Source organism: Melampsora larici-populina (assembly GCF_000204055.1).
Source record: "Melampsora larici-populina 98AG31 unplaced genomic scaffold MELLAscaffold_5, whole genome shotgun sequence".
Lineage (NCBI taxonomy): Eukaryota > Fungi > Basidiomycota > Pucciniomycetes > Pucciniales > Melampsoraceae > Melampsora > Melampsora laricis-populina.
In genome coordinates this window covers 197,907-263,617 of record NW_006768769.1, presented here as the reverse complement: position 1 = coordinate 263,617, position 65,711 = coordinate 197,907, and the positions used below count along the sequence as shown (strand labels likewise).

The window sequence follows — 65,711 nt, the reverse complement described above, 5'->3', positions numbered from 1 at the left end:
TACTGTTTAACAAAATCACTGACAAGTATTTCTATCACAGAGACATGGAGGCTTTCACCACCTGGAACATGTACGAAACAAATACCGGGAATGATTTGATCAGGAACCCTTCAAAGATGGTTGCCAAAACACAATTTGTCCAGGATAGCGAAGCTGAACAGTATGAAGCTTCATCTTCCCAAACCAACCTACATGGCCTTTTTGATGACAGCCATTCCAACCTGACTCCCCATAAGGAATCTGAACCTGTTTGCAGTACCATTGATGAAATTGTCATACCAATGAATGAAAACACTCCCAACTTATCTTTTCTTCCTCAGAACTGCTTCCAAGAAGCTGTTTCAAGGGAATTGAGTGCGCTTCCAAGTTCTATTCAAGATCCTTCATATGCAGTAACCAATAGCCCAAGTGTTGGAATTTGGATGGAAAATCACCACATGGGTTTGGAAAACTCACACAGAAGTCCATACAGTAAGCCAGCGGATCTGGATGGAATATTATTACACAAAGGATCGCCAAAACAAAAGGAGAAAGGAAATGACATAAGTGTGTTACAGTCGGATCCCTCACCATCAGATTTGATTGATCTTTGTATTCCTGAGGCTGTAGGACATTCCTATTCAAGTGCAAAAGACCTAGGGCCCACACAACTTGTTGAGGGAATTGATATACATCCAGACATGCCATCAATGTCCAAGAGCTCTGCAAATATGTCAAATGATGACCAAATAAGAATAACAGAAAGATGTGAATCAAGGCATCCAGCCAGTGTGATTAGCTTGGAATTTGCAGAAAAATTAATGTCCCCGGGCTATTCAAGTGTCACATCAAATCAGCTGATTTTAGTCCTGCAACAGATTGGTGCATTCATGGTGAATAGTTCACCAGGTTTGTGTTATGAGACAATAGTTTGGTTTGAGAGCCTACGTAAGGATATGATCCAAAATAACAATCAAGAAAAATTAGCAGTGGATCTGATTGACCTAGCCATCAGGCTTGCTCACCTGAAAATCACAATGTCCTTTCTGGGTCTCATTGGAGTCTTTGCAAACAATGGAGGTGACCAATTCTCTTTGGAAACCATTTTGAAAGAAGGTTGGCAATTTATTAAGCTTCATTTTGAGGGATGGAGGAACTTGAATGTGAACAGCAAGAATGAAAACCAGGCGAAGAGAATTGATTTCAAGAAAGATGACTGGAAAGACCCAATTTTATGGTTTCATTACCTAAGCCTCCTTGGAAGACATGCAGACCTGGCAGTTGATTCAATGTATCACCTTATGAATGAATGGGATGAACAAAGAACAACCTCAAAAATCAATGTAAATCATTTGTTATGGTATCATGCAGAGATCAAAACTTTTCATGACTCACACTTGAAATATACCCATGGTGGGTTTTATGGAAGAGGAGAGATCAGGAACATTGCATTTAAGGGAGTAAAACTTTCTGGAAAATATGCAACATCACCAGCTGGAGTAAAGGAAGGAAGTTGGTACACAATCTACAAGTTTCTATCCAATTCTGCCCAGTTTCACTCATCTGTGGGATTTGATATGTGTCAAGAGGTCCACACTTTCTTTGTTACATTACTTGACAATATATTGAAGTTTCACAAGGACATACACGGTTATGATATAACATCCGCTGTAAAGGGACCAAGGGCAAAAAAAACTTCATCTCATAGAAAGCCTAATGATGAAAATTTTGAAAAAATTGTCAAGGTCATCAGTATGGCTGAGTACAGAGTAACTGTCGGCTTCATAGGGCTTGTGAGAGTCCTCTACCAGAATGAACTCCCAGTAGTTACACTCAGGTTGGTCATCAAGAGTGCCTGGGAGTTTCTAAAAGGGATATTTTCACAATGGGAGGACTTTCAATTCAAAGAAAATATTCCTCAGAATCTAAATAGGCAGGGTATGATTAAGCACAGGATTGCACTAGATTACACTGATCCTAATGAGCTCTTCAATGTATTGTGGCAATTCAGAGTTGTTGCAACAAATCCTGTACCACTACAGTGCTTACCACACCTGTTGAAGTCTTGGAACATTGATTTAGCAAACTTGAAAAAGTTGCATCCAAACAATTTTAATTTTGAGATCAAGAATCTACTTGGTGAGACACCATCAAGTTGGTCAAGACTTTTCAAGTGAGTTTTCTTTTCCTTAGACCTCCACCAATATCGCTTCATTCTCTCAGTAACCCACCTCAGTATTCAACAAACCACTGACAAGTATCAATATCACAGAGACATGGACACTTTCACCACCTGGAACATGTGCCAAGCAAAAACTTAATAGCTTCATGAAGAATAAAATAAATCCCACTGGCACCAAGCCTTCTAAGCCTGAACGTCTTGATTCCTATAGTTTTGTTCCAATTTTTGTGCAAACCAATCATTTTCAATTCAAACAACAGAAACTGGGATTCCCACTCCCTTTGGAAACACAAAATGATGAATCTTTGTCCCAAATTTGACATTGCACTTGCCATGAAAATACCTACTTGTTTTTTTTGTGCCATTTCAATACATTTAAGTCAGAGCTTCCACTATGGTTCAGTGTTAAATTGTAAAAGTTGTGGTCCTGACCACCAAAATTAACCATGCATGTAGTAACTAAATTGTTGTGAGCCTAAAGCCACTATGGGATGATGTAACATATGATTTCACTACAATAATCTATTCTTAAAACACTTTACACACTATGGAAACTTCAAGACCCAGATCAAAGTATCTTACACACCAAATCCAACTCACTTTCCTGCCATGACCACCTTGATGACCAGACAAAATCAAACTGAAGGCTTCAAATGTTGACAATGAGCAACAAGCTTTCTAACCTTTTGTTTGATCCTAGCAAGATCAATTGTGCAAGAGCACTTTTTTACATTTTTTTCAAGTTTCTTAGCAAGTCACAAGTAAGCAGAAACTATTGAGATACTGAAATTGTAAGGCCAGAGGGAATATGTGGAGTGAAAGTCATGAGTGCAGAGCTTGATGGGTGCAGATGCATGACTGTTGACCAATTTGATGCACCAACAGTTTATGCTAAGTCTTGTTTTAGTCTTTTGCAGATTTACACAAGCTTGAAGCATGATTTGATGCATACCTATGGACCGCAAGTCTATTATAACAGGTACACTATGGACCTGTGTATAATTTAGCTTTGAAATGACACCAAATCATGTTGTTAACACACCCATATAACACAACCATAGTGGATTCTTGTAGCCTGTCTGAACGTTTCTTTTGGTTAGCCAAGTCTGCAAAAAAAGAGCCCTCATTGCCACTAAAGATACTGGGCTTGCCTCCAATAAAAATCACCCCAAGGGCAATTCTTGCCAATTTTGTATGTGCAGCACTGCAAGCTGGGCTCACACAAGCTTCTTATGATATAGCCAATGACTTTCATTATTATTTCTCAAATGTTTACTCCCAATCCAATGGGAATTTGAAGACATAACTTGATCAATTCTGAAATTAACCAAGAGCATCAACATATTATCATGTGCTCCTCTGCCTGTTAATCTCAATCTTCCCAAGACCAATAGGAGTGTTGAAATCTAAAAACATCAAATTTTCAAAGGAATTTTGAATTAAAATCTTGAACAATGATTCTGGTACAGATAGACTGCAATTCTTATACAGATCTGTACACACAGCCAGATGGATAAGCATGAATCACATGGGGGAAAAGAGCTCACATAGAGGTGAGCATAGAGATTTTGGACATTTATCCAAGCTTTCTTCCTGATTGTTTCCAGATTTCTTCCCATCTTCCTCCTGTGTTCTTCCAGCTCATCATTGGATTAAAAATTCAATATGGTCTTAGCAAATGACTTATGTCTTCCTCAGGATTTGTTGCTTATCCAAGAAGCCTGAGGGAGGGCTGGCCATCTGCTCAGGTCATCTCAGGCCCTCCAAAGCTCAGTTTGCGCAGTCAAGTGACCAAATCTGATTGAACAGTGAGAGACCAAATCAAGTGTTGGGTTAAAAACATAATGGAAACCATTGCTGATTGACAACCCACAACATGACATTGGGCCATAATGTGGGTACAGGGAAAATCATTCTTACTGGTCCTGTGATCCAGGGTGGATATGATCCAAATTTGACTTTGCTCACTCTTCTTTCACCATTTCAATCTAACAGTAACCAACTTCAATCATCAAACCAAATCATCATTTACCTCCTATCAATTCATCTCTTGATTCAATCAACACAAATCTATTGAAACTACATTTTGAAATATCAAACAAATATTGCAATTTATCTTTTTAAATTCATTAAAATTATATTGATTTCAATCTTTACTCAACAAAGCTAAATCCATCTTGAAGTTGATTCAACTCAAAAAAGATTAAATTCCCAACTTATTAATTTAAGATCAACTTCGACTTTGAATCAAATTGAATTGACTCTTACTTGACCTGAGATTTTAGTCCTAATCAATCCAAATATTGATCATCAAATACTTGACTCAAACTATTCAACAAGAATCATATCTACATTTGATTTGAACTCTTTAGAGAAACCATCAAATCTTCAAGGTATCATCTGTTTTATTACCTTTTGAATAACTGGTCACAGATTCTAATCATGTTTCGAGAACCTTACAGATCAGAGTAACACTACCTGAGCCCTGTGGACAGAACCACTGACTAACAAACTCACATGTAAATATATGTAACTTCTCCAAAAATCAAAGATTACACCTCATTGCACCACCATTGCACAGTGTCAAGATTAACTTAATGTGGAGTGCAAGAGGTGTTGTGATGACAATGAAAAGCGCAAAGATCATATCTCAAAATTGCCAGGTGTGAACCTACAGGGAAAACTCAAATACGGGACCAAAACCTCTGTATTTGGGTCTAGAACAATGCATAGCCCTTTTGAGACCAGTTCTGTAGAATGTCCACTTGAATCTCTACAGTTGACACCCCCTTTTAACAATAAGACAAAAAGAACCCCCTTTTAAGGTGTCCCAAATTAGACATAACTTGGTTGTGCAGAGATTTATTTTGTAAAACTGATCAGAATTGTTGAAAAGTGCACAAGAAATGATTAAACTTAAATTCCTTTACTATACTGCAGATAGTCAGGATATGAGACAGACATTTGTGACACAATTGAAGTTGATCATGAGACGTTGTTCAAAACTGTATACACATAACAGAATAAAGGTAGCTCAGACTGTATCACATACTGAGATAGGCTTTGAAACAAGCCAGATAATATCAGACACAACCACAGTGTAGCATGGAGTTTCACAAACCAGTAAAAAGTCACTGTGGTCATGATCAATGCCCTGCTAATAATATCCTTTTTGACTTATGTTCACTTTGCCCTTTTTATAAAATATTCCCATCATCACACTTTCCAGTTCAACATATGTGTTGTGCAAGGTAGTTATTCAAACCCCATTTAATAATCTTTCTATTCATTGACTAATCTTGGCCATTTACTTAGTCTACATCAATATCAATAGAATAACTTCATTGGTGCCATAAATGTCTGACAAGAGTTGTGACATATGATGTGGAAGATCATTTGGAAGGCATTTCTATTGATGAGATCAAACTCAGCACTTCAATCTAACACCACTCCACTGAGTACTGTACAATGGTTTGAAGAAGGAGATATGGGGCTTGGGGACAGTCTTCTTCAAGATGTGAACTGGCCACATTTGAATACACCACCAAGCCAAAATCTCTTGCAATTGGATGAATTGAACCAAGATGAAATAATAAACTATATCACCCATGATGATTTGAGTCCTTACATATTGCAAATTGATGATCAAAACAAACCATTTTCTTATTTTGAAGAAGGATATCAAGGACACCAATCATCCCAACATGAAAGTTTATACAATAATCTTGATACATACTGGAATGCTTATAGTCACCTACAAATGTTTTCACAACCTGATCCACTAGATTCTTGCCTAGGAAACCCTGTGTGGGAAATAGAAAAAACCATACAGCAAAGAAAAGATATGATCCATGAAACTTCAACTTCAAAAACAGACCTGTACAAACTTTTGGACTCAGATATAGAAACCTTACAACCCTATAAAAAGCCCAAACTCACGGGTTATAACATCCATGACAAGCGCAAAAACCTAGTACCAATTTTGGAGGGCTGTACATACTTTGAAACTCCTCAATATGCTCCTTATATATCTCCACCTCACCATCAAGCTTCAATATCACAAGAATCAAACAACATAGGCTACTTGCTTCCAGATCCTGCAGAGAGATTTGAGGCAGAAAAAAAGCTTCAGGAAACTCAAGACAGCCCTGATTTTCCAAACATGGCCCTCTACAGCTTTTTGGATCCATTAAAAGTAAACTGTGATCCACATACAGGACTTGAAAATATGTGTTCCTCTATCATTGACAGCCAGGAGTATTCTCTGCCTGGAAAAGGGAGGGCTATTGAAATGGATATGGCTCAAAGTGTCACTCCTCAAGTTCAAAGCTGCCTGCAAGATTCAATATCAAAACAACCATATACTCTGAATAACATGATTAAAAACCCTTCAAATATAGATGGAAAAAGACAATTTTTCCAGGAGAGCCAAAGTGCCCAGTATGAATCTTTGTCTTCACACACCAACCTCCATGGCTGTTTTGAGAAAAGCCAATTCAACTTTCATCCACATAATGAATTCAAACCCACCTGCACTACCATTGATGAAATCAACAGCCCAATGAATGCAAAAATTCTTAGCTTTACTTCTCTTACTCGAACCTGTTTGCAAGCATCTGTATCAAAGGGTTCAAGAGTACTTGGGGATTCAATTCAAGATCCATCATATCCAGTGAAAAATCTCCCAAGGGATCTTTGGATGGAAAAGTACAACATGGGTGTGGAAAATTTACACATAAATTCTCTCAGTCATCAAGCTGATATTGATGGAAGATTATTGCTCAAAGGATTGACAAGAGAAGAGGAGACAGAAAATGCCACAAGAGCATCACCCTCACCATCAGATTTCATTGATATTCATGTTCTTAAAGGAAATACCCATTCAAGTGGAAATGACATAGCAGCCAGTACATCACTTGTGGAAGCAATCAATATACCACCAGAAATAAAATGCATGCCAAAGGGCTCTATAAGTATCGGAAACCATGATCCAATGGGAATAAAGGAAAAACTCAACCCCAGCCATTCAGCCAGTGTAATTGGCTTGGTATTTGCAGAAAAATTAATGTCCCCAGGGTCTTCAAGAGTCACATCAAATCAACTGATTTTAGCCCTGCAGCGTATTGGTGCCTTCATGGTTAATATGTCACCAGTTTTGTGTTATGAGACAACAGTTTGGTTTGAGAAACTACACAAGGAGATGATCCAAAATAATAGTGAGGAAAAATCAGCAGTGGAGCTAATTAATCTAGCAATCAAGCTTTCTCACCTGAAAATCACAATGTGCTTTCTGGGGATCATTGGAGTCTTTGCAAACAATGGAGGTGACCAGTTATCGCTAGAAATCCTTTTGAAAGAGGGTTGGGAATTTCTCAAACTCCATTTTGAGGAATGGAGGAACTTGAATGTAAATGACAAGAATGAAAACCAGGTGAAGAGAAAGGATTTCAACAAACCTGACTGGAAAGACCCAATCTTATGGTTCCATTACCTAAGTCGCCTTTCAAGACATGCAGAACTGGCAGTTGATTCAATATATCATCTTATGAATAGATGGGATGATCAACAAACAACCTCAAAAATTAATGCAAAGCATTTGTCATGGTACCGTTCAGAGATCAAAGTCTTCCATGACTCTCACTTGAAATATATCCATGGTGGGTTTTATGGAAGAGGAGAGATTAGGAACATTGCGTTCAGGGGAGTAAAATTGTCTGGGAAATATACAATGTCACCTTGTGGATCAGAAGGAAGCTGGTACAAAATCTACAAGTTTCTATCCTATTCTGCACAGTTTCACTCATCTGTGGGATTTGATATGTGTCAAGAGGTCCACAATTTCTTTGTTTCCTTACTTGAACATATGATGAAGTTTCAAAATGGAATACTGAATGATGATATAACATATGCTGTAAAGATACCCGGTGCTAAAAAATTGTCATCACATAGGAAGCCTGCTGATGAAAATGTTGAAAAAATTGTGAAGGTCATCAGTTTGGCTGAGTACAGAGTGACTGTTGGTTTCATAGGGCTTGTAAGAGTCCTCTACCAGAATGAACTCCCAGTAGTTACACTCAGGTTGGTACTCAAGAGTGCATGGGAGTTCCTACAAGGGATATTCTCACAATGGGCAGACTTTCAATTTGAGAAGAATCTCCCTCAGAACCTCAATAGGCAGTGTTTGAATAAGCATAGGATTACATTAGATTACACTGATCCTAATGAGCTCTTCAATGTATTGTGGCAATTTCAAGTTGTTTCAAGAAACCCTGTGCCACTTCATTGCTTACCTCGTCTGCTCAAGTCTTGGAATAATGACTTAGCAAACTTGAAAAAGTTGCATCCAAATGATTACAATTTTGAAATTAAGGCTCTGCTTGGTGAGACACCATTGAGTTGGTCAAAACTCCTTGAGTAAGTTTACATTCTCTTTGATTTTGATTTAACAACACCACTGACAAGGATCATATCACAGAGACATGGAGGCTTTCACTGCCTGGCATATGAGCCAAGCAAAAAATCAATAGCTTCAGAAAGAAGAAGCCAAACCCCACTGGTGACAAGACCTCTAGCATGGAACATCTGATTCTTGCTTTCTATAGTTTTGTTCCAATTTTTATGCAAATTGATGATTTTCATTTCAAACAATAGCACCTAGGATTCCAACCCCCTGGAATATGATTCTTTGTCTCCAAGTTCACAGTGCACTTCCCATGAGAATAAATACTTGTTTTTTGTCCACCATATTCATAAGCTTCACTTAGCCTTTCTGAACTTTGCTTTTAGTTACCCAAGTTTACAATAAACTTGCCTTCACTGCCAATCAAGCTCTTGTGATCTCCTCCAAAGGAAATCACAGTTCTTAAAAATTTTATTAGCGATGTGCAGCCCTGCCAGCCAGGCTTTTGAAAGCTTTGACATTATAACATGCTGCATGACTTTATCAATCCAACAAGTTGTCCTCAAAATATATCCCCCAAATCAATGAGCAGTTGAAGAAATAACTTGATCAAGTCTATACTTTTCCAGAAGCATCAACATATTATCACATTCTCTACCTCTGCCTGTCAATCCTAATCTACCCGAGCACAATTGGAGTGCTCAAATGTAAAAAACACCCCATTTTGGGAGAAATTGTGAAGCAAAATATTTCAACAGTGATTCTGGTACAGAGGAACTGTGATTCTGATGCAGATCTATAGCAGCACACAAACTTGAACACCCAACCTAAAAACCCATGGACAAAACCCATGGCAACCCAATTGTTTTGGGGGTTTTGTCCATTGGTTTTCCGCTTCCCCATTGGACAAAACCCACAAAACAATCGGGCTGTCATGGGTTTTGCCCATGGGTTTTTAGGATGGGTTTTCATGTTTGTTTACCGCTAATACTCAAGGACACTTGTATTATCACGAATGTCCATGAATGTTGTTAAGTTCAAGTCTTTTTCCCTTCAAAAAATTTGGGGACACTTCAAACCTGAAGGATGAAATTTGGGAAGACATTTTTGAAGCATTGCTGATGCTAGCAGGCTTCTGTCTTGCACACTGCTCACTGAGCAGCTGTAAAAGCCAAACCACAGCCTTGCTCACAGTGCTTGCCTTTGCCAACTTGCCAGTTTTGGTGACCAAATTGACTTGTGTGTGTTGTAGCTTAGCACACTGGTTCTGGGCCACAAAATCCCTCAACCATCATCTTGTAAACTGGCACTTTACCACCCCTACTTGTCAAGCTTGCCTACAATACAAGTAATCACTGATATCTCAGTCTATCTCAGTCATCCTCTTGATTTGACCATATTTAATGAACTTCTTCCCCTTTTGATTGCCAATCTTAACAAAGGCACGACTTAGGATATGAGTCCATGATAGAGTTTTGAGCGGAGGAGGTATAAACCCATAACTCCAAACAGAGTTTTTTCACAGGGAAGAGTTGAGAGTGTACTACACACAACTCTAACTCTCCCTATACCTACTTCGACCAAAACTTTATTGATACAATCCGTTCTCACGGTTGGAGATTCTCAAAATCCACCCACCCACCCAGCTGGGCAGCAAGATCAGCCTGACGTCAGCGGTGAATTATACTGTGACACAAACAAGGCCAATTCCCGGGCCTGGGCTCCCCCGAACAAGCTTTGACCTCAGCCATAGTAATAGGCCAAGGTTGAAGATCAAAGATGAGCCAAGAAAACATATAAAACATGTTTTTGGCTCAGTTTATATATTAACAAATAAAGTTAATAAATAAACATATCTTACCTTTAGAGTTAGAAAACTCAGAGAATGGAATTGCATGAGTTGAGAGGAGTGTTCTGTACCCCCTTTGGCAGCCTTGAGCTCTGCCTACAGAGCCATGGACTGACAAAATCACAAGTAAATATATGTAGCTTGTCTAGAACATACAAATTACATCCCATGGCTCAGTGTCAAGACTCAATGGAAAATGTAAGAATGATATTCCAAAATTTCCAAGTGTGAATTTCAGCAAACAAAGAAGAAACTGCAAGTGAAAACCAATTATAAAAAAGTTTTGGGGCTGCAGCAAGGCAAATAGCCATTGTGACCCATTTTGTGCCACAGAGTTCCATACAATCTCCACTTGAATCTCTATGGTTGCCACCCCATTGTCACATCATGACAAAAATTACCTCTTTGTTAGTTTTCCCAAATTAGAGATACCTGAGTTTTACACAATTTTTTTGGACAATAGGTCTGGATGTTCAACAAGTGCCTTAAACAATTAAACTTGAAACCCCTCACTGTACTACAGATAGTCAGAATATGAGACAGGTATTTGTGAAGAAGGTGAGATTAACCTTGAGATGTTGTTTTAAAACTATATGCAAGGATTAAATCTTAGGTAGTATTGGCCTGTATCAAATAATGTGATAGGCTTTGAGACAAGTTTGATATTATCAGACACAACTGGAGCTTAGAAGAGCTTCACAAACAGGTTCAAAAGTCCTGCAGTCATGATCATTGTCACGATCGTCTTTTCATTTTATTTCCACTTTCCCCTTTTCAATAAATTTTCCTGGTATCACATTTTCCACTTCAACATACGTGTTGTGAAAAGTAGGTATGCATGCAAACCATTTTCAATAATTCTTGTGAACCATTAACTAATATTGGCCATTGCTTGCTTAGTCTTCATCAATATCAATAAACTACCTATCATCAGTGCCATAAATGGCTCACACAATTTCACAAAATATGATGTGGAAGATCATTTGGAAGACATTTCTATTGGTGAATTCAAACTCAGCACTTCAACCTAACATCACCCCATTGACTACTGAACAAAGGTTTGAAGAAGGGGGTATGGATCTTGGTGAAATTATTGTTCCAGAAGAGAATTGGTCTGACGTGAATACACTAACAAGTCAGGATCTCTTGCAATTACATTTAATAAAACAAGATGAAATCAACAAACATAGCACCCATTATGATTCAAGTCCTGGTGTATTACAAATGTATGATCAAAACAAACCTTTTTCTCATTTTGAAGAAGGATATCAAGGACATCAATCATCTCAACATGAAAATTTATACAGTAATCTTGATACATACTGGAATGCTCATAGTCACCTAGGAATGTTTTCACAACCTGCTTCACTAGATTCTTCTCCAGCAAACCCTCTGTGGGAAATAGAAAAAACCGTACAGCAAAGCAAAGATATGATCCATAAAACTCCAACTTCAAAAACAGACCTGTATGAACTTTTGGACTCAGATATAGAAACATTTAATCCCCATAAAAGGCCCAAATTCACAAGTGATAACTCTTGAGCTCTGGAACAGTCAGAGAAAGAGACAAAGGAAAGGTAATGTAAATTTCACGGACAAAAGCAAACAGAAACAGAGAAACAGAGAGAAATCCTACCTGGAACAGTCAGAGAAAGAGACAAAGGAAAGGTGAAGAGGAAGCACCTTTCCTTGACTGCTCCAGTAGGATTTATATAGTGAAAATTTTACATAACGGTTTTCACATGATGTAATATGTTTGTTTAGCACACACTTAGATTCTACGTATCATGGGTTAGTCTCACAGGACTTTTACATAAAGAATTTGAAGTCACGTAGGACTATCCCAACACCCCCCCTTGCGTACAACATGTACATCATTCATTCTTGAAGAAAGATAAAAAAAATATAAAAAGAGAAAGAAAGAGAGAAAGAAAAAAAATCAACATAAAAGAAAGAGCACAAGAATCAAACAACATAGGCTACTTGCTTCCAGATCCTGCAGAGAGATTTGACGAGGAAAAAAAGCTTCAGGAATTTCAAGACAGCCCTGATTTTTCAAACATGGCCCTCTACAGATTTTTGGATCCATTGAAAGTAAACTTCGATCACCATACAGGACTTGAAAATATGTTCTCCTCTATCATTGACAGCCAGGAATATTCTCTGCCTGGAAAAGGCAGGGTTGTTGAAATGGATATGGCTCAAAGTGTCACTCCTCAAGTTCAAAGCTGCCTGCAAGATTCAATATCAAAACAACCATATACTCTGAATGATATTATTATAAACCCTTCAAATATGGATCACAAAAGACAGTTTTTCAAGCAGAGCCAAGCTGCCCAGTATGAATCTTCAGCTTCACACACCAACCTCTATGGCTGTTCTGAGAAAAACCAATTCAACCTTCATCCCCATGATGAATTCAAACCCACTTGGACTACCATTGATGAAATCAATAGCCCAATGAATGAGGAAATTCCTAACTTTACCTCTGTATCAAAGGATTCAAGGTCACTTGCAGATTCAATTCAAGATCCATCCCCTACAGTGAACAATCTCCCAAGAGATTTTTGGATGGAAAAGTACAACATGGGTTTGGAAAATTTACACAGAAATTCTTACATTCATCTAGCTAATCTGGATGGAACATCATTACACAAAGGATTGACAAGAGAAAAGGAGATAGAAAATCCCACAAGTGTGCCACAGGAAGATTCCACATCATCAGATTTGATTGATATTCATATTCCTGAAGGACATGCCCATTTAATTTCAAGCAACTTAGGAACCGCACAACTTGAGGAGGCAGTCAATATACCACCAGACACGACAACATCCATACCAAAGAGCTCTACAAATATGGAAAAAGATCATTCAATGATAACAGAAAACAAGCTGGAACCAAGGCATTCAGCCAGTGTAATTGGCTTCAAATTTGCAGAAAAATCACCAATCACAGGCTTCTCAAGAGCCAGATCAAATCGATTGGTTCTAGCACTGCAACGGATTGGTGAATTCCTGGTGAATAGCTCATCAGCTTTGTGTTATGAGACAACAATTTGGTTTGAGAATCTACGCCAGGAGATGATCAAAAATAATTATGATCAGGAAGAATCAGCAGTTGATCTGATTGACCTAGCAATCAAGCTTTCTCACCTGAAAATCACAATGGGATTTCTGGGTCTCATTGGAGTCTTTGCAAACAATGGAGGTAACCAATACTCTTTAGAGATGCTGTTAAAAGAGGCTTGGGAATTTATTAAACTTCATTTTGAGCAATGGAGGAACTTGAATGTAAATGACAAGAACGAAAACCAGGCAAAGAGAAAGGATTTCAACCAAGATGACTGGAAAGACCCAATCTTATGGTTCCATTACCTAAGCCGCCTTGAACAACATTCAGACCTAGCAGTTGATTCAATGTACCATCTTATGGATAAATGGGATGATCAAAGAACAACCTCAAGAATTAATGCAAAGCCTTTGTTATGGTACTGTTCAGAGATCAAAACTTTTCATGACTCACACTTGAAACATATCCATGGTGGGTTTTATGGAAGAGGAGAGATAAGAAACATTGCATTCAAGGGTGTCAAATTGTCTGGAAAATATGCTGCGTCACCTGGTGCATCAAAGGAAGGAAGCTGGTACAAAATTTACAAGTTTCTATCCTATTCTGCACAGTTTCACTCATCTGTGGGATTTGATATGTGTCAAGAGGTCCACACTTTCTTTGTTTCCTTACTTGAACATATGACAAAGTTTCAAAAGGGAATACTGAATGATGATATAACATATGCTGTAAAGAGACCCAGGGCTAAAAAAGTGTCATCATATAGGAATCCTGCTGATGAAAATGTTGAGAAAATTGTCAAGGTCATCAGTATGGCTGAGTACAGAGTGACTGTTGGTTTCATAGGTCTTGTAAGAGTCCTCTACCAGAATGAACTCCCAGTAGTGACACTCAGCTTGGTACTCAAGAGTGCATGGGAGTTTCTAAAAGGGATATTCTCAAAATGGATGGACTTTCAATTTGAGAAAAATCTTTCTCTGAATCTCAATAGGCAGAGTTTGATTCAACATAGGATTACACTAGATTACACTAATTCTAATGACCTATTCAATGTGCTGTGGCAATTTCAAGATGTTTTACACAACCCTGTCCCAGTTCATTGCTTACCAAGTCTGTTCCAGTGTTGGAATAATCATTTGGAAAACTTGAAAAAGTTGCATCCAAAAGATTTCAATTTTGAAATCACAGATCTGCTCTATGGGCCACCATCAAGTTGGTCAAAACGTTTTGAGTGAGTTTTCTTCCTCTTTGATTTCCACCAATATTACTCCAACCCTATTGGTAACTCATCTTGGTATTTATCAACACTGCTGACAAGTATCAATCTCACAGAGACATGGAGGCTTTCACCACCTGGCACATGTCCCAAGCAAAAAATAATGCCATTGGAAGGAAGAAATAGAACCCCACTGGTGACAAAACCCCTAGGACTGGAAATATTGATTCCTATAGCTTGGTTTCAATTCAATTCAGAAAATAGAGCCTAGCATCCCCACTCCCTAGGAAAACACAGAATGATGATTCTTTGTCTCATTCTTACAGTGCCCATGCCATGACAATACCTACTGGTTTTTGGTGTAAATTGTAATTGAACATTTAGGGAAACCTTTAAAGATGTGAGCTTCCAGTTTACAACTAATGTTATTGAATATGTATGAAAATCAAAACAAAAAATATGCAAAAATTGAATCTACCCTTCAAAAGTGCTATGGTACCTACAAATTCAAACTTTCATAATTAACATTCTACATTTCTTAGTTTTTCAAAAGTGAGTTTGTTGGTGTCAATTGACTGAGTCAAATTAGAGAAATAGCAAACTTAATGACAGTCCACTTGTTTTTTTGGCTGTATTGGCCACGTTTGATGGCCACTACAGCCAAAAAATGAGCGGACTTCTGTTAAGTTTGGAGAAATAGGAAAAAATTTATCAGACATAAAGAAATTTACAAGAGACATACATATCACCATCAATTTGAAAAAATTTAATTGCCAAAATCTATCAGATGAATTGTTTTATTAGATTTATAGAGATTGGTCTATGTAATTATTTCTAGTCTACATACCAAGTCAAAAACCACATCCAGATACATAAAATAAACCCCCAAAAATAACAGAAAGAACATTTATTTTCAACACAACTGTAAATTTTTTGTTTCCCCACTTTGATTTAAACAGATTAAGAGCTTTTTCTTCAAATCTCATCTTTTTTTAAAACCTCAAAAACCTTTTGAAAGAATAAAACCTCACAAATGCTCAACCATTTTCTTCTTCTTTTACAGCCGTATTCATGATTGATGAACATTTGAAAGAAAAACTTTTTGAACAATCACAGCAAATTGTGAATACAGGTACAGCAAAGATAATTAATCACCGCAGTTTTTCTGTGATTATTCAAATAGTTTTTTCAAAACATTTGAAAAGTTTTTTTGAGTGTTCATCAATCATGAATACGGCTGTACCTCTCACCATAGTGTTTTTACCACTCAATTTAATCAATTCATTCCACTCTCTACTTAGTGATATCTATGAGTGGTCATAGATTTGTGATGTATACTTTGTATACGAATTCCCGCTAGAGTCATAATATGACTTTGTATTTCCATATCCAATACGTCATTGTAGAGTACCCTCTACGCGTTACTGGTTGTATCCTATACAACCAGAACCCCCTTTCCCGCGAGGGAGGTTTTGGTTGTGTTTGGGGGGGGCCTCTGCCAAAGGCTAGAGGGGGGTAGGACTACCAGGAACCGCAGATGGGGTGAGATCTTCCCCATAACTCGGGGCATCGTCCTGAGCCTGAGAAAAACCCCATCTACGGTGGCCTGAGTTAGGTAGCTCCCGACGGGCTAAAGACGCAAACTCCCCGGATAACAACACTCCATTGATTCAACATTTGATCAGCCACGATCATACCGCAAGTTCTTTCAACAAATTACTAGTACGTAACAACTCCTCGTCGTCATATTCCCTGATATAAAGCTTATATGCCTTCGATCTCCATCTACCCACACCCACGATTTCTTCCAATGGATGACCTAAATTCCACCTCAAGGACGCACCTCCTACTCTAAAGGAGTGGCCCGTAAGTCGTAATCCATTCCGTACCCAAACATCATTAAATATTCTCTGAGCTCGAGCCTTCGTCAACGTAATCCGTTTATCTCCACTAGGATATGAAAACAATGCATCGTCTTCTGTTGCGCCTGTCGCAGTAATAAGTCTCCTGATGGCTCCCACCGGGTCTAAAAGTGAACGTTGACTTTGACGATGAACCTCTTGGATTTCCCCCACTACGGCCGTCTTGGCTTCTCGAATTCTAAGCTTCAGAAACTTCCCTTGAGGATCCCATACGACGTCTTTCACAAAGACCTTATTCGCACTCGACGGCGCTTTCAACAACTCTCCCAGTCTGGCCATACCCCAGAACGCGGTCAACGCAACCGTATAAGCCACTTGATCCTCCAAACCTCCGTCTGACAAAACCTCCAAAACCTTAAATAAATGTCCTACTAATACCGGGTTCTTCTTTTCTTTAGGGTGCTTCAATAATTCCAACTTCTCCGCCGCTCGTAAGATAGCTTCCACCCTGGGTGTTGTTTTATGTGGATACTCGAAGTGGTGAAAAAGATGCCAGGCTTTAATGCCCGAAAGGCAAGTCCTCACTGTAGTTGACTTGATCGGCGCCGGTCCCTGGAGTGTGTTGTCCTCTGGTAAAGGAGGGCTTGCCCAGACAACAAATTCGCACAGAACGCCTGGATCGATCGGGAGTAGTAAGTTTCTTGGTATTTGAGAATCGAGTGCGAAAGCCATAAGCTTCGTAACTCCAGCATTGTAATGCTTTAGTGTCGTAGGTGCCCAGCTTCCATTTAGTAAGTACTGTTTCACTCGATCTTCTGATGTCGAGTCTAATCCATCAGGGCCTCGTAAGAATTCCATTTTACGATGTGTTGATAATTGATTTTTGAATTCCACAGGACGATTAAATTCCCTCAACCTCTCGTTTTCGAGGTATAGGTAACTAGTCAGGCAATTGTCGTAACACAAGGAACTCCGGCTCGGGACTCAATAGGGGCACTTAGGTCAAACTTGAAACGATCGAACTCTTAGACGAAAGGGCATAGAAAACACGGGGTTATTTCATTTCAAACACCTGTTTCACAATCAATCGCAGATCTGACGGAATCTCGATCTTCACACAATCACGGACATCTCTTTTTTCCTTTCCCCGTGACAGCAAATCAGCCAAGTTGTCACCAGATTTCACTTGATGAGCTACAATATCTGCTTGCAAAACCACTAACAGCTTCTGGATCTCTCGCCATTCTCCATTCACGGCTCTATCGCCCGACTTCTTTTTCTCCACAGCTGCTTGCGTTGTGGTATTATCGGTAAGTACCAAAAAGGATTTCCCACCTACCTCTTGGATATTACTGATCATGATCATTCCTAACCTTATAGCGACTGTCTCCGCCCAAGCAATGTTCCTCTTGACATGCAACGGCAACCAGTCATTCCATCCTTTCACCAACTCGAACTGTGCCCAACGATTACCAATCAACACTCCAATTCCCGTCATCGACGCATCACCCACCCAGTTTAAATCAATAGGTATCAGATCTGGGATAATCCGGTGCGGTTCGAAGTTCTTCAGTGCGTTTTGCCACTCCAGTAAGTCCTCCATCAGATAACCAGGTACCTTCCTTTTTGCCGCCTTGACCTGCCATTCTTTCTCCCACCTGTAAAAACTCGGCATGCAGCATTTTAAATTTGGTACAATATACGTTGTATTACCCAGTCTTCCTACCAGAATTTTGACCTCCTTCAATGAGAATGATTCTCCAGGTACTAAAAACTTGTCGACTTGCTTCTTCCTTTCCTCGAATTTGTCTTCTGGTAAGCGCACCGTCCTTTCTTTTGCGTTCCAAATGAATCCAATATACCTCTGCTCGTCAGCAAATTCGTGCACTTTCCCTTGATTCAAAGCCACTCCCATTTCATTACTTAAATTTACAATATCCTGAATCCTAACTGGGTTGTCCTCTTCTTTTATCAACAGATTATCATCAACCCATCTCAAAGCTGCTTTCAACCCAAACCGCTTCACCATAATCTTTTTCCATAAATCCGCAGGTCTCCCAAAAACACCACATCCAGCTACACCACCAAACTGGATCCTAGTGTCTAACCAAAGCTGATTATACAGGTCAAGAATAAAAAGGTATCTCCATTGAGTTATGTGTAAAGGAATCTGCCTATAGGCTTTTTCCCAGTCAAATATCGCCATCTTCCATTTTCCTTTCTCCTTAAACAACACTAACACCACCTTGAAATCATCCCAGGTTGTTCCATAGTCTTCTTTATCTACAAAGCTATTCACCGAAGGGGTATCGGGTTCATTACGTGGATACGACAAGTCGTTGATTATCCGAAAGGATCCGTCACCATTAATTACGCTGCCCATCGGGCTAGATCTGAAGAAACCCATCTTTTCGTACACTTCCTTGTGAGTAAAAGGACCGAATATCCTAAAGGCCCGTTTTTCCTTTGCCAAAGTGTTAGCAATTTTACTTTGAGCCACCAAAGCTGACTCATGATTCGCTGGCGTAAACCACTTTCTAGCTCCTAACGTATGCCTCGGGATCCCCTGATCGAAACCGATCTCACAACTCGTGATCACTTCTTCCGCATCCTCACCAATGTTCAACTCCTCTACAAGCTCTCTCCATCTAGGGATCACTAGATCGCATCTTACTGATTCACTAGGCCACCTGTCGTCAAAATTGAGACCTGAGTTCGTATAAGGTAGGAGTTTTACCAGTTTGTTGCTCTCATCTTCTCGCCCCTGTTGGCCAAGGGATTCAACAGAATCTCTCCTTCCAGGTCTTCTCCTCAAATACGGGCTCCTATCTCTGGGCAATTGTTCAACACTTCTGTCACAATCACCGTGGCAAATGGCAAAAGAACCACGAAAAGGTGTCAGAGTCAGTCATCCGATGAGAAACACACGAGTTCATTTCAAAACAACCGAGCATAAGAAACAACATCAGACTACGATCACACGCTGATATCCCACGCCTATGCACAGACACCTTAACAATCATGCTAGATCAAGAAACTCGGAACTCCATATTAGGGAGGGGGTGCGATATGGCCCGCAGTGGCCACTTTGATCACAAACACTTCTTTAACAGCAGAGTCACAACAAAGGAAACCGTAAGTAAATTCCTGTTTGGCTTACTTTGCCTTCCCATTCCCACCATAACGGTAATTTCTTCCATAACGATCATTTCCACCTTTCCGATCATCATTTCCTCTACGATCCTCACGACGCTCGTCTTGATGCCATGATCCACTCCCTTCAGTTCTCCGATTGTCTTCACGATTTCCCCCATTATTAACGGCGTAACCACCACCTCTTCCTCTTCCTCTGACATTTCTTCCGTTTCCTCTACAATCTTCCCACTCTCCGCAATTAACTCCTCCAGGCCCTTCATGGACTAACTGATTCAAGTGATTCCATGATCTAGCGTTGGGTTTCCTGGCGTTACTGTTTTTGTGATGAAAGAGAGGTGTGATAGGACGACTGTCAAGTCCGGAGAGTGGGTTGATGAACTCTTTGGCTTCACCCTTTGCATATGGGTTCGTTCCGGCAAAGGAAGGTAAGAAATCTTTTAATCGTTCTGTTTCGCGAAAGGCTTCTCTTTCGTACTTCTCGTTTCTGACGGCTGGGTTCGCAATCTTGCCATTTTTGTTTCTGAAGGTCATCACAGTGGTTCTGATGGCTATGTCATATCTAAAAGCCATTGGCCAATTAAAATTTTCACGCTGAATAGCGAAAACATTTTCTTTATGGACCATGAATCTATCCGCAAGTTGTCCGTGCTTATAATAACAAAGGTAGGCGACGAAAAGATCAAAGGCTATCACCCATTCTGAGAAGGTCATCTTCCATTTGACCGGCACTGGTAAGCCGATGTAAGTGTCTTCTAGCTTCTCCTTGGTCGATCTACTACGCAGAGTGTTTTGTAGGAGATCTTCCCGAAGCCACTGGGCGTTGAAAACGGACAAAGCGATGTAGCCCTTCATGGTGGTGAGTTTCTTCGCGAAATAATCTGACATCGCAACTAGGCCATTAGACTGGATTCCCTCATCTTCGTATTTCATTTTCTTCTCTGCAGTTTTACTAGAAGACTTGTCGTCATCGACCGTGGACAAGTCAACAAATTCTACCAACTTTGATTTCACATCGGTGGCTTTTGCCGTAGTGGACTTGGTTGGAGTCGTGGACTTCGCAGCAGAAGTAGCACGAGGAGCGGCAGTAGATGTAACCCAAGAGGTAACAGAAACCCCATTTGCAATGGTATTTGCAGCGGTGTCGGTACCGGTCAAGGACGATTTCGACATCACGGTGTAGTTGTTGGCGGCCAACCAAGAATGAAAGCCTCTGGGCGGACTTACTCCCACACCAGCGGTGGTATTTCTGCGGCTGGGCGAGCGCGCTGCTATTGTATCACGACAAAAACCAAAGGAAAAGGGAATCAATGTCCGTCCAAACTCGAACTTCTCCTTGAGAGGCAACATCCACCGATGGCTTCACAATTCGATTGTGGCATTGCATCTGCGGCAACACCCTAAGGTGGATGATTCAATTTCAAACATAGCTTACGTCTCGTTCCCACGCTAACATCATCTCTGGTTATCAAACCTGCTTCTACCATTCCCTTGCTTTGATTAGCGGCACCTTCTGCACCAGGTATAGCCACGTCAGCCGTGCTCGATGAAGTACCATTTGCCGTGGAGGCTGGATCTGTAGTATCTTCCGTACCATCCTTGGACTTCTCTCCAGCAGCCAATCTTCTTGCAGCAGTTGCCGCTCTGGTTGATGATGCGGTGCTTTTCTTCCCGCGACCTCTCCCCCTGCCTCTACTTACACTAGTGGAGGACGATAATGTTGGTGTCGATGCGGAGGTCGAGTCGATTTCTGGAGGGGGGGCTGAACTACCTCTTCCTGCCAATCTCTCGCTCGTTCGCTTTAACTGATTGTTAAAAGCCTCCAAGTTCTTCTCAATCCTAGCTGTATCTGGTGCTTCCGGTTCTGTCGACATGATTTTGGAGCAAAGAAAAAAAAATTAAGAAATTTGTTTCTGAATCTATTAGGCTAACGATTCTGATAGTTGAGGGTGAAGAGAATAGCCCTCTTGGTGAGTAGGTGCAAAATTGATCACTAAGATTGAGAAGATGTGGAGTGATAGCTTCGTCTTCCAAGCTATGGGTGTGAGACGTCTCGGAGGCAGAGTGAGAGTCAACACGTGGGAGAGATGGGAAAAACTGTGAAAAGATTTTCACATTGTTCCAAGTATGCGTCGAGCAAAAATGTTATGCCCTGTACAGGCACCATTTTCACTCGGTCCTGCCCCGAGCGATATCACCCCGTATTGTGGAAACCGGAGGTACCGTCGTGCCTTTGGGCACCACCTACCAATAATGAAAAGCTCTTCAAGGTTTACAAAATATCAATCAAATTCAAAACCCCTCACTCAAAAAACCATTAAACAATCAATCAAATTTTCATTTTCAACTATATTGTATATAAGAAAATATAAAAAAAACTTACTTCTTTTGTAAAAAAAATAGTTCTTTTTCAAGCTTAATTTTCTTTGGTAGTCTTCACTTCAAATCAATTTTCAAAAATTTAGTATACTTGTATATTTAGATAGGATAGGATAGTTATAGATAGATAGATCTCCAAACACTTTTTTTTCTTTTAAAAAGAATTTAATTAATGAGAAAAAAAATTAAAGAAAACAAAAACAAACAAACAAAATAATTCAAGGCAAAGAGAGAAAGCGATAGAGAAAAAGCAAAAAAAAACAAAAAAAAAACAATCACTACTTTCTCTCACATTTATCCAAACCAAAGTTCATTCAAAGTTTTCAATCAATTGAATCCAAATCAAATTCGATATCTTTTCCATTCAAATTGCCAAAAGTTTTAAGTAACAATCGAATTCCTAATCCCACCAAAGACCTTAACATTAATCGGATTTCCAATCAAATCAGTAATCACTTGAATCCTCTGTGACGATCTAGGTTTCAACAATTTCTTCATTGGGTTCTCAATAAACCGATCATCTAACAAAATCCAAACCGTATCAACCAAAGCTTTTAACCAATGAGTCGATGATTTTTGACCTTTCCCTTCACTTTCACTTCCTCCTGCTCCAGTTTGACAAATTTCGTTTAACCAATCTGAATGATCTGGTAAAATCCCATCAATATCATACGTATGTATCATTTCTTCTTGTTTAGTTTCAATCGAATACTGAATCTTAAGTCCAGGTAATTCTAATCTTTGACTATCGATTTTGATTCCTAAATAATCACTCGTTGGAATCAACGATTCATCTCCTTGATAAACATCTTTAATTAATCGTTGAATTAATCCAGTTTCGATACCTCCCAAAATTTCTTCAGCTGTCTCGTCTACCGATTTCGAATGGGATACAGCCACCGGTCCTTGTAAGATAGCTACCCTTTGTGGATCTTGATCAAAAACCGCATCAATATCTTCTGCTTGCCAAAGTGAATCTTTCTTAAACCCTACCAAACGAAAAACAAAAAAAATCTCTGAGTCCTCTAATCTTCAAAGTTTGAAATCCCGAATCAATCAACAAAACTCACAAATTCCAAAATTAGAATCTAAGACTGGAATAAATGGGACGGGTTTTTGACCAGGTCTTTGTGAAAGAGCCAAGAAATATGCAATATCTTCAGAAGCCAAGATTTGAGTTTTAGCTTCTGGATATCGATTAAAGAATCGAATCAAGAATTCTTGTGGTAAATCTAATTCTGAATAAGATTGAAGTTCTGATACTTTAGCCGCTCCATTCACTTCTGATAATCTTTCTTCAATTCTTCTTAACCCTATATAAAACCAAATCGAAAAGTTTGGTCAGTTTTTCCAAAAAAAAAAAAAAAAAAATTAGAATTCAAAGTGGAAAGGTTAATTACAATCTCCCACCAAGTTTCGAAGACTTGGATCAATCCATCTAGATTGATGTGAAACAAACATCAATCGAACCAATCGATTAACCGTTTCTTCATACGTCATGTCTCCTAATTCAGCTGGTTGTCCATCTTTCTCAGCAAACCAAGGTTTCTGGAAATCCGCATTCAATCTGGAAATAACATAATCTTTATGTGAATCCAACCAGGCTGCTCGTTTCTCACGTGGAAGTGCAAAGACAGTCCTTTTAAACCAAAGAGCAAATCATCAGTCTACAACCCTCATGATCTCATGTAGCTCAAAATGGATCATTAAATAAAACTTACTCATCAAATTCTTTCCACAGTTTAATACCTCGAGTAGCAATCTTATGAATCGGTTCACCGAGTTCGGAAGTAACGGTAATGATCCCACCAGTTTCACGTTCATAGGTGCCTTCCCACTTCTCATCAGTTACACCAGCAGCTTGAACAATCAATTGTTTCACTGAATCACTGGTAGCTGCTTCCTTAGCTACCATCATTCTACTGGCGAACAAAACTCCATCGAATGGCATCTTCTCAACTCCAAATTTCGTTTTTGACCATTCACCTGTCAAGTATGGATACACATCGGTCGCACTACCAAATCCTGAACCGACCACCAAGATCAAATTCTTCTGTGCTCGAATTGATGCATAAGTAGAGAGGATCGGTTGATGAAAATCTTCACAACTATGATGTCCTCCTGCTCTTCCACCTGTCCATTGACAGATCACAGGGAAATCGGGGTTCGAAGCAGCAATGTTGACGACTTGTCGAATTCCATCCACTGAACCAGGTTTAAAGCTAACATGTTTGATCCCAGCTTCACGTAATCCATCAATGATCTCTTTGGCTTTTTCTGTACTAGGAATTCCAGCTGCTACAACAAATCCTTCGATTGGAAGTCCTTCTTTTCGCATTTGAAGCCAGAGTGGAAATTGGAAGGCCCACTGCCTTTGGTTGATGTAAAGAGCATTGAGGGTGAAGCCCAAACCGGGTTTCTGAAGTTTAGATCGAATAGTATCGACCTTTGAACGTAAAGCTTTGGCATTGTAGTGTCCACCACCAGCTAGTTCGATGTGATAACCAGCGTTCATGACTCTGAACAGAAGAAACGTTGGTAAGTCAGTCGAGATATCGCTAGCAGTATAGATATGATCTATCTCGGAATTAACAACTCACGCAGCATTGAAATCAGCAGGCACTGTACAAGGTGTCATACCAGCAACCATGAGTGGTGGTTTGCTCAGTAGACGAGAAAAGGGGGTATCGATGTGAATTCGACCATCCCTGTAGATCGACGAAGTCAGTGAGATCAGAAAACAACTCGTCAAGAAGTGTAAAAGTCACTAACCGAGTCTTGACAAGTGTGATCTTGAACTTTTCAGACCATTTCTCCTCCTTCACCAATGTAGTAGACGCATATACCTCATTCATAGTCTTTGCGCCTTGACCAGAGACAGCCAAAGAAGCAAAGACCATTCGCATACCACATCCTTCGGTGTTACGTGCAATTAATGAACCAATACCTGACAAGTTACCCAAGCCGAAACTATATAGCAAACAACCCACAGGCTGAGGTCAGCTTCAATACAAGAGAGGTAGCAAATCAAAAAAGACTGACTCGACAATATGGGTGGTGTCAGAAGAAAATGCGCAAGCTTCTGTCCACCTGATCGGGCTAGTGAAGATTTGGTCCGCAAGACTTTTGAGCAAATCTTTACTTTCAGATCGAAGATCAGCTCCAGTTTCGGTATTAAACACTGGACAACCAAGTGTTTTCTTGTGCGAGTTCCACCAAGACACTTCATCTGGGCTTATCCCACCCTCTTCAACAGGTTTAAGCAAGTCTGCCGTACATCCTTGGAGGTAGTTCGAGTGATATGGCACGCCGATAGGTAAGAACCTCATGGAAAATACCGGGAGTCGTTTACTGAAGGGGACCTGGTGGGTTTCGAACCGAGGTATAAGTGAAAAGCGACTATGAAGGGTATGTATATGATGAGAACTTACCTTGGATTGATCTTGTCCAGGTTCTGCTTTACCCTTTCTCAAAGCAGAGACCAATCCGACCAAACTTCTCGGATTTCCAGTCACAACGAAAGCTTTCGGACCATTGAAAAGAGACACTTGAACTGATCCATGTGAACGAGGACTAGAAGATTCGTTGGAGGTGATAGAAGCATTGTTTTGAAGATGCGCATCAAGTTCTTCAATAGCTTTCTGTAAAGGTCCTAACGGTAAACCGGTGACAGCCAACATAGGTGTGGGTAATCCCTCTTGTTCGGCAGTGATGCTGGTCACCTTGGGTGGTAAAGAGATCGGAGGGAATGCGATTGAACCTCGTAATCCGATATGGAACAAAAGAGTAAGAGCTCGGATAGCAGATTGGTAAAAGTTGGGCCAGGTATCTTCAGAAGCAGGTAAACGACCTGCAACCAAGGCAGCTACCACCACACCTTGAGAATGGCCTGTGAGACCGCCCGAAAGTTGAGCGGAAAGCTCATTGGGACTGAGACCTTGTGTACGTCCAATAGTGATGTAATGAGCAAATTGGACTAATCCGATGAGAGGAAGTGAGATAGCACAAGTGGCTAGGTAAGAGACGGGTGGTTTGGTGTTCGGTTTGGTTAACCACTGCAGAAATCAAACATGTATCAGAACAAGTTATAAAGAAGAGATGTTAAATGAGATACTTACATCGAGGATATGAATGCCGTGATCTTTGTAAAGTGAATTACTGGCATTGGCCGATCGAGCAAGATTGATCAAAGGTCCATCGGCAGTTTGAAGGTATGGATGTAATAATGTAGGGTAAAGTGAATATAAATTCTGATATTCAGTCGAAACAAATTCAGGAGTCAAATTTGAGTTTGAAACATGGATTCAAGACTGAAAAAAAAAATGATCGAAACCAAGAGGAAGACATACCACTAGTTCATCCCAATACGTTTCATTCACACCTTGACCACCAAACACACCTACGACTTTCTTGCCCATTTCATCTTTCCATAATTTACCTACGATCGCCTTTGGCAAATCAGGATGAGACTCTAAACTGATTCTAGCAAGATAATAAGATCTAATGATTTGTTTACGAGCTTCTTCAGAACTAGTTTTAAGTTGAGCAAAAGAATGAGGATCAAGTTGATTAGATTTCAAAATGGTTTGATGAAAATGAGTTATAGCAGATAAAGTAAGTAATTGATCTGTAGAACGATTAGATGAGAATTCAAGGTAATGCGATAATAAGATCAGACTAGCTTCATCGATAGTTTTAGAAAGTTGATTTGATTTTTTATTTTCGATCTCAGCCTCATCTTCTTGTTCGTCTTCGTCTTGTTCTTGATTTTGAATGATTGAATTTAAAGGTGATTGAGATTGAAGTTCAAGCCAAAGATTAAAAGCTTCTCTAGAGATCTCAGCTGTAGTCCATTGAGACTGATGAGAAGGTACAGGGAATGAAACTCGAGCTGAGGTAGGTAAATGAGATAATAAGAAAGGTCTTGAAGATTGATCGATGGAAGTAGACATGGTATGATGAAGAGATCAAGAAGAAGAAGATATGATTGAGATTGGTTGATATGATTTGTTTTGTCGAGAAGTAGGTAAATAGGATCTTGATTGATGATTGGTTTTTGTGTTTTTGATTTTTTGTATTTTTTTTGATTTGATTGGGGTAGAAAAGATTTTGATTGGGAAAATTTAAAAAATCATAAATACACAATAATTAAATTGTCAAGATTTCAATTACACAATATCTTAACAGCCTTCACTTAACAATTCATTCATTCAAAACTGTTAAACTTCAAACAAGATCGATGGCTCAATGACAACTTCAAGCTGGGTATTGGATATCTTGATGATCAGTTACTTTATTATCAAACTGAAGATTTGGTAAAGCAACTCATGCGATGTCCAACGAGTTTGATGAGTTGAATTAAACCAAAACACTTTTCACTTCAGTCAACCTGATTTCCTTAAAACGAACAAAACGGGATCTGTTGGTAGGAAGATACTCTATGCTTTGACTCATAAGTTTGACTTCAGACTATCATCCTCCCTATTGGGTTTGCTCGGTATCAAATCGATTATTGGATGTTTTGGAATTGGACAGGATCCAGTGTTGGATTTGTTGGGGTACTACTCTTTACTAGCATATTAGCTTCTCGATATGTTTATACTGTAGTTATCTCCACATTATTTTGATGTTCGTCTTTCCCTCTTTCTGAACTTCATCTGCGCTTCATGATGCTTCCCCCAACCATACATACAACCTAACATATACTCTGGCTTTTCCGTCCGATCCTTTGGTGCGCTTTCCCCAACCAATCCCATTTGACTCGAAAAACCTAACGGACCAGAACGGACCTCTTTTACCGAGATCTGTTGTGTGGATCTACGCTATCGGATCGAACTCTCTACATCGCAACTTGTTCGGATCTCGCGTTCTTCCTCATGTGTTCGATCAGGCTGAATCAGGAGCTCCGCTTCATACCAGATGTTGCGTCACGCTTCAACGTCTTTCGAAGCCTGATCAAGATGTCCTTTAGGAGTTCATTCTCAACCCCTTTGCTTCGATCTGCTTTGGTCTTTTCTCTTCGGATACATAGGACTCATGATGTTTACCTATTGCATAGCACATCCGCAATGTCTTGGCAGTTGAGTTGACTGACTCCTGCATTGACTTGTGCACTGCAAGGAATGTAACCAAACACATTCTCCAGTACCACTTATATAAGTTGATTTCCAAAAATCATCAATCTCTGACCTTCATGTGATGTACGCGCTCTTGGTGTATTGAGTCATTTCAAACATTCTTTTTGATTCGGTACATCACATTTCGTCAATACAATACCCCCTCACATTGCATCGCCAACACTTCGAATTATGAGTCGGACCGCAAAACCCAAAGTCTTTTGATGAGGGGCTCAGTTAAGTCTTTTCGGATCCGAAAGCTCGGTCAAGAACACTTGTTTGAGCTATGTATCTGATCCCATGTCGGTGATTCTGAAGTGTGTTGTCTAGGGCTGAACGCTAAGTAATTTCTCTACAAAAAAAGAACCTCGATCAGGTTTTCTCGGAAAGATTGTATCCCTGATCCTATATATGTTTATGGCTGGTGACAGCAAGAAGGATGTAACCACGGACTGAATATTTTGTAACTACAACAACAAAGAAACCAATTTTATCATCAGTCTTACAAAAGTTGAAAAAAAACAAGACTTTTGAAAATGTGTTCCGCTGAGGATGAGTTCGAGTAACCTTCAACAAGACAACCTCAAGATTTTCTTGATTTTTTGTGTGAATGAGTTTTGCAACTTGTGGAACGATTTTTGAAAACATACTCAATTTATAAAGTGGTTCTTGCTTTCTTGCTGTCATCAACCGTAGGTGATTCTGAAGTGAGTACCGAACGCTGAGCAATTTCTCTACAAAAGAATTGTGTAGCTTTAACAAAAGAAGAACCTCAAGCTATCATAGTGTACATACATATTTAAGTATCAGCTTGAAGGTATTGAAGTCTCTACAAACTTATTCTGGTAGCTCAAAAACAAAGTTTGATTAGGCATGGAAGAGTGTATGAAACTCTGGACGCATTGGTACGTGAAAAGTTTGAATCCTTCCTTTATTGAGCTTTAATTGTTACTTAATCAAGCTCGCGCGCGCAGCCGTGCTCGTCCAAGTCGCACAAGCCTTACGCTTTCTCTGCCTTCTTCGACGTCGGTCCACGAGGTTTTTTTAAGTTAGCTTCCTCTCATTCGTTCAGAGTTCTCTTTATGCAAGAGATTGAAGAGATGTACTCTGATGTACTCCTTTACACACTGATGTATATTTATCTCTTCAATGCTTAAAATTAGATTACGTTAGGTCTCGTTGCTTTTGTTGCATGAAGATCTATGTATCAGGATATCAGGATACTTTATCGGATATCTTGGCTTCCATCACTTTCCACCATCGATAGCATAAATCCCTTGTCTTTTGCTTTCCATATCATCTTTAGTTCAGACTCATCCATCTACATACCTCGCTAGGATCAACACTTTCATCTCGATAAGCGTCTTCATCACGCGCCGGACCGAACTTACATCCAAACCACGCCCGATTCGACATCTTTTCTTGTGGGACATTTGTTTCTTCGCGTCTCGAATAGATACGAGGATGGGCCGAAAGTCATCTACGAAGCCATTGGCGAACAGGTTGACGATTGTCATAGTCGGTGGTAAATTTTTTGATTTTTTGTAACTACAACCCCAAAAATCGAACTCTTTGAAATTTTCGATGTGTTTGGATAAGCTTGGTCATGCTCCATATTTACATTCAACTTTGACACATGTGTGACTTGGATTTGTAGATGGTGGCGTTGGAAAGTCTAGCATGACGCTACGGTATATCAAGGACGAATATAATGACACGTGAGCTGAGGAGCAACGAGAGTCTTGTCATGTTTTAGATGTAGACAGTAACACTATTGACATAGAACACAATTTTTTCATGTTTTAGCTATGATCCCGTGAGTCTTGAGCGACCATTTCTGCAAGCGATCTGATGCTAACCTTGCGCTGGCGTACTCAAGACTATCGATGATAGCTTTCTATTCACAACAATGGTCGATAACGTTCAGTGGCAAATTGAAATTTTGGACACTGCTGGCCAGGAGGAATATCGGTACGCTATGATCCTCTTCAGCTCCATCGACCATACCTTCTAAGGAACCTCGACGGATCTTATTCTATTCTAATGGTCGAGTTAAATTGGTTTTGGTGTGACTTTGTCGTGGGCTTAGAGGATTGTGGGTGGAGCACGCTATCTCTCAAGGCGACGCTTTCGTAGTCACCTATGCTATCAACTCGATCGGATCTTTCAACGCTGTTCCAAGTTTTTTGGAGATTATCAAGAATGCAAAGAAAAATTCCACGAGTCAACTTCGCGACCCACCCGCGGTTTCCAACATGAGGCCAAAAGATTATCCTTTTCCATTTGTTGTCGCTGGAAACAAGTCTGACCTGACTGACTCGAGACAAGTAGCAGAAGATACAGGGTATAAACTGGCAGATGCAGCAGGCGGGATGTTTTTAGAGTGCTCGGCGAAAGAAAACGTAAGCAATTGATGAACTCTTGAACCGGAATTTTTTATGAAGCAAAAAGACTTGCTGCGATCTCGCGTATGTTTTCACTGATATTCAAGTTCACGTAGATCAACATACAGGAACTGTTTGCTGGACTTGTGCGATCAATTGTCTGGTTGCGTCAGAAGCAAAATGCCTTGGGCCGCGATCCAACGAACATGTAGTGAGTTTTTAGGAGTCGACCTTGTCATCACTGATATTGCACGAATCAGCCCTTGCCTGAGCCGACTTAGAGAGAAAATGCTAACACGAAGATCTGTTTCACTCATCCGAACGCAGCGAGCAATTCATACCCAATATAGGATATCAATCTTCCAAGGCAGTTCAATCCCAATCCGCCACCACGGAACTTCGGCTTACCGGCGAGGAGTCTGCAGGTTCTCAAAAAAAACAGACTGATGTTCAGAAAACATCGGGGGAATCGGAAGGACCTCCAAAGTGGCCTTGCAACTGCAATGTGGTGTGATGTCATCAACCTATGTCGTTTTCGAGAGCGTTTTGAGGGAGATCAAGTCGAAAACCTCACCAGAGGAGCATTGGAATGCCAGGTTTCGGGACACTGTATCGTCATGAGTTTATCCAAGTCATTCCTTCAAGGTACAAATAAAGAGGCGATCACAAACCTTGTTGTCGCGTGGGGCGTAGATCAGCTGTTTCACTTTGGGGGATATTGCAGGACTTCATTTAGTCACACAGATACTATTTCTTTCTTTAACTCTGACCCCTTGGAATCGTTTTTTGTGATTATGCTTTTCGTATTTCTATTTTTATGCAAGAACAAACTGCGTGTGCACCAAGACTGGATGTCATGTCATAAGTGCTACCTGTGTTGTATCACCAAGAACATTCAGCAGAGAAAGAGTACATTTATGGGATACAAACATCAAAATCCGGGGGCTTCCTAGCTTTTTTCCCAGTTACTCAACTTGAGGAAAACTGGGACAAAAGTCATAAACCCCAGATTTTGATTCACATCTAAACTTATCAAAGTCCCTGCCACCCAAGTAGTTGAGGGGGGTACTTATGACTAAAGTCCTACTTTTCAATTCCAACAGCAGGATTTTTGGGCCTTTTCCCTTGATCATCCATTGTGAGAGTCATAGACATCATAAAATGATGCTTGCAGTTTGAGAGGGGGTCTCTCTTCATACTATTACTCCTCATGTATTTGTCAGGATGTATTTTATTCATCAAACTCACTCAGAGGAGTTGTAAAAACTTGTAGCTGCAACACATAATCCAATAAAGGACCCCCAAGGTGTGCTCAAAACCCCAAAAACACAGTGTCCAAGAATCAAGATAGCTGTCAATCCACCTGCAGTGAAGATCTGAAACCGGCAAGAGGAGACACACAAGATGTTAAGGAAGCCATGCATGGCTGGATGAGCCATTTTATGAGGTCTGTGATCCTCATGATGCGTACAAACAAAACAATGGCCAAAAATTCTACTGTTGTGAGTCAAAAAGTAGGACTTTACACTACAAAAAAGTTAATCTTTACCGGGCGGAAAAGAAAACTACTGACATAGAAAAATCCTGAGGCAACAGGAAAAGAGCTAAAAATCTGGAAAAATATGCACCTTGTTCCTAGACATTGGGGCGTCATAATGAGTATTTTTTTGTATTTTACACACAAATATTGGTTAATGCACAGTCCCCTCCAAGTGGTTTACGTAATCATTCAAGTTCTGCAGCTGCGGGGCCAGGGCCTGTTGCGAACCTAATGATTACGAATCCTAGGCGTGGGGACGTGTACCAACAATAAAGGCTGAAAATCATCAAAAACCCACCTGTGACAATACCTGAAATTTGGCCCATGATTTTGAAGACAGGATTTTGAAATCTTCAAACATCAAGAACTTTTGGAGTTCTGGATCAAATCACTCAATTTAAAGTTCATAAACAAGGTGAGTCTTTCCTCTACATTTATTATTGTGACATCACATCTGTAGCTGGTCTGCAAAAGATCCTACAGAGCTATCCATGTAGAATTGTTTGAACAAATGTAGAGTGTTTACATGTCAAGATAACACCTTGCTGCCTTTATGAAGTGTAAAGGAAAATGGTTTAGCTTTTGAATGAACCAACAATCAAGTTATTTGGAGCAGAATTGCAAAAGTTATTGAAGTTTTTAGACCACAAAATATTGTTTTCATGATCATGACCCAAATTTCAGCTATTGTTACAGGCGGGTTTTTGATGATCTTCAGCCTTTATTGTTAGTACATTAACCAATATCTGTGCATAAAATACAAAAAAATACTCATCATGACGCCCCAACGTCTAGGAACAAGGTGCATATTTTTTCAGATTTTTAGCTATTTTCCTGTTGCCTCAGGATTTTTCTATGTCAGTAGTTTTCTTTTCCGCCTGGTAAAGATTACATTTTCTGTAGTGTTAGCTGCAAGTCTTGACTACTTGCGCAAAGGGACTTTGATACAGCTGTTCTGCAAATTTGTGTCATGGTGAAAACTTTTCTTTCATCCTTGATTTGACACCACTGGTCCAATACAGCCAATACAGGTGTGTACTTCATCCCAGTGCACATTATCTATTGGATTCGTAACCTAACCACAGTCCACCCTTTTTTTTACCAGCTGTGACCCCTCAGGCGTCACCTTGGAGGACCCATCCCCGACTTCTGATCTGGCCGTCATCCAAATCCACAATTCTGCTGGTCCGCCACATCACTTCTTTGACAATGGTGCTGCCACTTCTGATTGACGGCTGATTACCTGTTCTATTTGGGTGAGTCATTTTTGTCCCTTGACCTTGAGTTTTGTCCCTTCAGCTTCACCTTGGTTTTGTGAGCCACTGATTAGGTACCGCTTTTGATTCATGAGCTCCAGACATCCAAGTAAAGCATGCCGTGTGACCCGGTAAATATGATGTTGCCATCAAAGTCCTAGCCGTCCAATACCTCCGCAGGGAAAGTTGTTCTGATAAAAATTCTACATGACCTTGTAGCCTAGCATCATGGCCAGTCTGAATGGTGTGGAAACACTGAGACAGCTAATCCACCTGTAGTTTATATCATAAAATAGTGTAGCTAAAAACATGCCGCTAAGCTACAGCTAACATGAATAGTAGTCGGTGCGTAGTATTGAAGAATGGGAATGGGTCGGGAAAAAAGATTGGATAACTGAAGTAGCCAGATCACTCTACCACATCCATTCTTTGTAGACAAATTTTATATGATACTCTTCTCATAGAAGAATTTTACAAATGATGTCATTGAAGAATTGGATGCATAGGAAGATCATTTCCCTAATTCCCAAATTCAATATTGAAAAAATTATAATCAAAAATTATCATCTTTCTATTATCCTGGTTCATTATCCTGATTCTTTTTACTCCATCAAAAATATCATCAGCAATAAATTTATTTACCTCCCACCCGCCCTAGCAATATAAGTATTAACTATTGTATCTTAATTTCATTGTTTCTTCTCCCCACAGTTATAAAATTTGTAAGGTAAAAAGTAGAAAAAATCAGTTGTTTTAAGTTAGAGCACAAGTGTATTACAAGAAAAACCACCCTCTATAACTCGTACTTATTTAGTTTAGTCTCTCTGTTCAAGTTGTGGTTTTTTTCTATTTTGTCAGGCTTTATTACCCATGCTAATCAAGCCTGCCCTCTGCGGCCGTTTAGCGTGAACCAGATACAAAAAGTATCCAGATCAAAAAAGACCCATTCCTCAGCATGAATGAATTCCAGCTACCCTACGCAGAGTCCTGGGAAATCTCCAGCTAACCAAGTTTTGGCCCTGTAGTATAGCATAGAGGAACAAAAACCAGCTACAGTAGCTTGTAGTGTAGCAACACCGGACTTATTGCGCTGCTGCAATGTGCAGTGGCACGTTGCACAGCAAAACCTTTATGGCTTCACTGCAGCTGCCCAGCTGCGTTGCATGCTTCTGATTCTGGCTTTTAGAATATCCTGGTGCGCTGCAGACGTTGCTGGAGGTGTTGCCAAGCGGCTGTGCAAGGCTGCGGAGCATTGTGCTGCACGCCCATTGCAAGTACGCTGCCATACCGAGGATAAAACTGTGGGGCTTTTTCTTGCAGGTTCAGCCCCGTTAGGGTAACCTAACGGGGTCACCCTTGGAGTTTGAACTTTGTATCACTTCAAGTTCCACAAGTTCATACAATCCCGTAGATTATCCTAACCCACCATAAATCCACACAACTCACCATCATGTCTCAATCTAGATCCAGCTCAGTTTCAACTCAACCTCAGTCACCCACCAATACCCGAACGGCTCCGCACTAAATGGTGCGGGCGGAGCGATATCGTAGTGTTTTTTGGGTGCGCTATGCGCCCCGCATTTCATAGCGGTACCTCCGCACCACCATCCCGGGCCAGGGATCCGGGTAGCGCAGAAATCGCTGCGCGACCCGGGCAAGTTGGTCTTCCTCTGCTATATAGCGGAGGAACTGTACAGACCAAAGGGGTACAGGGCATACCACAGACCACCCATCCATCACCACTTCCATCTGACAAAACAATCATACAGGAGCCTTTTTGCGCAATGGATACCTATACCACATCTTTTACTACCCCCTGGCCTCCTGAACATTCCTATTCGACTGTGGTCAAGTTGTGGTTCAATGTCTTTCGATTTTTCATTATATATATCAGGTCAGTTTCACCTCGTTTGCAACCTAAACCCTTTCGATCACATATACTAAAGTCTTGTTATTATTTTATGATGCCGGTTTCGAAAAATTCATCGCAAAGCTCGGCTAGAAGTACTCTTCAAGTCCCAGGCAAGGTACCGATCAGAAGAACCCTTCGGCCTCCAAGTCCGGCTTGCACCCAGCCTGGCTTCATTGTCCCTCCAAAGGATTCACGCTCTTCTATTACCATATATCCAGAATCGGAGGACGAATCTCCTGGTCCTCTTTTGAATCGAGCTGCTTCTCCTCGGCCCTCACCTCCTTCTGATAAACAAACCAAAAATAAACCCAAAGCAAAACCCATTTGAAACGGGAAAGTGAGTTTCAAGATCTCAAGTTCTATTTTTGTTAATAGATGTAGCTGACGATGAATATTGTTTCCTTTATCCGTTTGCTAGTCTATCTCGTCCACTAGCAAACGTGTCAGATCTCGATCGCCAAGCTCACAAGGTACAGTCTCACCTCGACCATCTAAGAAAGCCAATGTCAAACAAGATGTAAGGTTACATCTCCATTCCTTCACTTTTCATGACTAATCTTGACCGATCTCCTGTGATCATCTCTTTAAATCTTTCCTAACTATGTATTGATTAACTGTACTGCTGTCAGCTCCCGAGCTCTTACACGTAAGAACCAAAGAGCTACAAATATTCTATAGGAAATAAAACACAAAAACTTATATTTCATTTCAAGACGTATAATAACCTCACCCTAATGAACACAACTTCCAGAGCTAGTTTCAAAGGCTGTAAGAGCTAAAAACTTCAATTAGTTGAACAATTAGTTGAAGAAGAACAAATATATAAAGAAATAATAATAATAAATAAATATTAATTAATTACACCTTTTTAAGACTTAGTATCAAAAGTCTATTCATATAGAAAAAAGAAGAAAAGAATAATATTCACTGGACCAGTGAAAGATTATAAACAATGACGTCCTAGTACCACATTAAAAGAGAACTAGGACGGAGATACCATCCCACTAACGAAAGAGAGACATAACGGAGTCAGCACGAGAACGACCATGCTATCTCGATAAGAAAGAGAAGTTCAAGAGAAGTTCATCCAGTCAAGAAGGATTGAATGGAAATAAAGAATAACTCACAAGCTAACAATGACCACGAGTTGAGATGAATAAGATTTCGAGGAACTCCCGGAAACGGAATAAGAAATCGAAGATGCCTTAGCACCTCGTCGGGCGGCGTAACTCCTTATAAAGCCGGGCAAAGCTGTCAAAAGTACGTGAGAAAATATAGAACACTATTCAGTGACTGCTCAAGATACTAGCAAGAAATGAGAGCAGCTTAAGAAACAAACCACATATTAACCAGAGGGATAAAAGGTATAAATACTCCTCCTCTGGACCAGAGAACGAAAAAGGGCACCTGACTATACCCCCATAACTTTCTATTTAGATTATCATCTAAGAAATAGAGATTTAGATACTTGTTTTGAATAGAGTTACTTTTAAGAGAAATTCCTAAAGAATAACTTTACCAGTAATTACCTCGAAATAAACCAAAGTCAGCGTCAACTTTCATTCCTAGCTTCTACTAAAACACCAGAGAAACCTACCAGTTGTGTAATCACCTGGTTAGTCCCTTTCTTTATTATCCCCTAGTCAAGGACCCAGATTCTGTGACATCCGTGTCAACAGAATCCCCGCAGATTCTTATCTCGGGCAGCTCAATAACTTTCAAAGTTTTGAGAGTAAACTACGGCTCAGGCTAGACCCGCCATCTTCTGTTAACTAAACAGTGGGCCTGTAGTTAAATTGCCTTCCCCAGGATCTATAGTTGTAATAACTTGACTGATTGAATTCTCTCCATCCTCTGATAGACCTTTTTGACAATAAGAAGCTTGATTATTCCCCGTAACCAGCGGAATAACTTGTCAGGACCTCCGTACGGGTTGATTGACTAGACCAATCTGTATGTCATTAAACTAGCCACCCTGACAACTGCTCTCTTAACTCAGCTGTTTGAGGTCCCTGAAGGCGTAAACTTGGATCAGGATTCCGAGGTTGAGATTGTTGTATCCAAGGAAGTTGGATACAATGAAGGTCGCTCCCTCAATGTAAAGAAGCTCCGTGAGTACTTCTTCCCACCTAAAGTAGGTTCTTCTTGTTCTTCAAATGTGCTTTTCTTCATCTCTCTTGCTGATTTTTGAATCCTTTATCTATATAGGGCTGCTCCTTCAAGTGTAGATGGTGTAACAACACCTACCTCAAGCAACCTACCTCATATTACACTCTTTGGGGACATCGAGATGGGAACAAATTCCGACCTGCCTGCACCATGCAAGATAAAGCTATCGCTTCCGGTGTCAAGCTTCCGCTCTCATATCAAGAAAACCTCGACAAGCAGAAAAAACTTTCCAAAGGCACATTGGATTCTTTTGTCAAGGGGCCAACTTTCACGGTCGACCTTCTCAACCTCATCCTTGTTGTCTGGATCGTACACCATGCTTTACCTTGGGCACAATTTGAGGATGTTGCCCTTCGGGTAGCATTCTACACTTCAAATTGAGGGGCTACAGTTTGTTCAACGTGTTGGGCATCAAAACAGGTGGTTCAATTGTTTTCGGCCTTGCATGACAAGGCCATCACCACTTTACAAGTAAAGTTTTTTCTTATCATGAATTGTGTAGTATTCATTCAACTGACTGTTCTTTTGATGTAGGAAAACGAAGGCCGCTTTTCTCTTGTCCATGATGTATGGACGACAAAAGGGAATAGGTATGCCTTCGTCGGTGCAACAGCTAACTACATTGATAGCAACTGGGAGTACAAGTCCACCCATCTCACCCTCAAGATGATCGGATGGCGGCATTTTGGGGTTCTCTTAGCAAAACCAATTGGCCGGTTTTTGATTAGGCACGGTCTTCATCATAAGATAAGTACACAACTCCTTTCCTTTCCTTTTGTTTTCATTTCTCTCTTTTTCTTTTTATTTTGATCATACATAGACTGATATCTTTTTTTGACGTTGGCTCCTACCTACATGTTGGCCCAAACGACCGACAGTGGAGGCAATAACAGCCCAATGGCCTCCGAGCTTCGGTCAATGTTCCTGCAAGCCGATGATCCAGCATCATGGGAAGCTTCAACTCACCATGTAAGATGCTATGCCCATAAAATGAACTAGCATATCAGCGGCGGGCGCCGCTCTTGACATGTCAAGTTCAGTTGTAGCTGCGCCTGGTTGTCAATCTGTTTGACACAATTTCACATAGAGCTTGCCTGTGGACATATTTGAAGTACATATTGTACCTGTTTCAATTCTCCAAGTTATGAAAAAAGTGCGAAAGTCACTCATTTACATTTCTCTAAATGAAGTAAGACCCAATGGGTTTGAGTTGCACATGATGTCTGAATCCCAGTCATCACTTTGCAATTGCACACTTTTTGGATACACCTTACTTCTTTGTTTTGTAATTTGGTCCTCAAATCTAATCAAGAGCTACCTGCTCAAGTTTGTGATGAAGACAATTGCTGGCTAAGAATCTCAGATCACTTGAAACTCAAATGTACCACTGAATCCTTCAAGATTTTGAATGCCTCACATTTTCAATTCACATAGCTATTCACAAATTCCACCATTTTAACACATTTAAACATTGTCTCAAACTTCTCACAAGTCCTCCAATAAAATTGAGCTTTGTTGAATCTCCTGAAGTACCACAGAGCATTGAAGATGTTGAAGAATGTTTTATCAGGGCCAATGATGATCCATGCCTCTGTTTGATAAATTCCAAGTTGTAAATCAAACCTGGATATACATACCTCTCAACTTCTGGTTTTGATTTTAAATGATTGTCAGATCACTTGGAAATATCTTTTGAAACAACAATTGTTGCATTGCAATTCTCTTGAGAAGACCTTCAAATTGAAAACTCTAACCATGTCAAATATTGATAAAGAACTAAATACATAGAAGAAAGTTGAAGTCTTCCTTTTCATTGAATAGTTCATGTTTTCATTTGCACATGTTCATTGAGTGTAAGATCACCAAATTTGTTATGTATGTTTAGGGTGATAGTAGTCTTCAAATGCAAATGCTGTTCCTTCAATTTGTGTGATAGTTCGAGAGTCATTTTGAAGTCTTGAGAGTATGAAGGTAGGAGTTCATGTTTTATTAGTAAACCACACGGGAGCAGTATGACAATTTCAATTAATGATTGATCATGCTATCTGTCTTTGATGAATAACAATCTTTTGGGATGATTAATTTCAGTTTATATTATCAATTGGCCACAATTTTGTTTGTCAATTGGTTTGTTTGATTCTGATGTTGACCTTTACCTTATTAGGTTGGGCTGTGTGATATCAGTTGTTGATATTGAGATTAGTAAATTCAATTCATTCCAATTTGCCATGATGTAATCCACAAAAGAGGTATGTATGTTAATTTGCTTAATCAGCTGATGACAATTATCAATCAATTACAATGGTGATCAACGGTTGAGTTCTTTGAGTTCCATGCCAATGCTTAATTGATTTGATGATTGATTCATGAGCTAGATGATATGAGATTGGTCCTCAATGTTGATGTTGTTGATCATTTGATTTGATTCGATTCAAGATAAACAGCTCAAGATCCATTTGATTTTTCGGGGCTTTTGATATCAGTATTCCATGACAAAGTAGATCGCTTACTGGAGATGTCTGTGTAATATTTGATATAAATCAACACCGGTTGGATTGTACCCAGAAATGAAAGCTGTGATAAAAAAGATCTGGCGTGAAAATCAACCAATCTGACAGGAACTCGATTTTTAGTTAGATTCAATCAGGTCTGTATTTGATAAGTCGACCACATATCATTTCATCAAGAGATTGATCTAGATAGTTTCAAATATCAGGTTAGTTGTCATTTTGAATTTTACAGGTTTGAACAATCAAAGCCATACCCAGAATCCCACAACTTTGAGGGTAGAATGAGAACAAAAAGCGGGAATCAAAGATACCTACGCCAGAAGACCTCAAAGCTGTTCGCCATTGTTCTTACCATAGATAGCGAATTTATCAACAATACCAATCAACCTTGGGTCACTAATACTTCTGACTGAGATGTTTAAACTTTTGACGAAAGAAAAGGGATGAGTGTGTTTACAAAAAATGATCAAGAAAGTCACAATTGAACTCATCTCACAACCACTTGTTTTGAGTTCGGCGTCTTGATCATTGAATCACTGCAGTATACATTAGCAACAGTTTCCTACTAAGCCAATCTCATTCCAACCAAAACTTTGATCGGATGATGGGAAGTCAGCTCAAGAGGCCATCACTCAAATCAAATTGGTCAAGGTCATAAACTCACTTTCTCATTTGTTTATCGGAGGAACATCTTTACCAAAACATGATGCATTCATCTTCATCTCGAGTATTCTTTTTCATAATTGTATATCGTTCAGTCATGGATCTTGATATCATTCCAAAAGGAGGGTCGAAAAGTTAGTAATTACTTCTTTTTCTACCCTATTTTTCCAAAAAACTTATGTACGACCAAAGTTCACTAACGTTAGGTCTTTGATCCGTTTTCTGTAACCTAATCGAAAGTCCAAAGACCTGTTTAAGGGGTTCGTTCTCGTCCTCTTACCAAATTTGATGCTGGTGATCTCATGATCTCATGATTGAATGTTTGGATCAGATCGATTGGTTTGTTCTTGATCGAGGAAGTTCAATTGTTGAGTATAAACTTAATTTTTTGACTATGTAACTTATTCGGAAATTCCTAGAAGAGAACCCCAAAGGAACCAATAAATAGTAAGAGGAACAGACAGAAGTTGAGAGAACTCAAAAAAATTAATCGGTCTAATTGTAAATTAGCTTGAGAAACTTGAAAAACTCGAGCTTGTTGATATTAATTGGATTTTGGGTTCCAATGGCTAAAACAGGTACCATTCGATTCGGAACTGGGTTTGACCTTTTAGCTAATTCCCATTTTCTTTTGTCTTGTAATTATTGAGGTCTTTGTTATGAATGAATTTGATCAGGCTGAACTAACTTAGGAAAGAAATAATATACAAAAAAACCACATCAACCAATCAATCAATCATTTTTTTGAAACTCGGGGGTTTTTGCTTGGTGACTTACATGAAATTCGCAAGCAGGATCTGATAAATTCCACACTTGATAAACTTTCATGATCTTTTTTCAATCAAAACTTGATGTTTAATTTTAGCTTGGATTGAATTCAATAAAGGTGAACGAATTACAGAGGTCGAAGTGGATGAAGCCTAGAAGAGGTCGAATAGAGGTTGAAGAATTGAACAGGGGTGATGGTTGACTTTGGGTGTTGTTGTTGCTGCGTTTCAGAGATGGCGTAGAATAGAAACGACGTTAGATGAGAAAATTCAAGCAAGACTGCTTGATACTGATTGGATGTGCGTAGTATTGAGATGTGACATCTTGATCAATCTGCATCACTTGAACAGAATCCCATCCTGAAACATGTATTTCGTTCATAGGCCTTGCTGATCTTACATCAAGTTCAAATTAATCCGATTCCCGTAGACAGGGCCAGCACTTGGCTTCCTCTTCACTTGATTTCACCACCTACACTCCGTGACCAAGAACCAAAAGAAAGCAGTTTATTAGTTAGCTTTTGTTTCCAAAGTTGAGATTGAAACATGCTTGAAATCGACAAATCCTTCTGGATCAAATCTCTAGATGAATGTCATTGAGAAGAGGCTATAGAGGCAGTTGATATGAATACATTTAATTCTGTTGAGACAATTGATCTAAGAATGGGTCAAAAATCCAAATTAAAGCAGAATTTCAGTACTTGATTTTCAAAACAGCAGATCTGAGGAAAGGCAAACAAAAACAAAACATACCTTTTGAAATCATACAGCCAAATGAACGGTCTAAAAATCATCAGTGGAGTAGAAAAGAATGTGTTTGGCAGTATTTGACTGTTGTTGAATTTCATTGCAAGTATTGAGGGACTATGTGTGAATATGATTGAAGATTGGATTGGCAGCTGAGGCTGAAACAAATTTGATGTATCCACTAATTGTTTCCGGATAGGAGGTGAAGAACAACCCACCTGATAGGTGATTGCATTTGAAAATCATGGTGAATGCAAATTGATTCACATTGATTGATTTCTGCCAGTGTGCAAAACTCAAATACAACACTAATGGCAGATTTTGTCAGGTTTTGTAAGCGAACCTGGTTTGCGTTTAATATTTATGATCTAGTTGTTGGGCATGGCCTCAAGGCTCTTGGACAAAAGGTAGGTCGGCAAAAACCCTCAACTCCACATGGGGTTCCTCTACCAATTCCTGGTGTTGAAGTCAACAACGGCGAAGACGACGTTGAATACGGTTCCGAATCAGACGAATCAGATGAGGATTTACTTGATGATCACGATGGTGTTGATGACGAGGAAGAAGACCAAGATGATGATGGATTGGGTTGTGAAGAGGATGATGTAGTTGCTTCAGCTCTTAAAAAGGTGAGCATCAATTTGCCTTTCTTCATTATTCTCACTATCCTCCATTGACTTTGCTGATGTTTGAATTTAATTCGATTTTTTTAAGTAGGTAGATGCAGTGTCTGGCCAAATCGCCAGCAGTGCAGCGCGTCGTAACAACCTCAAGAGTTGTGCAAGCCGGATGGGATACACCGGCCGCATGGTCAAAAGACCTTGCAAGACTAGATGGAATAGTCATTACAAAAGTCGGAAGATTGCTTGCGAGGCACAGGAGGTAAGGATTTTGTATTTACTTTTTTTTGCTTCCCTCTCGTGCTTTTATTATTCCACATAACTCACCAGGCTTGTGACAGGTCATCAATTTGATGATAGCTGCCGATCGCAAGGCCTGTTTTTTCAAGGGTGCCACTATATCCGCATCAGAATGGCATGCTGTCGAGTTAGTGAACAAAGTTGTGAAGGTAGTGCATTTTTCTTCCTTCATTTATCTCTTTATTATGATTACTAACACTTTGATTTAATCTAGACCTTCGTCGATGCCACGGCCAGAGTTGAGGGAAACGGGCCCACTGGATGTATTCTACTGGCAGAATACAAACGAGTCATCAGCGAGCCAAAACAACATCAAGTCAATTCTTTCTCCTTTCCAACCCTGGACAATGCTATCGACATAATGCTTAAATGGCTTGCTGAGTATCAACACGAGGCCGCAGAGTGTGAAGCTATAGTCTTGGAAACGGTCCTTAACCCCCGATTCCGACAAAAATTCTTTTCTCTTCATTATCCTGAATATGACCTATCCTCTAAGCTTTTGATTGGGGCAGCCTTCACTGACACCTTGGAAGCATCCGAAGGACGTGAGTCAACACCACCTCTTGAGGACCCGGAAGAACCTGCGGAGGTTGACACTTTTGATGTCTTTGGTGGGGCCAATGACCTTCCTACAAAGGCTTTCACCTTGGAGCTGGACGACTATTTGCAAGTCCAATTTTGAATTGAGAAAGACCAAACCCCACTTGAATGGTGGAAGGTTGGTGTTATCTTCTCTCTGTTTTCTTTTCATTAATAACAATCTGACATTATTCTTCTTTTCTGCAATCAACAGGTACATCATAAACATTTCCCAACCCTCGCCAAACTGGCCCGTGATTATCTTTCGGTCTCAGCCACCTCCTGCGCGTGCGAGCGGACGTTCTCGGCCGCTGCCGATATCTGTACTCCTTCAAGAGGAAGTATGCTGCCGAGAACCATGGAGCGCTTGGTTGGGGCTCAAGCCTGGTTAAAGGAAGGAATGATTCCTGAAGGTGCATTTGAAGAAGCAATAAGAGCTCTTCAAAGCTATATTGACAAAGATGCCAAGAAACAGCAAAAGAAGCGATAGTTGTGTCTTTGTTGATTTTCATCTAGATTTAAATTTCATCTTTTATATGTTTTTTTGTGTTCTTTTCTTTTGTTCTCCTTGATTCCTATAACACTTATAGTGAATCCTAACTCACTCTCCTACCTTACCCAGCACTAAATGCTTGGTAGGTACACATGGGTTATTTCTTTTTGAAATTCAGTCTTTTTTGTTGCTCTCAACTCAAATACCGCACATAGCGGCGCTATATGTCGGTTTGATAGCGGTTCAAACGCTACAACATTGTGAGATCTTTTTTTTTCAAAAAATAGCGCAGCCAGGGCGCCTTCGCTCATAGCGGAGGCTGCGCATCACAACGGGTATAGCCCAAAATCCGTTGCGTTGCGCAGCGGTTCGGGTATTGCACCCACCACTGAAAACACCACCATTGCCCCGCTTTGTTCCGCTATATTTCCAAATTTTACAAGCGGAGCAATCAAGCGCTATGATAAAACGCTAATTGCTCCGCTTTTTTTTTGAAGCGCTATGACTTCCGAGAGCGGTGCAATACTTTACATTGCTCCGCTCCGCTATGGACAAATCTCATGCTAAAAAGCGCATTAGAGCACGGTCACAAAGGGCGAAAAGCTGTAATTGGGGTTGTAAGCCATTTTGAATTACCCATGATGATTCTACTTATAATCAAAGGCAGAGTGGGGATGTCAAAGAAATAGAAAACGGAAGATGAAAGCAAAAAGCAAAAAACAAGAAAAAACTTGCATTTTTTAGCATTTGTAAATGCAGAAGAAAACAATGAAAGCAAATGGTGAGACTGAGAGAAACACCTTTGCCTCCATCAGGCTCAGGGTCACAAGTATTGATCCAAACTGCGTCAATGGGATTGATTCCAATCCATCAGATATACAGTACACAAACTTAACTGAGTGCATCTGCTCTTTTGTGGTGCAAGCTTCTTGCAAGCCTTGCAAGCCCGCGCCGCAAAAGAGCAGAGTTGGACTTAATTAAGTTAGTACAGTTTGCCCCCTTCACCTCCTTTGACGTGTCCAGCTTTGAGGTCAGAAAGGTATTCTCGTATCTTGTCCCAATTATCAGGAATGTCTACCCTCAAGTATGTCAGATGTCTATTTGCATAAGATCCATTACTACCCAAAAAAGAAAGATTGTGCTCAGGTCAGGATATATCTTAGTATGAATAGTTGTAGAGCTTCGGAGGTTGATTTTGAGACATCTCATTCACAAGGATATTTGGCCATAGAATTCCGGTAGAATTTGCACCAAGAGCTGCTTATGGAACTGATGCACGTAACCAAAAGGAAACTCAGTTTTCTCGCAACTTCGTAAGTTCAAGCGTGATCACTTACTTGTAGCTGGCTCGGTTTACCAATGCTCTTTGTCTGCAATAAATTCTGGGAACAAAAATTTATCGCGGGATCAGCACAGAGGTAGCTATAAGGTGTGATAAAGTATAGGAGAAAGTCTGAATTCATAAGCACACACCTGAATATGAATCTCCGAACACTACTACAATGGAGTAAACCACTTTGTGCCTATTGAAATGCTCAGCCGCCCTGAAGAAGTCAAACATAAATGTTGGTATGGTCACCTGAGTCTTGGTATCTATCAGGCTGAGGCCCATACTTACTTCGCAAAATGTGGTACAATAAAAATATCAGAAAAATGACCAAACAACAAGCCATAGTCAAGAGTCAAAAAAATTTACCAATTGGCATCATACTAAAGTGACTGTCACAACGCGCTATGGGGCGCTGTAGAACTTATAACCCAACAAGGGTTATACAGAGCTGGAAGAGGATAATCTACTAATAAAAATGACTAGTAGAAGTTGTCTAAGGACTGCTCTTCTAAAACAAGTCAATCAGAAAGAGAAACTGTTGACTTGAGTACTGATAAGGCACCAGAGAAATATAACTGATTTGATGGGAGAAAAGCACCTGATTTAATTAATCTCAACACCATTTTAGTGTTATTCCAGTCGAGTCAAAAGTAGAAAAATAATCTCAATATCTTTTTGATATTATTCCAGAATGACAGTGTCATATAAAGCACATAAAACAAATTTCTCCTCTGATGAAGGGCTGGTTTGAGTGACCTAGTACTGCTATAATAAATTTATAATGATAAATAAAATTAAAGATCTGTAAGAGATGAAGAATAAAGGAAACATAATTTCGCACAAAGTACACAAGTTTATAAAAACATCAATACAAATTGTTAAAGTGGTAAACAGCTCTTAAAAAATCCTCTTTACCATCTAAAAAAACCAAAATATGACTAAAATGTTGGTAAACAGCTATGATCTAATGATTCAACCACTCTCTACATTCCTAAATTTCGCCATCAGTAGCTCATCAACCCAATATGATCATTACTATGATGTAATGTGATCTTCTATTCATCATCTGATAAGATTTATTACTAATGTGACCAGTAAAACATGACTAATCTCTATTCTTATGATCAAATGCTGTGTATATGCTGTGTATATGCTGTGTTTTGAATGTTCTAGAATGAATATTGATTTGATCTTATGATGATTCAGCATTTCAATGATGTAATTGCTTGTTATTAATGATTTGTGATCTTGTTGATGTGTAATCAAATCCTTTGATCCCTTGTAACTTTTGTCATACACCTCTGTTACTAATGATTTAAAGATTGTACATTATGAATTGGATGATTCTGCGTCGAATGAACTATTACTCATCATGTTCTGACGTCATTTGACACATGTAATCATCTGAAAACCTTCATTTTCGACGATTTTCACCTATTTTCTTCACTAGCGGTACACAAAATTAAAACCCATCAGAAAAACCCGTGTAAAAAACCCATGAAAACCCATCTGATTTTTGGGTTTTTAGAACGGGTTTTTTTGATGGGTTGCCCTGGAAAGCTTTGTTGCCCCCACCCCTTCAAGTCCCTATCACAAAAAAATGCCTAGGATCTCAGCTCGCAGGCAGCTCTTATCATCTCTTGATGCCATGATCTTACTTCAAGTCTCTCTTCTTGCGTCCACCACAACTGTGTCTTCACCCACTACCGCGACTTTCATTCCAAACTTAATTTCCTGTCTGATGATGGTGTCTTTCATGAATTCCGACAACAATGACGAAATCGATGAATCAGACGATAACATTGGCCATTGAGAACTTACTTTCATATTTGCTTACACGGTCATGATGTTAACTACCTTGGAGCAGGGTGCCTACATCAACAAACAAAAACGGAAATTGGAAGCAGACGAATCAATTCTAGGAGTCCTTTTGACGATACAGGAAGAAGCAAGAAGAAGAAGATACCCTCTTCCCAGACATCGCAGGCCTCGTTGTAGTCAGAAGGCTCAGTGTTTTCAAGATTGGTTTGATGAGACTGATCGCACTTGGATGTCAGTTGTGAGTTCAAGAGATTTGTATCTCCAAAGTAGTATGTTCAGGGTTTGATTTATGATCTTCCTTCTCAAACGGTCTTAGGCACGTATTCGAAAGGAAGACTTCACGAAACTTCTCCACCGAATAGGATCATCTCCTATCTTTTATAATAATTCAAATCATGACCAGGATCCGGTCCAGTGGCAGCTATTGGTGACATTGGCAAATTTTGGGTTATCGGGCAATGGAGGCTCCCGTAATATGAAGGCAAAAACTTTCTCTGTGTCGGGTGAGTCCATGTCAATCTGGAGTAGCAATCTCGCCGAACTGATCTTGAACTGACCATGTTGAACTTTTGCAAGAGGGAAGCGTTGATAATTACACTAAACGGTGCATCATTGCAATTCTTGAACTTGAGTCGGAATATGTACGATGACCGAATGCCGAAGAACGAGTGGCAATTAAGAGACGAATTGGCCGAACATCTTGGTTTCAAGATTGTGTTGGTTTCATTGATGGAACTCTGGTGCCTTTAGCAGCAGCTCCCTCCAAAAATAAGGAAGACTACTATACTCAAAAGTCCATATACGCCTTAAATTCACTTATCATATGTGACAATCAGCGAAGGGTAATCTATGCCCATCATGAGTGGTGTGGGAGTGCACACAATCAACGCGTGCTGAAGTCTACTAACGTGTGTATTTCTCGTATTTCTCAAGTGTCTAAATATCACATTCATACTGACGTGTATATTTCAGTTCTACAAGGATATGCCCTCTTTCTTTTCGGAGGGAGAATACATTCTCGCTGACTCAGGATATGCGTCTTCAAAACACATTGTTCCGGTATTCAAACGATCACGTTTTCAAGGGCTTGCACCGTCCCAAACTCACTTCAACAATGCGATTTCGAAAATCAGAATCGCTTCTGAACATTGCAACGGGATGTTACAGATGCGCTTTGGTTCCCTCCACGAGCTACGACTGGCAATCAGCAACGCAAAGGATGCAGTCTTTGTATGTGATTGGATCTCTGCTTGTGTAGTTGTACACAATTTTGTAATCGTTGAAGGTACACCAATGGCAGGAATCAATTTGAATAACAACAGTGATTTGGACTTCATAGACGACACTATAGATCATACAGATGCAGCCCTTAGAAGGGCTGAGTTGGAGTCAGTTGGATCTCAACGTCGGAATTCTTTATTCCGTGCCTATTGTATTGACAAAGGCTATTGATATGTATAACCTCGGTTCTTGTGTCTTTTTTTTTCGATTTTGTTTGTATTTCATTTCTTACTTTCTTTTGTTGTGTCTGTGTCTCTTTTTTTTCTTATGAGTAATCAAAAAGATCAAAAGTTGATCTTACTCACCGTATCAGAAATGAGGCAGGCAAACAAAGTCTTATGAAATTTGGTCAAATTTCAAAAGACAAACAAATCCAGCATAAGAGAGACAGACACATCGATTTCAACATTTGAACACACAAGAAGACAACTTTTTATATTTTTGGAACAATTCCTGTTGAGCTATATTGGTATACCACGGATATACAGACATCTTAATTATCTTTTATTTTCATTTTAAACAATCTTGATTTGAGATTATGAACCTGATCCGGAAGCCAAGGATTGTGAAGGCTCAACATCGGGTAACGCACGCAAAGCAAAGGCCTCTGCCGCCTCTGGAGCCATGTTTTTACCAATGAGTTCCATAACCATTTTTCCGCAAGCAATGCGCAAGTCTGCATTCATCTCGGCAAGTCGAATGATTTGTTTTGTTTTCAATTCATTGAGTCGATTAGTATTGATGATATTCGACATCGCGTTGGTTATAGTTGTGCTGAGATTTTGTTGAGCTAGTGCAGCTTGAGTCTCGCTTGCCTCACGTTCTTCTTTGGTGGGGATAAGATTGGCTATAGAATTGATATTGAATGAGGTTTGAGGGGAATCCTTGCTCTTGATCTCGAAAGCGCTGGGAGACTCCTTAACACGGAGTCGCTTGCTAGATGGATTTCCAACCAACGGGGTGACAGATTGAACCGGTCTCTTGGAGACTCGAATACTGGGTGTTTTGTGTTCTTGGGATGATGTGGCTTCATCTGCCAAAGAAGGATCAATCGCTACATCTCGCTCGTCGTGAGGTGGAGTTTCTTCCCATATGTCATAAGGCAAGGTTTTGGTAGGAGTCGGACTACGGGTGTTGTCTTTGTTTGATTGAGTTAGAGGTGTCGAGCGGTGTATTTCGTTACCGAGCGAATCCTTTGTGGCCAATGGACGGGCAGATGGTCGATCTCGAAACACTGGCTCGAGTTCCTCATACCAAGGACACTCACGTAGTATTCTTACTGTTGAATACATACAGCCAGTGAGTATATATTAACTAAATAGACAAGTGGAAGTACGTACCTTGCAGACTGCCACCAACATTCTCTTGTTTCTTGCGCTTCATAGCCAATTTGAAAGTATCGAGCTCAGCCTTCGACACTGTGAAGTGAAAGTATTCATCGGAATCATTCCCCTCGCCAGTTGCCTTTCGGAGACCATCAGCTGTCATGAACCAAGCCTCGAGTTTTTTAATCTACATATCATATTTCAAAGTTAGCAAAACCCGAATCTAAACACTTTCATACTGATGTATTCACCCTTACTTTTTTTTCGCACTCTCGACCTGATCTGGCTGAATGACCCATTTGTACAATAAAAGCAGCCACCCTTTCGCGAACAACAACCTGCCTTTGCGTGTGCCATGCGTTGTAGTTCTCAAATACGCTGCACCATTCGGCAACAAGGTCCATGTCTGATTTGCCATCGCTATCCGGGGTGAACCAGCATCTTTTAGACTCATTTGGGTCCAAGTCTTTGCTCTCGTCATCTTGAGTGTCATCTTGAGATTCACGTGTTGTTTCATTTTGAGTTTGAGAGGCGGGATTTTGAGACGCAGAACCAGGTTGAGATGCTTGGATCGATCTGGGTTTTGCGGGAGTTTTTTTTTGAGAAGGTGGTGCTGCTGATGCCTTTCGAGGTCGTCCTCGCTTCTTAGGTGCCTCAGGATTGGGGATAGGTGTTTCAGGTTGTTTGGGAGAGGCCATAGGTGTTTTGGGTGGTTTGGCTGGTAGTGAAACAAGAGATGATGTGACCGGATTGATCTGGTGAAGATGTAACCAAGCCTCTGGGGACAGGGTTGGTACTGGGAAAGGAGTTGCCACTTGATTGGCCTGAGATTCCGGTGGGCTTGCTTGAATAGCAGCTAATGGGATTTGAATAAAGTTTGTTGGAGTTGGTGTGGGTGTGTTTTGCGGGCCTGGTTGTGGCGGAGAGGGAGAGGTAGTTGAGTCCATACTTCTGTACAACTCATTTTTTTTTGGACGTGGGTTTTAGATCTGGATGATCTTGACCCATCAAAAAAAACCCGTTCTAAACACCCGAAAATCAGATGGGTTTTCATGGGTTTTTTACACGGGTTTTTCTGATGGGTTTTAATTTTGTGTACCGCTACTTTACACACCTTTTACTAAGCTTTCTGTAACATTACACAGCAATATATAACCGTGGAAATCCCTAAAAACACTCTTGGCATCCTCATTCATTACTAATACCACTGTTACATATCTAAAACTACCTGTAAACCCTTGTTTACCAATTTCGACTTTTTTCCATTTCCTTAATAACTTCTATTGTCTCTTATCAACCACCAAGATTAAAGTTGTTACTGACTAACATAGTGCTCCTCTTTCATATTCTGACCCTACTAAACCCATAAACCTAACATTAATACCCTAAAAAACCATTTCCAACTTGTATACCTCTATTTTCGAGTTTTTCTTATGTTTTTCTTTCTTTTCTTTTTATAATCTGTTTGTTAATAGTTTATACTTATCTTATTAAGCTTGTTCATATAAATTGAGTATTTAAAGATAAAATACATGTAATATAATTGATGTAATTCAAAATTCGATTTTTTTGATTTTTTGATTGGTCTCATAGATTGATTACCACAGCGCCCAGTCGCTATGCGCTCTGGGTCGCTCGAATATTGCTATACAAGGCGGACAAAAAAAACACAATATTTTTCTGGGGTTCACCATAGCTATAGTGAAACCCGGGACCCGCTATATATAAAAAGGCCTAGCGCAGGCGGAGCACGCGCTGTGCTACCGCTCCGCTGCCGCTATCTCGGGCGGAGCGCCGGTGGGGTTGCCAATGATGTGAACTCCAATTGATCCATTCCTGCTACCCTGTGTCGTTCCAGCCAACCACCAGTTGCTCGCCAATCGTTGAACATGGTTGCCCCATCTCCTGATGGTTGAAGTGCACTGGTAAACACAGTCTCCAATTCTGCTTGTAATAGTACCACCTCTACGCCAGTCAGGAACGGATCCAAGGATGCTTCCACTCCATCAACAGTCCTTCCAAGTCAAAAAACCAACAAACACAAGAAAACTCAGTCAGCCACAACAGCATCCAATGACTCAGTTGCCGCAGTAAGTATTGCTTCTATCTGTTTCAGCAAATAAGAATCAATTTGTGATTTCTTTACTGATTGATTCCCATTGCTTCTAGTCCGAGGTGATGAATTCAAAGGAAATTGACCTTATGCAGGATTCCAATGACAAGGTCACCATGGACAAAAAAGCAAAGCGGCTCAAGTCTACTGTGACTGATGAGGAACATCAAGAACACCTGGCCTATTTTGGAACACCAAAGCGTGAAAAGAACAATGTGATCATTTTTATCTCTCAATTATCAGATGGAGTGACATCTGATGATTGGCAACCGCTAAATATATTGCAGCAAATGGTTTTGTTAATTAAACAATGGGTTGAGTTAAATTGAAATATTGTCGAAGTGTTCAATCGACCTGATTACATCAAAATTAGTCAAGAGAGGAATTACGAAGGTAGCGTTAAATGTTACATTAGAAATGTCGTCATCAGTGACATCAAAGAATGACATCATTAATCTCCCCAATGTAATCGGAGTACTTATAGCTTTCATTGTTCAACTTATCTTACTTCTCTTTTCCCCATCTTTGGGAAGAGAAGTAAGTCATATTTCATCTTTTATTATTTCCTCAATCAGTTAACCTGTTGTTTTATTTCGATTCATGTTCTTTTACTCAATAGATCTGATCTCTTAATCTGCTCCAAGATCAGCTATCTAATAGTGATAGCTTAACTAATCAATCTGAACCTTTGTATAGGTACTAAATTGTCTTTTATAAGTTTCACTCATTCTCAGTTTTTCATCTCTAATATTGTTGTTGTGATTATAGGTCAGAGTTACTTTTATAAGTCTTTGTCGGTGGTTGTGATCTTAGTGCTGAAGCGCACGCTTTCAGGTGAATACAAATATTATCTTTGGGAAGAGAAATCTGATCTCTTAATCTGCTCCAAGATCAGCTATCTAATAGTGATAGCTTAACTAATCAATCTGAACCTTTGTATAGGTCAGAGTTACTTTTATAAGTCTTTGTCGGTGGTTGTGATCTTAGTGCTGAAGCGCACGCTTTCAGGTCAGAGTTACTTTTATAAGTCTTTGTTGGTGGTTGTGATCTTAGTGCTGAAGCGCACGCTTTCAGATCATTTGATTAGGGATTCCAAGACATTCTTAAATATTCTAACATTGTCCCTTACACTGCCCCTGATTGCCTTCTTTATTAAATTGGACAACAATGAAAGCTGTCCAATTCACCAAAACAAAGGTCCCGTCCCAACCAGACCTGTTATGTCTGACAAGGACAGGGTTTATGTCTTTAATCTTACAACAAATCCAGTATTCCCAGCTGATATTCCCAATAGTCCTCAATTGCAATGGCCTGATCCTTCCCAAAGATCCACTGTGTAGAAGAAGTTGTACTTCCTTTAGTTTTAGAGGTCCTACATAGCTATTTAGTGTGATATGTGAAATCAAAAGCACTTAAAACCAAAAAAATCCTCCTTGCAGTATCAAAAATGATACGGTCTCTGCTCCTACTTGAGACCAAATGAATGACACACAAAAAGCCAGAGACCTCCTGGAAAATCAACAGAAATCACCTTTTAGAAGTGAAAAATAACAACACTCTATCCAACATAGTGATAATTCAGACATCACAGAATCCAACAAGAAACTGGCTAAGCACCAGAAGAAATGGGATTACTTCACTAGAACAACTTTTGAACCTAATTCAACAGAGCATTTTACTCCTAGCACTGTTTGTCTTGCCGTTGCCACAAATGGATATGCTTCCAGTCTATCCCAAGCAGTCAAAGAGTTTAATAGCATTGTCAAGCCAATTTAAAATACATTGGCCTTTGATGAATTAAAGGGGAGTATCTACAATCCAAAAAAGGCATCTGTGAGGGTTGGGTGCTCAGCTCAGGACTCAAGACTCACTAAATGGGCAAGGGAAGGTTTGTAAATTGTAATAATTATCTTTTATATTTCAATTATAAAGTAATTAAAATAGGAATTTATGAAAGAAAGAGAAAAGGGGAAGGAGTACTGGTCTGCTTGGATAAATCCAGACAGACTACAGTTAAATGACTCCTTAAAAGGAGATTTTAATTATAATTATAATCAATTATAATTAATGAAAACTGGATCCAAGGTTTTCCTTCAAACTTCTATTGACAGAATGAAGAGTGAGGTGAAGATCACTAGACTGGTTGCTCTTAAAGTCACCAACTTGGGGGTTGTTCTTAAGGTCACCAACCTGAAAGTAATTGTATGTAGGTCACTAGCCTTGGGTTGTTTGAAGGTCACCAACCTAAAAGAGTTTCTACTTGGGGGAAGTAGAGGATCCATGGATGCAAAGTAGTATTACTTACTTTTAGTCAGTGATCTACTTAAAGTAATGAAGTAAATCACTAGTCTTATTATTAAGACTCTTGATTGAGAACTTCAATGGTACTTTAAAGTTGTTCTTTAAAAGTGAGGTGTAATAAATGCTTGGGGCAAAATATCTGAAGGCTGAGAGAGGAGGGGTTTATATACTCTCCTCTCTAAACCTAACTGTAGTGATATTTGTTATTATCACTACATTGGTTCAGGGGTAATCATTGCTAGATATTAATGATTATTACTAGTAGTGCTTGATTCCATATACATGTTATGTGTAATATGTAATATAAGCATTTTAACTCTTGACACTGAGTTATGAGGTGTGAATGGTATTTTATTACATATTACATGTTGTTTTAAGTGTACATGTATATGTAATAAGTGTTTTGGCTAACCTAACTGAATCCCTCTTGGATGACCGAGTAGTCAAGAGAGGGACTTATAGCTTATCCACGAAATTTGGCTTGTGAGCCTGTGGAACTTTGGCTGGGGCAGTTTTCAAATCAAGACACTGCATTAGTTTGCTTACAAAAATCCCCCGGAGGCAAGAAATGAATTATTCTGTGAATCATTCTACACACACGAGTCTTTTTAGATGGTGGCTTACCCCCAGGCAGGTCATCAAAACATTGCTTGAAAGTCTCCTGTTTCCTGTAAACTTTGAGTGTGGCTGCTGCAAGGTTTCAACAAGTCTGACAGTTTGGGCAAAAAGGTGGATTTTCTATAAATCCATTCAAATAAATTGAAATGATCAAAGGAAGAAACAAGAGTTTCTTGAATGACAGGAGTAAATGACTCTCTGAAGCCTCCGCAGCAAATCACAGAGGATGGAATTTATCCAAAAAATCACGCTTGAATAGCTTGATATCCATTTGGTTTGGGATGCTGATACCAGCACAGGTGTATGTAGGATGATTCACAGCACAGATTATCTCTTGGCTCCAGGGGAGTTTTGTAAACAAGATAATGCAGTGCCTTGATTTGAAAAATGCCCCAGCCAAAGGTCCACAGGCTCACACGCCAAATTTCGGGGATAAGCTATAAGTCCCTCTCTTGACTACTCGTTCGTCCGAGAGGGACTTAGTTGGGTTAGGTGTTTTGGTACATTGTATTACATGTTACATACAGTCTAAGCTCAGTATGTAACATGTAATCAATTTTATACATAAGGTTTTTAATGTTACAAGTTAGTTTTGGGTACATATATGTGTACTCAGGGCTGACAGCATCACACCAGCTCTTACAGTGGGTGGTCAAGATAAGAAACTTGAGCTTCAGAATGAAATTCAATCTCAAGACCTCAGCAATGTCAAAGAGTGGCTTTATTATTTTGACATCCTCCAAAACACTTAAGAACCAGCTTTTCCCAGCTGTTATCAAGATTTAGCTCTATACAAGAAATTCATCAAAAACCAGCATACACTGTGTCCTTGTGGTAGTCTCTTGACAACAAGCGCACATGGACTGCCTTTGAGGCACAAAGGCAACACTTGTGCACTTGTCAATGAGCAAACACCACACAGACATGGTGATATGTTGGTTGGTTTTCAACACTGCAAATATAATGCATTTTTCAAAGGTGAAAAATGATTACATACAATTCACAAAGCAATTGGAAATGCATCAAGTCTGCATTAATTCTACATTTTTCTGCAATTCTGCATTATTCATCATTTTTTTGCATCAAATTTCAACATTTTTACCTTGAAGAAATACATTATTTCTGCAGTGCAAGTGGACTGTGTTGGAAAATGTTTATGTTGTCCTTCAGGGAAAATATGCATCAAATAAAGATTGATTTTTTTTGCAGATTGGGCACATCCAAAGCTTGTTAAGCTCAAGACTAAATACATGCAAAATGCCTATCACATCAAGCTGCTAGCTTCTACAAGTAGCCATCAACAACCTCAATATTGGCCACAACAAGTTGAAAAGTTTAATCATAGAAGAGCTATTACTCACCCTCACAATTTGGCTCCAAGATCATCTAATTCTCCCCTTTATTATAATGCAGATTTCAATCACAAAGGCAAGCAGGAAACTGGAGACACCAGTAGTGCTAAAGATCCCAAACAATTTTGTTTTGAACGGAACATATCTGGCCACTGTAGATATTGGGATGATTGTTGAAGAATACACCAAATTGCTCTGGTGATGCAACAGCATTAGCTCAAGCTGGAAATACAATGGATTTTATCAAAAGCACTGGTAGATGATCATTAGAGGCTTTTCTGATTTTATTTTGTGGACATGTTGCCTTACAATTACCTGGAAAAAAACATGAAATCTATTGGATGTTTGCTTCAGTTCATATCACAGTACAAAGGTATTGTATGTTAATTGATTTTGATGGTGATAATTACATCAGGCTTTGGGCTTTTATACATTTCTATTGTTCATTGGCTATTATAGCTTCATTATTGTTCATTATGTACATTGTGTCAGGAGTTTGGGCACATCCTTTGTCTATTCTACTGACAAACTTAATTTTTATTTTGTCCTCTCCCACTTCACCACTCTTTTGAATACCTGATCCTTCAGTTCCTTTGTGAGTTTACTTATTCACGTTTCACGTTTCAAACTTAAGATTACCAAAGACATATCTCACTTACAAACCAAGCAAGAAGGCAACAGGTGTCATAACCAGCCTGGCAATGGAGAAATTGTGAATAGTCATACATATCAAGCAACAACTAAGTCACAATAGAATTAGGGGCTAGCCGGATTATTCAAAAAGTCCCAGATGCTCTCATTCTGCTTGGGGACTGAAGCTTACCGTAAAGATTATGAGGTTTTGGGTATACAGTGTTGGACTGAATCCAAACAAAACAATCTTAGTATAAGTAAGATGAAATGACAATGAAACAAATCTTATAATAAGATTGTTAGAAGATGCAGTCAGATCATGAATTCTTTATTACCTGAATCCAAACAAAACAATCTTAGTATAAGTAAGATGAAATGACAATGAAACAAATCTTATAATAAGATTGTTAGAAGATGCAGTCAGATGAGGAAAAAGGAAAACATCAGACTGTTGTGTGATCAGGTTATAAAGAGAAAGCAAAAATCAAATCATAGTATGACATCATAGAGTTGATGACGTATCATTCCGTATTTGGAATACATGATGTAATATAGACAAATGAAGATACGAAAAGGTAACAAGAGATGATGTAAGACAATGATTAAGTCATGTAATCACATCAATGAAAAAGACTTTGAAAGCAAACACATAAGTCAATCCAACACCCCCCCATGCTAAAAAGTCGTGGTTATTGATGAGACTTAGAAGTAAAACCTAATTGATTACGAAAATTAATGAAAGATGGTCTAGGTAGAGCTTTAGTTAAAAAATCGGCTAGTTGATATGAAGTATTTACTTGCTTGAGTGTAACATTCTTATCTTTGATCAACTGATGGACGAAGTGGTAGCGTAAATCTATGTGTTTACTACGCGCATGGTGAGCTGGATTGTTGGCAAGAGCCGCTGATCCGGTGTTGTCATAGTGAAGTATTGTAGGTGATTTGTTAATGAACTTGATTTCTTGAAGAAGTTGCCTTAACCACATAGCCTCCCTACCCGCATCACTCAATGCCATATATTCGGCTTCAGTACTAGACAAAGCGGTTGTTCTTTGTTTCCTTGACTTCCAAGATATGATTCCGTCAGCTAATCTAAACAAATACCCTGAAGTTGATGTACGGTCATGTAAATTTTCAGCCCAATCCGAATCAGTGAAACCTTGTAAAGTGTTGTCTGATCCTCCTAAGGTTAAACCCAGTTGTCGAGTATGGTAAACGTATGCAAGAACCCGTAGAGCAGTGTTCCAATGTTTGACATCATTTCTTTTTAAAAATTGGGAAAGACGGTTTACAGCAAAAGCTATGTCAGGGCGCGTGCATTGAGCAAGCCATAGTAATGCACCAATGATGGAATTGTAATTCGGATTTGAAGTCGTTGCATCCGTAGCTGGAACAAGTGAATTGAAACCCGGGACATAGGGAGTTGGAACATGAATCGGTTCTTTGTCAAAGAATTGCTTGGTGATTTTCAAAATGTATGAAGTTTGATCAAGAGTAAAATATTTAAGATCATTAGAGCGAGTGATTGAAATAGAGAGATGATGCTCCAAATCCGTATTGGCGGAAATAGGAAACTTATCATGTAAAGCGGAAGATGTAGAAGAAATGAAATCGTCTTCACCCGTGATTGAAATATCGTCGATATGCACTGTAACTAGTCCTACCAACACATTGTTTACTAGTTTGAAAAATAATGTAGGGTCGTGCATAGACTGACTTAAACCCATTTTGATTAGTGAAGCGGTAAATCGATCGTTCCAGTTTCGTGCAGATTGATGTAAACCATATAGGGGTAAGATTAATTTACAGACATGATTAGGGAATTGTTCACTTCTGAAACCTTCAGGTTGTTCCATATAGACATCTTCTTCCAGTGGATTACCGTGTAAGAAAGCTGCAGTGATGTCTAAACCTTTAACCTTCCATTTCCTTACACCTGCAACTGTCAATAGAATGTGATTTGATTCTTGCCTCGACGCTGGCGAGAATACATCTCCAAAATCCACACCAGGGATTTGTTTACAACCTAACACCACCAGTCGTCCTTTGTACTTCTCGATACAACCCGACGGTAACAATTTGCGTTTAAAGACCCACATTGATCGTAAAACACTAGCGTTTGACGGTCTAGGTACCAAAGTCCAAGTTCCCAACTTGAGAAGTGTATCGATCTCAGTCTTAGCCGCTTTCTTCCACTCCAAAGCTTCCTCACTGTCGAGAGCTTTTCAATACGACTTTGGTTCGGGAGAAGTTGTGTCAATTACGAAAGCCAAAGGTATATACCTGTCAGGTTCCTTTCGTGTTCTTGAACCTCGTCTGAGGATAGGCTGTGAAATGGGTGGATTAGGTACTGGTGTTGGCGACGATGGAACTGGTGATTCCGGCGGTATAACTGTCGGTGTTGGTGGTGGTTGAGGAGTTTGGACAGGGGAATGTGATGGAGGTGGATTTTGAACAGGAGATTGTATCGGTGACATTTGTTCAGGTGAGTTAGTAGGTCGAGATGATTCAGGAAGTGGTTCAGAAGGTGTTAAAGATGAATGAATTTGTGACAATTTTGATTGTGTAACCACATGATACGGTTGGACAGGTTCTTCCATGGCTAATAAATCAGGCCACGGGAAGGAAAGAACATCCTTTGGATGTTGAGTAGGATTCGATAAAAAAGGAAAAAGAGTAGGAAAAAATTTGAAAGACGAAGTTTTGACAAGCAAATGGCGTGATCTATCATAAGCCACAATGTATTTCCCTTCTGGAACTGCATGAAGAAAAACTGCTTGCTGTGAAACCGGGGAAAGTTTAGACTGAAGTTGAGAAGGTATGAGATACTCTACGGCACAACCAAAAGGTGCAAATAGTTTGATGTCTTCCGGTGATTTATCAAGAGCTGATAGGGGAGAGCATAGGCCTGCGCTCGTCTTGGTTGGAAAGTTATTAAAACAGAGAATTATCTGTTGAAGACATTCGGGCCAGAAGTACATGGGAACTCCAGATGAAGAAAAAAGAGTGCGTAGACGTTCTGAAGCCGTTTGGTTCCAGCGTTCAGCCACACCGTTCGATTCAGGTGTATAGGGGGCTCCTTGAATGTGCGTGATTCCTTTGCTGAGGCAAAATTTGTTCATTTTCTCATTCAAATATTCAGTTCCATTATCAGACCTCAGGCTTAAGACAGGAAGATTGAATCTCATTTTGATAGAGTTGACAAATTTCTTAAAGTAAAGATGAACTTGATCTTTTGATTTCATAGCATAACAGACTGTGAATTTTGAATAATCATCGATAAACGAAACAAAGTACGGAAAGCCAGCTTTGGATTTTAGAGGTAAAAACGCTACATCTGAATGAACTACGCTGAAAGGAGATTGAGCACAATAGACTGATCTGGTACGAAAAGTTTTCTTATGAAGTTTTCCTCTACAGCAATGGATACAATTTTTGACAAGATTAACATCTTCTTCGGTAATTGGAACAGAAATATTCATGCTAGACAAAGCTCGTTTAGTTCCTATTTCTCCTAGATGACCGATCATGCAATGCCAATGATAGAATGAAGGATTAGAAGTGGTTAAGTGATCAGATTCAAGGGCGAAAGTGCTGACATCTTGTTCTAAAACCGGTAAGCCTCCATGATAAGAACCTCTAGCAACAACTGATCCATCTTTGTTCATAATCTCGATGCCATCTTGTAGAAACAAAGTGGAGAAACCGAGGGATCGAAGCTGAGATATAGACAGGAGGTTGTGTTGTAAACCGGGTACTTCAATTACATTAAATTGAGACTTTGACCATGGAAGGTTCAAGGTACGTTGTTGAGAAACGTTCAGACTGAGACCATTAGCAACTCGGATTGATTGTACATATTGATCATTAGACGGGGTAGAATTTAAAATTTCTTCAGAGGTGAAGTTAGGAAGACATGATTGTGTACAACCGGAATCTAAGATCCATAGATGTTTACCAGTATTCGTGTTCAAAGCGAATACATCGGTGGTTACTAAAAAACCAGACCCTTCAGGGCGATGAAAAACCGTGTCAGGTGCAGGGTTCCAAGCTGATAAGGGAACCGAATTAGATGATTGAGAAGAGGATTCTAGCTGGACTAAATTAGCTTCTGGACGAGGCATAGGAGCTTGAGAAGAAAAAGAAGGATTGCTTTGTAACATTTGATTAAAAAATTGTTTAGCCAATTTGTTACAAGTTTGCCAGCTATGACCTTTAATGTGGCAATGAGAACAAATTAAATCGGCGGTGGCTGGGTTGACTTGTCTTGGATAAGATGGTCGTTTATTCCCTCGTCTCGAAGAGGATTGAATCGTCGAAGAAACCGAACGACTCGACACAGGTTGATTTTTGTCTTGAGTAACAGCTAGCACATGAGATGAGGCATTCGATTGATCACGACGTCTGATACCTTCGCGTTTTAAAGCAGAAACTAGAGAGGCAGCTGTAACATCTGTTTGATTCATAAGGCTGCTGATGGTCGAATTCCAATCATTCGGTAACGAAGCACTGATAGCGGCGCAAATGATGTCGACCATGCTGAGCTTTGATTTGGCGATCAGTTGTCCCAGTTGAGTAGAGAGTTTCTCAACGTTGGATAAGTGAGTATCAATGTCATCGTTAACCATTTGACACGAAATCAATCGACGTAAGACTAGCATTTTAGAACCCATTGATGCGTCATTGTGAGAATCAGAAAGAGCCTGCCACATGGCCGCAGCATTACCCATATTAGGTCTCATCACACCGTAGTTTTCAGGATGAGCATGTCGCAGGAGAACAGAGCAAATAGCGTTGTTTTGCTGAGTCCAATGAAAGTTAGGTTGATCAGCTTCTCTCTGCTTAGGATTCAAAACATGACCCATTCCTGCTCCTATTATAGATCCAGACATCGCTAACTCCCAATTCCCGTAGTTGGAATTTTCGCCCGGAGGTTCCAAAGTGGTGAGACCCACGACGGACGAAGTCGGAAGTGCTAATGGACCCCATTTAGACCCAACCGAAAACAGATCATCAAAGTTGGTCGGAGGGGTAGAAGGTTCCTTAGGCTTAGATACTTCTTTGCCTTTCGTCAAAACCGAATCTGCTGGTGGGGGAGCGGGAGGTGCGGATGAGGAAGATGCCATAATGAATCGAAAAAAATTAATAATCGAAATCGAAAAACGAAATCGAGGATGAAGAATCGAGATTTCTAGGCGCTCATAACCTGTTGGACTGAATCCAAACAAAACAATCTTAGTATAAGTAAGATGAAATGACAATGAAACAAATCTTATAATAAGATTGTTAGAAGATGCAGTCAGATCATGAATTCTTTATTACCTGAATCCAAACAAAACAATCTTAGTATAAGTAAGATGAAATGACAATGAAACAAATCTTATAATAAGATTGTTAGAAGATGCAGTCAGATGAGGAAAAAGGAAAACATCAGACTGTTGTGTGATCAGGTTATAAAGAGAAAGCAAAAATCAAATCATAGTATGACATCATAGAGTTGATGACGTATCATTCCGTATTTGGAATACATGATGTAATATAGACAAATGAAGATACGAAAAGGTAACAAGAGATGATGTAAGACAATGATTAATTCATGTAATCACATCAATGAAAAAGACTTTGAAAGCAAACACATAAGTCAATCCAACATACAGGGATATACCTATTATTTTTCCAATTATGAGATACTATAATTCAACTCTGATGACTGTGAAAAGAGACATGATATCTACGACGACTTCTTAATTGGAATACCACTAATATACATTACCAGAGACAAGAGTCAATTCCTTGGCGGGACGCTTGCAAATCTGAGAAGCAAAATGAGACGACTTTCCCATCCAGCCTGCAATGGAACAATTGTAGATACTCATACCACAATGCAGTGACAACATAGAGTTGCTTTGTTTTCTGTCGATGGAGCGTGGCTGTTGTGACATTTGTGTGCAGATGGACAGATTTGTGATTGAGCAGGACCGTCGACAGAATTTGAGTTACAAATATCGGGATCTATACATTGCAGGGCGTTCTGGCTAGAAGTGAACGATTGCTTTTGAACGGCTGAAACGGAAGGTGATTGGGGCTCATGCGTTGCCGGGTGCGAGAGCTGGTAGCCAATGTTGTTGATAAATGGACGACTGTTTTCGAAACATGTCAGACCGGTGCATATCTTAGGATGGATCATTTCGAAATCTCACGCGGTCATCTTTGAATCTTTGCGGTGGGTAAGTCTGCCTTCACGTAGCTTTGCAACCGATCGTATCAGTTGAATGAAGAGCTCTTCAACATTGACCTGATCACATGTAAAAAAAATCAAGTCAGGCTTCTATCAGATGAATTGATCAAAGCGCTTGGAGATGTTAAATACCACAAATGGTTCGTGAATTCGTCTTCAGCTGTAGCTACTCACGGCCTTTTTTGCCGAACATTCATAGAATAACCCCCCGCTTGCATTTGCCAACTGAACCCCCTCGCTCGTCGGGATGGTCCTTTGCGAAACCAAGTCTTCCTTATTTCCTGCAATTGCAAAAGGGAAGGGAAAGTGTCTTGGTTTGAGAACTGGAGAGTTGCTTCGATAGCCAGAGTTGCCACTCTTGCAGTTGGCAATCAGCTTCAAAAAATCGGGAACGGCTCTGAATGATCTAGTCGAGTTTATTGCATAGGTGATGATGAAAGCTTCTCCCTCCGAGATGGCATGTTCCACCCATAGACCACTATCGTCGGAATACCAAAGTGGATTGCAATGATATCAGTGCATCATATTCCAATACATGTGACATTGACCGTCGAATATTGAGCGTTTTGCACTTTACCGGTACTCTTCTTGACCGGCGGTGTCCAACACTTCGATCTGCCAGAGACGATCATCCACCGTCATAGTAGTTGTGTAGCTGTCGTCTATGGTCTGCAAAGTGAAAAATATCGTAAGACATATCTTGGGTATCCAAACGCGATGATGAAGGCACGGTGATGGTCATTTTGTACCCTTTGCTAACGATCAAAACTTACAGGGTCGTATCTGTGTTGATGTTCAGGAAGGCAAAATTTCGGGCAGTTAGACATCCACCATATTGGCGGCATAAGGCAAAGGGAAGGCCAGAATGTACTTACGTGTCAAAAAATTCCTTCTTGATGAATTGCAACGTGAGGCTAGACTTTCCGACACCGCCCTCTTCTCACTCAAACCACAACCGAAGCAGGAAAGAGTCAGCAATCAAAAATTTGGTTATGTGGGAAGATAAGCAAACCGTCCGATGCGTACCCCCGACGACCACTATGGTCAGCTTGTTGACCGTTGCTGTAGGCGTGCAGCCCATCTAAAAAAACGGTATCAACGATATATGCTCGCCACTTGAGGACAGCCTCACTGGATCTCGTTTTGGTAAGGATAGGGGGTATGTAAGAAAATAATGAATGAAGGTAGAATATGGTCACAAAGATTTTGATACGGGCGGATCATGAATGCTGAGTTTCTGTATATGTAAGAGCATCTCCACCGCTGGCGTGTAAAAAACTGCTCTGTACGATGTCCTGCTGACAGGTTTGAGCATGTATGCCAAATTTGCGCGGAGGTAGGCAAAACCGCGGCCGTGTAGAAACTGACAGGTTAAAACAGTCTATGCCTTTGATCCAAGCATAAGATCGTTCGTCTTGTACGAAATGACAGGTTAGGTTGGACAATATTTCAGATTTTGGTGATATTTGCCTTTTTGTACGCCGTGCAGATTTGCACTCTCCCGGTCAAGATTGGGACGTCGTGTAACCCATACAGGCTGTTTACTACCTTTGCTAAAAAGCTTGCCCGGTTTGATCGCGAAGAAGAGACATGAGAGGTCAAATTTGGCCGCAGCCTGCTGCGAGGCCGCTGCGCAGCTTGTCAAGATCCCAAATTTGGCCAATCACAAATCCTGAAAGAGATCGACTTCACCCATGGATCTCTGACTTTGAACCATTTTGAGACACATTGTGACTATATTCACAGCATATCTGGAGCTTGGTATGTCCAGATCAACCATACAGTCAAATTCAGCTCTCATTCGATGATACCTTTGGTAGGACTAAAACAGAGGAAGTTGTACTGTAGTTACACCATAATAACCTACGAAGATAGATAGTGCGGTGTGTGAAATCAAAAGCACTTTAAATTTAAAAAAAAAAAAAAAAAAAAAAAAATAGTCTCCCTGGTATAATGGTCTGCCTAGATGGTTGTCTTCACACTCTTGACCCCTCATTAGTAGTGTGTTCAAGCCTTGATAAACTTTTGTGCTTTTTTGTTTCGGCCCTATGAGACAAACAAGTACAAGTCCAAAAAGGACGACATGTTTTTTTAAAAAACTTTTGTTCTTCTTGCTCAGTCAAGAGCTCACCATAGGATGATGATTGGATTGACAAATGTCCAAGATGTAAGCCTTGATTTCATTTCGGAATTTTAGCAAAAAAACTTAGGCTGCTCGGCCTTGAACCCAAGATGGCAGAAGCACCCACGTTGGCTAGTCACGCATTGTTAAGCCGTTCGACGAGAATCGCTTTCTTAAAATGGAATTAAAACAAATCTCGATAACATTCGCAGCGCGATAGAATTCACATAGACCTGTGAGCATGATTCCATCATGATGAGGGAGATATTTGCGCTTTATGATTGATTTCAACATATCTCAATGTCAGAGATCCACAGGTGAAGTCGATCTCTTTCAGAATCGGTGATCGGCCAAACTTGGGTTCTTGTTGAGCTGCGCAGCGGCCTCGCAGCAGGCTGCGGCCAAATTCGAGCTCTCTTGTCTCTTGTTCG

At 39.9% G+C, this 65,711-nt stretch overlaps 8 protein-coding genes across 8 annotated transcripts in view; 4 read left to right on the top strand and 4 right to left on the bottom strand.

Annotated features, from left to right (window-relative positions):
* The window catches only part of MELLADRAFT_102996 (uncharacterized protein), a gene marked incomplete at both ends in the record, with an annotated part of 5,296 nt that extends 3,140 nt beyond the window's left edge, over positions 1-2,156 (top strand). Inside the window, one exon of the mRNA XM_007406234.1 lies at positions 41-2,156. Coding sequence (XP_007406296.1) covers positions 41-2,156 — 2,116 coding nt within the window. The remainder of the gene's footprint in view (positions 1-40) is intronic.
* Positions 2,157-5,543: 3,387 nt separating this feature from the next.
* On the top strand, positions 5,544-8,579 carry MELLADRAFT_102995 (uncharacterized protein; the record flags this gene model as incomplete). The annotated part of the gene is made up of 1 exon (XM_007406235.1): positions 5,544-8,579. One exon carries the CDS (start codon positions 5,544-5,546, stop codon positions 8,577-8,579), a length of 3,036 nt encoding a protein of 1,011 aa, XP_007406297.1.
* A 2,773-nt stretch (positions 8,580-11,352) lies between these two features.
* Positions 11,353-14,715, top strand: MELLADRAFT_102994 (uncharacterized protein; the record flags this gene model as incomplete). The annotated part of the gene is made up of 2 exons (XM_007406236.1): positions 11,353-11,938; positions 12,527-14,715. The coding sequence occupies 2 exons, from the start codon at positions 11,353-11,355 to the stop codon at positions 14,713-14,715; spliced, it is 2,775 nt and encodes a 924-aa protein (XP_007406298.1).
* Positions 14,716-19,577: 4,862 nt separating this feature from the next.
* Positions 19,578-21,585, bottom strand: MELLADRAFT_93391 (uncharacterized protein; the record flags this gene model as incomplete). Its single annotated transcript, XM_007405838.1, has 3 exons — positions 19,578-19,644; positions 19,719-20,982; positions 21,147-21,585. 3 exons carry the CDS (start codon positions 21,583-21,585, stop codon positions 19,578-19,580), a joined length of 1,770 nt encoding a protein of 589 aa, XP_007405900.1.
* Positions 21,586-22,437: 852 nt separating this feature from the next.
* MELLADRAFT_115404 (uncharacterized protein) lies at positions 22,438-27,132 on the bottom strand (the record flags this gene model as incomplete). Its single annotated transcript, XM_007405837.1, has 10 exons — positions 22,438-23,079; positions 23,161-23,403; positions 23,491-23,729; positions 23,812-24,609; positions 24,691-24,798; positions 24,863-25,060; positions 25,133-25,452; positions 25,522-26,145; positions 26,209-26,340; positions 26,440-27,132. The coding sequence occupies 10 exons, from the start codon at positions 27,040-27,042 to the stop codon at positions 22,472-22,474; spliced, it is 3,873 nt and encodes a 1,290-aa protein (XP_007405899.1).
* A 2,538-nt stretch (positions 27,133-29,670) lies between these two features.
* Positions 29,671-30,802, top strand: MELLADRAFT_102992 (uncharacterized protein; the record flags this gene model as incomplete). Its single annotated transcript, XM_007406237.1, has 6 exons — positions 29,671-29,731; positions 29,864-29,924; positions 30,013-30,022; positions 30,086-30,177; positions 30,296-30,608; positions 30,707-30,802. 6 exons carry the CDS (start codon positions 29,671-29,673, stop codon positions 30,800-30,802), a joined length of 633 nt encoding a protein of 210 aa, XP_007406299.1.
* A 9,868-nt stretch (positions 30,803-40,670) lies between these two features.
* Positions 40,671-41,225, bottom strand: MELLADRAFT_93388 (uncharacterized protein; the record flags this gene model as incomplete). The annotated part of the gene is made up of 3 exons (XM_007405836.1): positions 40,671-40,743; positions 40,842-40,931; positions 41,161-41,225. 3 exons carry the CDS (start codon positions 41,223-41,225, stop codon positions 40,671-40,673), a joined length of 228 nt encoding a protein of 75 aa, XP_007405898.1.
* A 21,891-nt stretch (positions 41,226-63,116) lies between these two features.
* On the bottom strand, positions 63,117-64,095 carry MELLADRAFT_33674 (uncharacterized protein; the record flags this gene model as incomplete). The annotated part of the gene is made up of 6 exons (XM_007405835.1): positions 63,117-63,215; positions 63,333-63,481; positions 63,515-63,636; positions 63,736-63,827; positions 63,932-63,941; positions 64,034-64,095. Coding segments are annotated over 6 exons (534 nt in total), but the record flags the coding sequence as incomplete, so codon positions are not given.
* Between the last annotated feature and the right edge of the window lie 1,616 nt (positions 64,096-65,711).